General features: G+C 38.9%; 3 protein-coding genes across 3 annotated transcripts in view; 2 read left to right on the top strand and 1 right to left on the bottom strand.

Moving 5' to 3' along the window:
• The window catches only part of LOC129776547 (leukocyte receptor cluster member 8 homolog), a 10,420-nt gene extending 1,240 nt beyond the window's left edge, over positions 1–9,180 (bottom strand). The window contains exons 1-5 of the mRNA XM_055782255.1: positions 9,026–9,180; positions 7,004–8,921; positions 1,452–1,650; positions 1,166–1,373; positions 1–855 (exon numbers count right to left, since the gene is read on the bottom strand). The exon at positions 1–855 is cut by the window's left edge and continues 1,240 nt beyond it. Of these exons, the coding sequence (XP_055638230.1) occupies positions 645–855; positions 1,166–1,373; positions 1,452–1,650; positions 7,004–8,860 (2,475 nt within the window). The 5' untranslated portion in view covers positions 8,861–8,921; positions 9,026–9,180 and the 3' untranslated portion in view covers positions 1–644. The remainder of the gene's footprint in view (positions 856–1,165; positions 1,374–1,451; positions 1,651–7,003; positions 8,922–9,025) is intronic.
• Positions 9,181–31,658: 22,478 nt separating this feature from the next.
• On the top strand, positions 31,659–56,029 carry LOC129776411 (cysteine sulfinic acid decarboxylase). Its single transcript, XM_055782037.1, has 4 exons — positions 31,659–32,715; positions 44,650–44,806; positions 44,868–45,078; positions 55,125–56,029. The coding sequence occupies exons 1-4, from the start codon at positions 32,002–32,004 to the stop codon at positions 55,723–55,725; spliced, it is 1,683 nt and encodes a 560-aa protein (XP_055638012.1). The 5' UTR covers positions 31,659–32,001; the 3' UTR covers positions 55,726–56,029.
• Positions 56,030–56,401: 372 nt separating this feature from the next.
• Positions 56,402–56,902, top strand: LOC129773427 (uncharacterized). The gene has a single exon (XM_055777033.1). It carries the CDS (start codon positions 56,402–56,404, stop codon positions 56,900–56,902), a length of 501 nt encoding a protein of 166 aa, XP_055633008.1.
• The last annotated feature ends 2,809 nt before the right edge of the window (positions 56,903–59,711 follow it).

Genomic DNA, 59,711 nt, shown 5'->3' on the forward strand with positions numbered 1-59,711 from the left:
GAGCGCTTGGTATGTCCATTCTTCTCTCGAAATTTGTTGTTTTTCTTCGAAATAGTACTTAAGGATGATTTCAATAGATGTTTTCGGATTCAGTTTCAATTCCAAGTATCGTCGGTCCAAGACGGTATGGTCTGTATGAGCCTGAATCCTTTGCTTCTGATCGAAGATAGATCACTGAGCGTGTGATGGCCGGTTAGCACAATCCGGTCCCGGTAGGGCGACGAATCCTCTCCATCAGGTACCCCACAAGGCTAAGCGATGGACACTACCCGACGCAAGAGTTCAATCACCTCTTACCATTAAAGTCAATTTGTTTTATCACGTAACACATTTATGTACAACCGCTACTTTACATATTTTTTTCTGCATTGAAATCACCGCTATCCGCCTTTCACCGTTTGGCTATCTTGATCACAGTAAACCAGCTGGCAGAAGAGAGACTCTGAACAGAATCTCTTTTCACTTCCGGTTGATTATCCGCTTATTCCCCCTTCGAACTCCCGCATCATAAACTTTCATAATGGGTTCTAACGTTGTTTGAATGGAACCAATAAGCGTTAGACGTTGAAGAGAGCAACGATCGAGACCACCAACAAGAGGAATAAAAGCGTGCGGAGGGAAGATGTGATGGCACCGTTCCAAACTTAGAAATTTGTCAGAACATTCATGCTGGTTTTGCAATCGATGAGCCTTTTGACACTATTCTGCACTCCCGAAGCTGTAGCATCCGCACCATGGGCCTCCTGCTTCGTGACAATGGTTAACTCGAATGTTGATAACCACTCGAAACACTTGTCTTCGTTCTCGAAGGCCAACGCTTGACTCACATAATCCACCGGGCAGTTGGGACGATAACTAAATAACAATAGATAGTAAACAGATTATTGTTGATCATAGATGGGAGGTTAGTATATATGAGAATAAAAGTGATTGAAAGGATTCGATCCTTTGGCAGCAAAACCTAAAAAAATATGGTTAATTTCATAATTGTTTGCTAATAAACCACGCAGGGTGTCCAAACGGAATCTCTTTGAAGAAACATTGAAGTGGAGGTTGACACAACCTAAACCTAAGAATGGAACCCAATTTGCTTGTTACCCCCACGCTACCAGATGCGGGGTGAAACAGCAATTGAAATCTTAATATCAACAATACCAATACGTACGCTTTGATAATGCTCTTCAAGGCTAATTTACGTTCACGCTCAATAAACCAATCAATCAGATAACCAGCCATCAGCGGGGCCAATCGGTACAATTTGAAAAACTTACTGTAGTTACCAAGTGCCCAAGCGGAACGTAATTTGAGAGCAAAAATTATAACGTTATGCTCACGTTCCGCGGGCGTCAGTACTTTCAGAATTGTAGTCAAATCTGCAATGATAAATATAGATCTCAGTCGATGGAATCTGATATTTTAGATGGGCTTTCTCGGACTGTCGAAAAACTTACCAAGGGTGTTTTTAGTGAAGATGTAGTACAGTATCCGATAGGCTGTAAACTCCAATATATTCTCGCCTCCCACCTCAGAATAAAGCATTTTGAGTTGTGTCTGACATTGGTTGAACTCTTCGTGGTCACCTTTTTCCATGGCAATACGTGCATGCGTCTCGTATACCTGTACTGTAAATTCATCCCGAATTCCTTGAACCTGCAACAATAAAATTATAATATAAATATTATCCTTAATTGCAATCCAGAGTGACTAAGAAATTGATCTCCCCCTGCGAATTACCGATCTCTTTAGTATCATGTCCGAAAACGAACCTGTAACTATTGAGAACCAGAGCAGAGGGTCCAAAGCCCCTAAGGAGAATGTTTTTAACAGTTGTTATCCATGGTTATTACGCAAAAAAGGAATGGATAAACCCATAACCAAGGTGTGACGCGATCCGTGCCGAGGTATGAATGGTACAAGGCGCCCTCCACTAGAGATGCGCCATCCGCTCATGAGCTGTTCCGAAGAATCGACTCTTTGAAGTGAGTTGACACGGAACAGTTCGCAAAAAAAAACAGCTCTTCAGCTCACTTTGGTAATGATGCAGGAGAGAAAAGAGCTGTAGAATTGCAGAGAGTTTGTGAGCTGTAAGATTCAAATGAACTGATCGCCTCTCGCTCTCCGTGTTTCATTACATCATTCCATCAGTTCAGTTTCATTTGTTCCTTGTCTGTTATATTCGCGTTGACGTCATTGAGCTTTGTTTACCAGTTTAGGGGGCGCCAAAAATAATAATTGACTTTGGGACCTTTATGAATAATCCCAACAAACAAAACTGTTCGGGTTCCGGCAGCCCGGAAAATTCAAACTCCAAGAAAATGTGGGAAATCTAAGGTTTTCTGTAACTAGTGGCGCCAAATTTGTGGTTCCACACAAAGTTCAGGAATTCAGGAATTCTGGAAAAGAAAAAAATCCACGCGATGAACCTTTGAAATCCGCGAAGCCTGACAACCTGGCTGTTGACAATTTGGACCATAGGTTAGAATCTCAACTATCGGTTTTCATAGTAAACAAAAACTGGATTGTTTTGCAGGAGAGTTTTTAACGAAAGAAAAAGTCGATGAAGAGAGGATCAATCAAGTCACTTACATCGCTTTCATTTCGAATCCCTTAAATGCTTTCCTATAACATTGTTCATTAAGGTGAAAATGGAAGGAAGCCACAAATGGCTGCCACTTCATTCATCTCCCTCCCTCACCCCTTGCCAGATATTCAATAATTTTGCGAAAGTGTGTAGAAAATGATCGTTTTCGCTCAGTACCCATCATGTAATATCAATCAAGCTCTAATCGATTACTCACAAGAAAATAAAGTTTCATCTGCCGTCGCAATGTATAATGAAAAACGTCGGAAAATTCGAGCTAGTAATCTGAAAGTTAAATTTTCATTTTTCCGCAATGGTTTTGTTTGTATTGGTGGAAGCATAATTTTTTTATCGACACTGATCACAACATCATCGAAACAGCTATAAAAACCACTCAATAAAATGTTATTCCTGAGTTTTAGCGTTTCATGTCATGAACACCAATATCAACACAATTATTATTTTTACGTTTAATGGGTCTATAATGTAAGTTTTAGCAGCATTAACATTGGTTAAAAAAACTGTATCGCATATCTCGGGAAACTGCCACACAATGTTGAAAAAAGTATTTTTTTCTGAAATTTAACTTTCAGATTACTTGCTCGAATTTTCCGACGTTTTTCATTATACATTGCAATCTTCTTCGCTAAGCTCAAATGCATAGATTTTCGGGCTAAGTTGCATCGAAAACCTATATATTCCAAACGAAAATCAAAATGACAGATCCAGACAACCATTGAATATGAGCAAATGAACTTTTGTTCTTCAATATGTTTTGAAGTTTATTTTTCCACCCAGTGTCATTTTCATCTTCATTATTCAAGATGCCAGAATTCAATTTAATTTTAGCCAAATGAATATCAGCTGTTTACTTTTAACCTGAGGTAGTTGTGTGCGGTTGGTTTTTATTCATCCTGTTCATTTCTTTCAAAGTTCGTTTCATCGAACTCTGGCGTTTTTGTTCTCTAAATGGTCCAGTCTGACTAATTTTTTTTATTTTTGAATTTTGACTCAAAATCAATGCCAGAACGAATCTCGTTTCAAATGTGGTGAATATCAATTTGTTGCTTTTGATATTCAAAGTATAAATAACAGCGAAGTTATGAACAAAAATTTGAAAAAAGCAAATTTGTTCATGCATCAGCGATATGAACAAAATTAACTCGTTTGTTATTGTCATTACCATAAAGAGGACAATGTGTTTCAAGCTGAAAAAAGTCATTTACACTGAAATAAAATCATATTCGTTACTCGTGAAAATTTGTTGATATTCTAAGACACTGCTGCCTCTGCTGTCAAACATAGTAAACGGAAAAGTATTACATCCAATCAAAATGCCTCGGCCAACGAAGAGAAGAGTTAAAGCTCTCCAACGTGAATATGTGAAAATATACGATCAACGAAGGAAAATATTAATGAATTATTAACATCGAGTTACTGTGCGGAAGAATTTGTTAATACCAAAAGAAGCCCAATTCGATTGTGTTATAAATTTGTTCATGTTACGATCGTGTATAATCAGAATTTTACTCCGTATGCAAATACACCTTCTATATATATATATTATATTTGCAGTTCGCCCATCGGAACATATCGTTCATACATTTTACTACAGTATTCAATTAATTAAAAAAAAAACAAAATTAAAAAAAAAATTTTCAACTGTATTCTAAGACTCGTGTGAGTGAAGCGCCACATAGTCTGATAAGTGAATTAATCTATTTACGTACCAAAAACAAAACAAACTGGGTGCTTTACTCTTCTCTCGCAAACTCTACTACCACATAAAAACACGTGTTTTTACCTATACTACTACAACGGCTTCGTTTCACCTTCACCTTAAGCGGGACATCTTTGGGATTAGAGTTGTGATACCAACCGCCAAGGGAAGATCCGACACAATAATTACGTTGGCTTATTTTCCTGGCAACGTCCCTGAGGTTCCTAATCAAAAGGTTGCAGCGTTCGTAAATTACTACAAAAAAGTCAAAAGCACAGCGGTCAAAGTTTGAGTTTTTTTTGGAAACCAAAAAATCACCCAAATCGGGGTTTTCGAAAAAAATTTTTGATGCCAAATGTTTCCAAATTGCATGAAACGTCGAGATCTAATGCCATCTCGAAAAATTTTTTTTGTCAAAAATCGACGCTCTTGGACTTTGTCTTTTTTTTCGGAATACGATGCAAAACGTATGGTTTACGATGCCAATTAAAATCGTCATATCGATTTTTCATACGGGATTCCCTGCGAAATGTTGATTTGCATGATAAAATACCCTATGCAAAATATTTGCTCATACGGACTTCATTTACTATTGTCACAGATGTCAAAATTCAAGTTTTCTGAAAATTGAAAAATCACCCAAAGGGGGAGTAAAGGAAATCGGGGTTTTCAAAAAACATTTTTGTTACCAAATGTCTTAGAATTGCATGAAACGTCCCCCCTTCCGTATAGCCTTTCTCAAGACCGAGTGTTTAGTTCAGTTTTGCCAATTGGATCTTGTAAGGTTAGAGACGAATGAACAGAGAAAGCATGAGTTTAGGAAAGACCAATAAATTCGAACACGCTCATAGATTTACAGGAGCTCTCTTCCAGCAAAAAATTATAAAAAATTTCTCTCTCTCTCTTTCTCTCTATCTCTTTTTCTCTCTCTCTCTTTCTCTCTATCTCTTTTTCTCTCTCTCTCTTTCTCTCTATCTCTCTCTCTGACTTTTGGTTTGTCCACGCAGTTTCTCCGCCAAAACGACAAAACAGTCAGTCGGGGATATAGTCGAATGTCTCATTTCATTCCTCCCAGTCAAATTGTCTCATTGCATTTTGAAGTGACTTCCCCCTAAACGAATTCATTCCTCTTTCTCTTCCATGTGTCGGGTATGCATGGATCAATGTTTGAGTTCAACGTGGTTTGACATACGCTACATACGAACGTAAAAATAAGATTGCGTACGAGGGTAAAAAATTCGTTCCTAGGGAGTAGAAATGTGGATTGCAGTCAGCAACGGCCTCTCGCAAGCAAACCTGTGTTCCACTGATTACTCGGTTAGATAGACTTTCAAGCTTATTCAATGATTTTTCGGATTTCATCGACATTTATAGATTTTTGTAATTTCAATAGTTTTGTTTGAAGCAGTTTGTGAGCTATGGAAAAAAGTTTATGGGTCAAAAAGTAACAAATATCACTCGTACACCTTTTTCCTATTGAAAATGACTGTCATACCACTTCGTTCAGTCGCCAAATAGGGTATTTTCGCTCAAATCTCTGCACCCCAAACGCTACGCTCTCGTTTTAGAAATTTTAAACTTATACTCCAGTACATATGCAACAATGAGATGTGGTGCAAAAATACAGGAGCACTCTCCACCATACGGCATTAAAATCGATATCTATTTTCCATTCTACCCTTATATCGAATTATATACAGCAGTCTCTGACATCAGCAATGAGAAAAACTGCTGTCCGCTAGCTGGGAGCAAAACTATAATAATGATGTTCATCATGGTTTGAATTGCAAAAGGCTATAAAATTTCTCAGTTCATTCGAACTATAGTCGAGAAGTCGGCCCTTTGGTAATTTTTTATTATTATTGATATATTTTATTTGATACGGAACTTTTATTGAAAGACGTAGTTCTTCGTCAAAAAATAGATAATTTCTTGGGTTTTCGTTATTGTTACACACAAATGCGACGCGTGCCCAAGTGAGCTTTATGTTCAATCAACAATGGAGTGTGTTTTATAACAATGAAGTGTGTTTTACATCGTCCTTACTCCATCATTCGTAGTGTTGTGTTGTTGTTTGCGTGCGGGTTGTGTGGTGTAGTCAGGCGGACGAGAAGTCACAGGTTACACATACATAAGAGTTTCAAATAAGGTAACACCAGCTGGGTCAACCATAAGAGCCTGCCAGGCCGCAGGTTGGGTATAGCTGCCTTAACCAGTAAAAAAAATTATAACGCAGAATATTAAAAATACCCAACAATTGCTGAATCTTAATAAGAAAGTCTTCAGTACATTCACTGGTCTTATAACAGGATACTATCCGAGCAAATATCATCTTCGAAACATAGGTTTCGTATAAGATATTTGTCGTTTTCGTAATGCCGAAACGGAAACCTCGGAGCATTTGCGTTGCAATTGCGGAGCTCTAACAAGACGCATACTCCTGCACCTTGATAAGGCTATTCTGGAGCCCAAGGAGGTTTGGTTTGTGTTGCCGATCAGGATTATAAATTTCTTAAGATATATTATTTCTGATTGGCACCTATCTTGCAATAGCTTTCAGACTACTCCTTCACCAATAAGCTGTAGATAAGCTTAAAACGCCATAGAAAAAAATGTTCAAAATAATGGACACATTGGTTCACACAAAACAGGAAAAAAAGGAAGAAAAAAAAATAGAATACAAATCAATCTACAGTACTCACCGTCAAATCCTGACGAATCGACTTCAGCTGATCGCACACGTAATAATAGTCCTGCTTCTCAACCCATTTATTCTTAACGTTTTGCAGTGAATATCTGAGCACCTCTACCGGTCTCACTTCGGACGGAGCGGGAGCCTTCGTCAGGCGGAGGAAACTCTTTTCCAGATCGCGACAGGTACCAACAATGTGCAGATCCATAAGATCCAATCCGCCTTCATTATCACCAACAGTGTCTTCGATGAACAGACGCGAAGGTGTTGGCAGCTGCAAACGTTTCTTGATGGGCGAGCCAAGGTTGGGAGACGAGATTTTCTTAGCATTGGAGTTATTGAAGCGGGCGGCACGCTTCTTGAGCGCTTCCTGGTCTCCATCGACAGCGCCCCCAATTGGGCCATGTTCCGAGTAGAAACTAGACCTTTTCTGATTTTGATTTTTAGCGTGCGTATTGCCGTTTTTGTTATTTTTCTGATTTGACTTCTGGTTTTTGATCTTGTAAGATTTCGCAGAGGAAGCACGACTGTCGTCGCTACTTTCCGAGGATCGTTTCCTGCGACGAAGCGACCGGGACTCGGAACTCGATGAACGACTACGACGGCTTCGACTATATCGGCTGGAAGGCGACCGAGAACGTGACCGTGAAGAGCGGGACTTTTTCGAGCTTGACTTGTGTCCAAGTCGTGACCCAAGCGTGTGCGAGATGGAGGCGCCACTACCATTTTTGCGTATATAATTTTGATCATTTCGACTGTTGTTTTGATTATAATTATTGCTGCTATGACTAGGACTATTACTCCGCTGGTATTGGTGAATGTTTCCTGCTGTCCCAGGATGTTTCGATTTATTGTTTGGGCTTAGCATTTCACGCTCGCTATGTACACTGGGCACCGGCTCATTATCCCAATCCTTAGTCCAAAGTTCTCCTTTGTTTGCGGCAGCTGTGATACGTCCTTTGAGACAGATGTCGATCTGATCTTTATCAAAATCTGTCTTGCATTTGGCGTAACAGCGCGCTACAAAGTTGTTTAGACTTTCCGGCCAGGCATCGGTTGGATTATTGAAAGGGTCAGGTTTTTTAGCAACTGTCGGCGAAGGCACTACGGTGTTAATAGTTCCTCCAATTGCAGATGATCCATGAATCGGTGGTGGAGGCTTGCTCAAATCAGGAACCTGAACGGGAGCAGAGAAAATGTTCGCACCCGATGGCATCAAAGGAGTGCTGCTCGCACTATTGAACATAGAACTATTCTGATTTTGATTGGCCACGTTATTCATATTATTTTTATTCTTTTTCTTCTTTCGCTTATTGTTTTGGTTGGTTTGATTGAACTGTGGCTGCTGAGCTGGAATATGCTGCTGCTGCTGTTGCGGCGTTCCATGATTCAAAAGGTTATTTTGCACGACTGGACTAACTCTTTGTGGTTGTTTATTAATATTGAATCGAATTGGACCAAACTGGCTAGGAGCTTGTTTGAATACTTGCAAATTTCCGTCTTGTTGTTGTTGTTGCTGTTGAGGAGAGCTAAAAAATGATGACTTGTTCGTTAAACTACCTGAAGACGGAGAATCGCCTCCACTAGTTTTACTATCTCCGGCTAATACGCTAGTGAAACCGGAAGGAATTTGGCCATCTCCAGTACCGGGAGATCCAGCTGTTGGAAGTGGTGGCGGTGGAACATTCGTGGGTATTCCACCACCGGAATTGAACTGCAGTTGTTGGTAATACGCATTACAATATTGTGCGTATTGCTGGTACGCCATCCCGTACGGATTATTACCAGCAAATCCGTTTTTTTCTTGCGGATTCAAGCAGCTGCCAGGCAATATAGTACTTACAACAGTATCGCCCGCACTATTCATTCCACAATAAAATACTTTCAAGGTGGCGTTAACAGTAGCGCTAGCGTTCAGATTTCGAAACCTACGGAAAGCAAAATGGCGGAGCGAGCAAATAAATCGCTATTACAATCTATCGCTGATTTGAATATGTGCGTTCAGAATACATTTATTCCTAATCAAACTTACCGAGAATCAGACTATTCTTGCTAAATTCACTCTAAGGAAGTTTAAATTACTCTTACTTTTGGAACAGAAATGAGCATTCAATTAACTGCGACTAAACACAATGACACATTTTATGATTTTGAAAGAATGAAAAAGCTCTCTTGAAAAAGACTGCCAAATAGATCGAAAACTGATCGAGTTAGAGACAAGGTGAATAAACCAAGGTGTTCTAAACAACATAGCTTGTAACACCCACCAGTGGTGTCGCTGTAATCGTCCAAATTGATACACTAGCACAAAAAAATAGTTTGTTGGGTATGAAATTTATACCATGGACAAACATACAACTGTACTAGCGTTGCTCGTGTACAGCGTTGTACAGGTACCATCTTAGCATGAAAGGTTGGTTGTACATTGTATAAAATTCACCACATATTTCAATGAAAAAGGATTTTATTTAGCGTTATCAACTAAACAACAAACATGTTTAGAATCTAAGTTAGTAACTCAAGGAAATGCCAATGAAAAGAATGTTCACCATGTGTTTTGATTCGATAAGTTCATGCTACTCACAACTGACTGTCTATGACTAATGATATGACGCTGCGCACAGTACAACTGTAGCCATTTACAACGGTGAAACAGGTCTGTACAAATACAACGATTGTACCGAGTTGCTTGCATGGTTCTAGCGCTGTACATGGTGACAGACATACAATTTTCGAATTACAACGCTGATACAGTTGTATGTCTGTCATAAGCATAAGACTCATGGGGCTGTTCACATACCACGTGGCAGTGGTGTCGACCAAGGGGCGGAGGGGGGGTCCGGGGGATTTGGACCGCCCCCGGGTTTTAGGGGTGCAAAATGAACCGAATTTATATGAAGAAATTGGATAAATATGATATATTCCTTTTTTGGCGGGGTGATGGGGGTGCAAATCGACACTTCCGCCCCGGGTGCGAGAACTTTACTCAACGCCACAGCCGCGTGGACAACTTTAGGGATGGTAGGGGGTACGAAAATGTCCACGATTATCCACTGTGAGGGGAGAGTGGGTATATATAATGTTCACGTGGACGCATTGAATAAACATTATAGAAAAATACACTCACATTGTCGCTGCTCAAATGAGCAATGTCAATATTGTGCACGCTTGTCTGTAAGCGCGATATGTATGTGTGCAACTCACTTTCTCGAGCGTTGATCCAAGAATGAGGAGATGTGGAGGAAAGTCGCTCACGAGAGTGTGTGTGCGCGAGGACGAGTTCGGCTTGATGTGTGTGTTAAGACATTGTCCGTTCTGCCGCTGTTTGTTCACACGATAGCAACGGGGGACAAGTTCTGAATTAAGTTCTATTTACACTTTCACTCTATATGCCACACATCTCCCTTTCTCTCAAAAAAAAAAAAATGATTTAAATAAACGAATCAGTAAATCCAAATAAAAGGATTCCTATCCCCCATTTTTGCAGTCACTGAAGTGTCTTACCCTATCTTACCGCTATACGACTTTGCACCGTTTTTTCGGTTCGTTTCCAAATTAGGTGGTGTAATTAGTGATGATGTAATTGTATGAGTCCACAATTTGCAATTCGCCTTTTTGACATTTGACGGTAAACAGCGAGAGGAAGGATGAAAATTAGAGGTGTGCAAATCAGCTCATCATGATGAACAGCTCTGATCATATCAGCTCATCTAAATGAGCTGTTCTTTATGAACAGCTCTTCAGCTCAGTTGTCAGTGCCGACTTTCAATTTGGGTCCCAAACTCGATAGCCACGAAGCCAGTTTGAAAATGTTAAAATTCAAATGAAATTTTTCACACCATATTATTAATTACTTGAAACACGTATTCCAGACTATTATTTACAACAGACTCGGCGAGTACAACATTTCCGACATTTTTACTGAGGCTTTACATTACAATAGAAAGTTTTCTTCAAAAAAAAAAAAATCTTATGAGATTTTTGCACCGCCTGCAAACAAAGTGTTTTTCATTGAAATAGAATACTCATTTGATACACAGAAGTTAATTTTCATTAATAATTTGAATTTTAAAAACGTGTTCATTCTGCCTGAGAGCCAATTATTATTTTTGGCGCCCCCTAAACTGGTAAACAAAGCTCAATGCCGTCAACGCGAATATAACAGTTGAAAAGACGAGGGACAAATGAAACTAAACTGATGTCTTAACACGAAGAGCGAGAGACGGTCAGTTCATTTGAATCTTACAGCTCACACACTCTCTTCAATTCTACAGCTCTTTTCTCTCCTTCATCATCATCAAAGTGAGCTGAAGAGCTGTTTGATTTTTTTTGCGAGCTGTTCCGCGTCAACTCACTTCAAAGAGTCGATTCTTCGGAACAGCTCATGAGCGGATGGCACATCTCTAATGAAAATAAAAACAACACGGATTTTAAGTATGTAATGAGCTCGATTCTCGAATACACTTCACGAATGGTTCAGTGAGTAAATTATTCTATTGTACAGCTACAGAACTTCAATTGACCCCGAACATCAGCCGTGTAAAACGATACATTCCGTTTTCTGTGAGAAAGGTTGTAAGATCCCTTGATTCTTCGCTTAGTTCCAGATGATAGAACGCATTTTCCAGGTCCAATTTCGTGAAATATTTTGCGCCATGAAGTTTAACTCGCATTTCATCTACCAGGGGCAGCCTGAAATACTCTCGGTTTATGGCCTTGTTTGGCGCCCTCATGTTAACCACGAGACGGAAGTCTGACTTGCCTTTCGCCACGGCAGACATGCCACTTATCCAGAGCGGCGCTTTCGATGCTTTCTCGATTATCCCGCTTTCTTCCATCTCATGTAATCGGTTGCGGGCGGCCTCCCCAAAGGCTGCTGGGACATTATAATATGCGTTCTTTGTCGGGGGGATCGACTTATTCACGCTAAATTTGACTTGCACTCCAGACATCTTAGGGAAGTTATTACTATTTACGCTTGCAGTGTTGTTAACAGTTTTGCCCACATGCAAGAGCTTCAAATCATGAGCAGTGGAACGGCCTAGCAGCGATCTCGCACAGTCAGGAACGACATGGAATGTAGCATTTCCCGATGGTTTTGTTGTTCCTGGTACTTCGATTGTGGCTTTGAATGTGCATTCTATCAACATTGGTTTAGAGGAAGTATAGGCATGTAGCTTTTGCTGAGGTTGTTGGGCGATGTGAAGTTTCTCGTATTCTCGTTTAAAGTGTAGCCAATCAATACCACCAATGACGTTAACGTCGGCTCCAGATTCGATAAGGAAGCCAATAGGAATTGTGAATCCTACACTGCAACCGACTATTGCTTCCTCCAAACTGAGGGCACTTATATTCTGCGTTTGTTGACGATGCGTTCTTCGCTTGAGGATTCGATTTCGAGGGGCTTTATGATCTGCTGAACGGTACGTCCTGTTCGACAAGCGACTGCAAAGTGTCCTCGTTTACCACACTTATCGCACGTTCTGGATAAGGCGGGACACTGCGGATTCCGATGAAAAGCGTTGCTGCATCTTGGGTAACATGACCGACGACCTTGTGTTGGCGGGAATGATTGGTCCTCTCTCGATTGCAGTTTAAAATTGCGTTTTTCTCTTGACGGGTTCGACCGACGGTCTGATATTCGTTCAATATACGTGTTTGTTCGCCGATATTTAGCGTATGAGTACACATGATCTTGGAAAGTGTTCAACTTCTTCCGATCAGCTCCATATCTCTGTCCTATCTGTAGTATGCTATTATCGAATGCATGGTCAGTCGTTTCTGCGTCGTATGCTTCGTTTCGAGTAGCTGATTGCACGATAAAATTTGTGTCATATCCATAAGTACGTGCTGCTCTCACCAGTTCCTTGTTCCTCAATCCTTCAAGCAACTGGGTTCGCACGAATCGGTTCTGATCGCTTGAATTGTAACCACACAGCTTTACGTTTTTCATGAGCCGGGCATGGAATGCAACAGTAGATTCGTCACTTGTTTGCCTCATCTTCATAAATGACTGATGTTCGGCAACCGTATCCGTCATCGAGCGCAAATGATTCTCGACGTTTTTCACAAAAGTTGAGTAACAGTCTGGCTCACCTAGACTGGGTCGTAGATTAGCAGCTTTGACAATTGCCTGTAGTTCATGTCCAAGCGATAAATATAGCAACTTCAATTTATAAATTGGATCGTTTGCGTTATGCAAAGACACCGCAACTTCGAAGTTTTCAATGAAATCGAACCATTCGGCCCACATTTTGTTGGGGCAGACGCCGCTAGGGAAAGCCTTGATGTGTTCCGGACGTATGGTCGTATGTGAACCCTGAGTGCTTGAGCTCTGATGGCTAATGTTCCAGCTCTGTTCAGCTTTAGTATGCACTGGCTGTGAAGGATTGATACTGGAAACAGGATGTTGTAATAGTGCGATAGCTTTGGATAGGTCGACTAGCACTTTCTCGATTCCAGATTATGATCGCTATGGAGATCCTCATTATCTTCCATCGATCGAACATATTCACCGTTGTTTGCCATTTTTGTGCAGCTTTTCGGATGATTTGTTTTGGAGATTTCGAAATTTTTTTTTTGCCTGTAATTTCTGACACAATTATTAATCACTGATAGATTGCTAAAGCTATTCAGTATTATTAATAATGATGTATTTGTTCCATAACAACAAACAGAAAAAAAATGAGTTTCTGCATTTTTCTCGCTTTGCATTATTAGGTAGCAAATTTACGTTTTTTGAAATGGCCTCGTTTTTTTAAGGATTGAAGCAGATTCGCATTTTTGCAATGGCATCATTTCGAAGCGATTGAACCAAGTTTTTCAACACTTCAAAAAATGTCGTCTTTTTGAAACGACTCTAGCAGATTTCTTTTTGACATCAGGAAAAAATAGCATCGTTTCGAAACGATTAAGCATGCATTCTCAACATTTTAGAAATGGCGTCGTTTTGAAACGACTCTAGCAGATTTATTTTAGCATAACACATAAAAATTAGCATCGTTTTGAAACGATCTGAGCGGCAGCAGTTTAACCTTCAGGTTTGGCAATGCATAATTATGCGGTTGTCCCAATCCGCTTGCTAAATGTGACTTTTATTCATAAATTTATGAGCTTGCGCATAAAGATTCCGTTCGCTTTAAAATAATTAAATGGCAGGATCGTCAAATGTGCAACTCACCTTCTCGAGCGTTGATCCAAGAATGAGGAGATGTGGAGGAAAGTCGCTCACGAGAGTGTGTGTGCGCGAGGACGAGTTCGGCTCGATGTGTGTGTTAAGACATTGTCCGTTCTGCCGCTGTTTGTTCACACGATAGCAACGGGGGACAAGTTCTGAATTAAGTTCTATTTACACTTTTACTCTATATGCCACACAGTATGGTTTCCACTTAGGAGATAAGATTTATACGAAGCAACATAGAAAGGGATTAGAAAAAACATGATTCATGATCTCAAAGAAAAGAACAAAGGAAAGGGACGAAGAATTCTTCCCACGTTATTTGTATAACGATGGGATGGGCGGTCTTGAAATTTGAAGACTGATACACTGATGGACGCAAAAAAAATCCACCCTCACTTGAAATCAAAATTTACCAATATTACAAGTTTTTTTTCAAACACTTCCGTATTCCGGTCAATACTACGTAAAAGTAGGTAATTAGATTTAGGTAGGTAGTTAAATTTTTTGATTTATTTTTTAGAAAAATAAAAAATGGCTTTTGTTCCTAAATGGGTACTTTTAGGATATGACATAAAAAAATACACTTCAAAGTTTATTTAGAGAATGATAAAAAAAAATAAAAACAAATAATTAATAGTCAATATGGCCCCCTTTGGCCTCGATAACCAACTGACAACATCATGGCATAGTATCCACGTGGTTCCGGAGGTGTTGGGGATCCAGCTCGTCCCAAGCCTTCTTCAGCGCAGCAAAGCAATTTTGATTGTTCGTAACATCAGTTTTGTCCACCTTATGGTCCAAAATCGCCCATAAATTCTTAACAGGATTCAAGTCGGGGCTTTGGGGTGGCCACATCATTGGTTTGATCTGGGCCGCTCGGAAGAATTCTGCTGTTTTCTTCGCAGTATGCTTCGGGTTCTTATTTTGTTGGAAGGTAGAGTGCCATTTTCAGAATGGATTCTCCCTGGTTCTCACACAAAATATCGATGTAGCCACCGGCAGCCATAATACCGTTGACCTGCGCTTAGTTTCCCACCCTAGCCCACGAGAAACAGCCCCACACCATGATGCTTCCACCACCGTGCTTCATAGTTGGTTGTAGATGCCGGTCATGGAGGTCCTCGTCGCTCTTCCGCCATTCTCGGAGTCACCTTTTCTTGTTAAACAGAAAAGCGCTTCCAGAATGGTGCGATTGGAAAGGTCCAGATCCAATCTTTCTTTAATCGCCCGAATGGTCGTTCGTAGTGATCCCCGATTTTTTAAATTAATCGTTCATCAGCTAATCGAATACTTTTCAGTAGTTTGTTATTCGATACGATTAATCGCCTCAAATAATCGATTAATCGATTAATCGTTACACTGAGAGAAATAATTCGTTAGAATAATATTTCTCATTTACTAGAAAGCCATCTGGAATCAAAAAGACGGGTGGGTAATGTCGGGGACATAACCGGAGTGACGTAGGACTATACAAAGGGGACAGCTTTTGTTAAATATATATTTTAAATATATTGTTTCATTTTCTTCTCCTACGTGAATACCTACCTATCTACCTGAAAAATGGATTTACTGTTTACTCTTTATGAATATGTTGATGGTTCTGAAAAGAACCTTTGGTGTTGTGTTTTTGTTATCACTCGATATTCCCATCTTGTTCGGTTAAACCTTCCTGTTTAGCTATTGCGTTTGTCACTTGCCACAGCTTTCACAGTTGAAAAATTTCTTCCCATCCAGCTTGTGACATGTTGTTCAGTAAATTACATTTAATGCAACGTGCCGGAGAAACACTTTGCCACTCACTGAAACTAATTGTTGCCTTGATGAGCGCCGAACCGAAGTTGCTCTGTTCTTGATGAGGGTTTTCTGATTGTCGTGAGCAGCTTTGCAAGCCAACTCGAGCACTCCGACGGCCGGAACTCTATAATCGCTGTTAGGTATACTAGTGCTCCGGCACCAATCCGTTCGGCCTAGTTACCCTTGCGGAGCAATCAGTGAATGCGACCAACAGGGAACTGCACACCTGCACGATTCGAGTGGGACTTTGCCTTTCCCTTAACTTGTCCTCCTTTGTTACGTCCACGATGTCGATGACGTACAACCACACGGGTTTACGGTTTGAAAGAAAATAAGATATTTTTTTGGGGTCCGCGTGTTTTATACTCTAGCGGTACACACTCACAGGATAGAGACAAATCGGCAGACTCAGCCAGAGGGGCGAGTCCAACGAGACGAACGAATGAGCGTTAAAAGGGAGCGATGGCAAAAAAATACATTCATTACGACTTGTTCGCTCGTTGGATTCACATGCAGGCTAAAAAGGGTCCTTTTCAGGATCACAAAATTATCTTCAATCTAAAGAGTTTATTGTTTTGTTATCACTCGATATCCCCATCTTGTTCGGCTAAACCTTTCTGTTTAGCGATTGCATTTGCCACTCGCCACAGCTTTCACAGTTGGAAAATTTCTTCCCATCCAGCTTGTGACATATTTTACAGTAAATTACATTCAATGGCACGTCGCATTACCACCACTCATAATTCATAATTTCATAATTTGGACCCCGAACTCTATGTTTACAAAAATGTCCAACTAAATATGTCGCAATACAGGTCCGTCCAATTAGCTAAATGTCGAGATAAGTGTAAATTACTGTACTTTCAATCTAGAAGCAATTTAAGAATCGGTGAAAATCAATAAGCTCAGAACAACTTCCAAATTCACATACTCATCATATTCTGGCAAACAAATTATGAAAAAATCAATTTGTGTTTTATTATTATTTTGGATATTGTTATAGAAAGCATTGAACTGTATTTCCTAAACTCTTTTTTGGAAGGTTTAATGGCCCTGAAAAGCGCCTTGTTTTATGGAATGGTTCCAATTTAGAAAACTTAGTACTCGTGGTTTTGAAAAAAACCATTTCGAACGCCCTCGATGCCGCCTTGTTCTGGATTTGCCACCAAAGCAGTTTGTATAAAGAACAAACTTATTTATTCTGCTACCTGATGCCGTTTTGCGATTGCGTTTGCCACTCGCCACTCGCTGCAACTGCCTGTTGTCTTGATGTCCACCGAACCGAATGTGTTCTGTTCCGAATGCGGGTTTTCTTATCGTCGCGAGCAGCTTTGCCGGCTAACTCGATCACTTCGGCGGCCGAAACTATATAACGCCGGCTAGGTGGACTGGTGCACTGGTCCTAACGCGCTCGGCCTAGCTACCCTTGCGGGGAACTCCAGATCAACACGGTTCGAGCGGGATTTTGCCTTTCCCTTCACTTTTCCTCCTTTACTATTTCCAGACATGGCTGCTTGGGTTGGTTTGTTGATGTGTTGTGATGCGAACCGATGTGGTGTACGGTTTGAATGTGAATGATCGTTACGGCAGCGGAGCGGGGATTTTTAAGCAGACTGGCTGGCTAGAGAATTACGCATGTGTGAGACTGCGACCAATGTTTCGTTAATTTTTTTCTTTTTTCTTTCCAATCGTGCTTCATTCTATTTCGCTGCTGCTCTGGTTGCCCGTTTTGGTCGGTACGATTTGAGGAGCACAAAATGGACCAATCAAAAATGGGCACATAGTGCATTTTGACAATGCTTGATATTTTACAATTATTCAATTATTTATCTCAAGAAAAATGAAATGTTATTCGTTATGATAGATGCGTAGATATATTTCCTATCAATTGATGCAAAAACCTTTGCGATCTATTGAGAAATGCTCGAGTTATAAGCGTTCCAAATCTTGCATTTTTTCCTACTTGTTCAGTGCCTAGATTTCCATTTCACCCCCTATATCTTCCGGTTAGACGTAGTCCTACGTCAAAAAGTGTTCATCCCGCCTGGAAATCAATTATTATCGTTCACGCTCCCTTAGACTCGTAAACGAAGCTCAATTCGCGTTGACGGCATTGAGCTTCGTTGACCAGTTAGGGGATCGTCAAAGATAATGATTGATTTTCGGGATAAAACTGCAGCGACCGTACGTTTTTTTTCTCTGGGTTTGGATCGATTAATCGACGTAAATTCGTTCGCTTCGATTATTGGTTGCGCAGTATTCGTTCGATTAATATTCGATTTCTGTAGGAAGTATTCGATTAATCGATTAATCGAACGATTATCGGGGATCACTAGTCGTTCGTGGGATTTTCTTCACTTCCCTGATGATTAGCGTACCTGTTCTTGCATCAGTTTTACGTTTCGGTCCTCTTCCCGGTCGATCGGCCGTCACTACACACGAAAAGTTGAACAATCAGCTACGAAAATCATGTGTGTGCCAGATGTAAACAACCAGATTTAAAAACCGATTTCCAGATGTCTCTCGATTTCTCCAAACTGGATTGTCCCGGAGCGTATTCCAAAAAAGTGGAATTAAAAGAGGCATATGATTACGTCTGCTGGCATACTGCACATCCTTTCACAACGTCATTTTCATTAGTTTTTTTTCAAGTTTCAATAGAGCTCGAACCGTATTCACAATTTTCATTCGAATGTTACACTTGCATTCGATATAAGAACCTTTCATTTTCATTTGATGATTTGATACTTTCGCCTCAGTGTGAAGAATTAAAGAAATGAACGTGAAGCGAAACGAGGATGTAGGTGAAAGTGAAGTAATATTAAGTAATTTTAAATATGAAGTAATATCAACAAGTTTTCGTTTTGTTTGAGCTTCAAAATTGCAGAGCGAATGTTATACCATGGACATATATACAGCTGTTCTAGCGTTGTACGTGTACAATAGAGTACCAATGAAAATGGCCATCCCGAATTTTCAAAGGGAAGTCGAAAAACTACCCTATGCAAGATACTAGCTCAATCGGATTTCATTTACTAGTGTCGCAGACGTTAATATTTGAGTTTTTTTAAAACCGAAAAATCGCCCAAGGAGGGAAATCAAGGAAATCGGGGTTTCAAAAAAAAATTGATGCCAAATGTCTGAAAATTTTTTAACAAAAATTGACTTTTTGGCTCTTTTTGTCTGAGTCGATTTTTGACAAAAATTCTTGTTTTCGAGATGACAGTAGATCTCGACGTTACAATTTGAAGACATTCGACATAATTTTTTTTTTCTAAAACCCCGATTTTCTTTACTCCCCCCTTGGGTGATTTTTCGGTTTTCAAAAAAACTCAAACTTTGACGGCTGTGCGACACTAGTAAATGAAGTCCGATTTAGCTGATGTTATGCCTAGGGTAGTTTTTCGTGGGAATCAACACTTTTAATCAAGTTCCCTTTGAAAATTCTAAGGTCATTTTTTCCCATACATTCATTGGCACTCTAGTGAACAGCGTTGTACAGGTACCATGACACACATACTTGTACATTGTACCTTGTACCGCATGTCAAACTGACAATCAGAAATTTGACGACCCAGGAAGTAGCTAAATTTTTGATTGAAGAGAGCAGAAAAAATTTCACCATACATTTACCGAATTGTCAGCCTTCTGTCACCTTTCTTGAAACTTCGACAGGCAACGCTTTTTTTAAGCGCCATGGACGACGGCTCAGAAATACACTTTCGAACATGTCGAACAGGTAAAGGGTTTTCCAAAAAGAGCGCTACAAAAGTTTTTTCTTCAAATAAAACAAAAACGGTTCTGGATATGAATGAAATTCTTCATTCACGTGAAAGTACATTTGATGCCATTATGTATGTAACTCGATTTCTTTTGCATGACCACCACGGGCACGCTTGCAGAAGTCCAGACGCTGAACCCAATTGTTAACAGTTTTCAAGCATAAATCGGCGGATACTCAGGGTTACCATATCTACAGAATAATCTGTATTTACACAGATTTTTTAGACTTTTTGAAACCAAGAATCTATAGATACAGATTACTTTTTTTTTGATTTCATACAGATTTACAGATTTTTCGAAATAATGATCCAATACTAGTTATGGCTTAATCTCAATAATATTTTTTCCCAACTCACCAATTTTATTCATATAGCATTCGTATCAGTCTGATTAAGAGTCATTGTGGCATTCATATGCAGATATAGTATTGCTTTTTTTATGTTCAATATAAGGAGAAAAGATGAAAAAGTCTGCGTTATCGACTAGCTTTACAATAAATAAATAACACTGTTTATCTTTTTCCTACTACAGCACAGTGAGTACGAATTTTGAGTGGAAACCATCAACATCGCCAAATTCATAATAACTATGTCAATCAATGATACTACAGCTAAGCTTATGCTTCAAGATTGAACTTATAAATGTAACCCTTTGCGGTCGTATTAAATTTCGACATGTGTGTCGTACTGGTTGCAACTTTTTTACATGATAAAGCAGTGATATATAACTTTGTAAGATTATGGAGGATGAACAAAATTCTATTATGTTTTTTAAACTTCTGATAAGTGTTCACTAAACAATGTTTTATTGTTTATGTTTAAACAATATTTTTTATAATTCTTCTTCGTGTGATGTCTTTCACATGTATCACAAAAATATTTAGTTTGGTGTCTTTCGCCTTTTATCTTTCTGTTTGAACATACAGAACAATGCTATTCACATCTACACAGTGCCGTAATACGTGGAGTTTTCCATTAATCCTTTCTTCAAGCATGGATGACTACTTTTGTTCAAACTGAGTTCCGTTATCTATTATTCGTACTAGCACCGTTTTGGTTCGTAAATAAGTTCGCAAGACTTTAAGATTCGTTTAAAAAAGTGTGAACTGATACATTGTTGCGTAAATTATAATATAAGCATGGTTGTTTGCTGTGGCGATTGAAAGCAGACAAACAATGGCAAAGGGTTAATACAGATTTCGATACAGATTTTCTGAGAAAAAAAACACGGATAAAAAGATTTTTTGAGATAAAAAAACACAGATTTTATATGGCAACCCTGCCGATACTACTGCCTTTTCACGTTCGATATTCGTACGAAGTTCATCAATCGTCGCTGGTCTGACGGCGTCAAATCGCACGACCGAGGCGGACAATTGACTGGGCCATTTCGTGAGATAGCACGCTCACCAAACTTGGTTTTCAATAAATCGATTGTTAAATTCGTTGTGTGGCTTGTGGCACCTGTAGGGGATTGGACTTGAGCACATAAACAAATTAAATTAATATAATATAAACAAAAAAATATATGAATAAAGTAAACGGAATGTCACGAGTTTGAAGAAATTTTCATATTTAATAGCCCCTCGTTTGTATTTGGATGCGAACGTGTATCGGTGAGAGGCATACGTGGAAATGAAACGTTCGGGATTCTCTTGGCTACTTTCGCGGCGAACAGACGTGTAACACGTTCAGTCTTTGAAAAAACGGTTACGGTTACGACAGCGCCATCCTGTTGAAACCATACATTGTCCAAGTCCATATCATCCATTTCGGGCCAAAAATATTCGGTTATCAATGAGAGGTAGCGATTCTCATTTACAGTAACGTGCCGGTCTTGATCATCATGGAAGAAGTACGGCCCAATGACACCGTTGGACCATAAACCGCACCAAACCGTGAATTTTTCGGGATGCAATGGTGACTCATGGAGCACGTGTGGATTGCTGCCTGACCAATAACGCATATTTTGCTTATTGACAAAACCATTCAGCCAGAAATGAGCCTTATCGCTGAAAATGATTTTTCGATGAAAATCCGGATCATTTTCAAGTTGTTGTTCAGCCCAATTCACGAACATACGACGCTTCTGGTAGTCAAGCGGCTTCAGTTCTTGTGTCAATTTGATCTTGTAAGGATGTAAGCTAAGATCTTTTCGCAAATTCGCTAGAACTACGTCACAGAGATGCCCAACACTTGAGAACGACGTTTGAGAGACTGATTTGAGTCTTCCTCAATTGATACGTCTTAGGTAGAGGTGTGCAAATCAGCTCATCATGATGAACAGCTCTGATCATATCAGCTCATCTAAATGAGCTGTTCTTTATGAACAGCTCTTCAGCTCAGTTGTCAGTGCCGACTTTCAATTTGGGTCCCAAACTCGATAGCCACGAAGCCAGTTTGAAAATGTTAAAATTCAAATGAAATTTTTCACACCATATTATTAATTACTTGAAACACGTATTCCAGACTATTATTTACAACAGACTCGGCGAGTACAACATTTCCGACATTTTTACTGAGGCTTTACATTACAATAGAAAGTTTTCTTCAAAAAAAAAAAATCTTATGAGATTTTTGCACCGCCTGCAAACAAAGTGTTTTTCATTGAAATAGAATACTCATTTGATACACAGAAGTTAATTTTCATTAATAATTTGAATTTTAAAAACGTGTTCATTCTGCCTGAGAGCCAATTATTATTTTTGGCGCCCCCTAAACTGGTAAACAAAGCTCAATGCCGTCAACGCGAATATAACAGTTGAAAAGACGAGGGACAAATGAAACTAAACTGATGTCTTAACACGAAGAGCGAGAGACGGTCAGTTCATTTGAATCTTACAGCTCACACACTCTCTTCAATTCTACAGCTCTTTTCTCTCCTTCATCATCATCAAAGTGAGCTGAAGAGCTGTTTGATTTTTTTTGCGAGCTGTTCCGCGTCAACTCACTTCAAAGAGTCGATTCTTCGGAACAGCTCATGAGCGGATGGCACATCTCTAGTCTTAGGTAACAATATTCTGGACACTACGGGCACTTCTTTGTCTCACTGGCATGGGAAAATTTTGTACTGTGTCTGTGGATTCAAATTTTTCCACTAGACGCTCAATTGTTGATCTGACAGGACGATTACGACGACCATAAATTGGACGTAGCGCTCTTAAAGTTGAGGCCATTGACTCCGAATTTAAATAACTTGTTGTTGGATCGTGTATCTTTCCGTTATGAAATGGCAAACCTTACCGAAGAGAGATGTCAAGAGAGCGGAAAAAAATATGGCATCGTTTGCTGCTCCTATCGGTCTTCTTTTGTAGCGTCCCTATTGAAATACCGTTCACTTCTGATTTAGCCTCTGAATTTCTCTTTTATCATAAACCTCACCAACTGTTAGAAAACGTACTAAAACAATCTTATTTCACAATTCAATGCTGAAATATATATGAATATTTCAGGTACTTAATGGCTTTCACAATTTCGATAAATATCCTCTCGATACAAAACTGAACGCATTATAGTTACGTAACCAAAACATTGAGAGCTGTCATGCTGCAATCTATAAGTCCTTTTTTAAAGTGTTGACTATTTAAAATCCTTCAATACGATTATTTATGTCTTTTTTATGTTATAGTGCTGTTTTTAATCATCGCGTCTATTATGCTATTCAATAAATTCAATTCAGCAAGAGAGAAATCACCAATTCGTTTCCGTATTTTTCATCCGATCTTTCCTGTCGAAATGCTATTTTGAAGTGCGAAACATGAATTAAAACGAGCCTATTTTGTGGAACCTGTTATCTACAACTGTTAAACATTTATACTGTTATGTGGTATCAGTAAAGCCCCGTTCATTGTGAAACCAGATCTGAAAATATCAATGAACAGTGTGATCTCGTGCCATCTGAACATTTTTATGCAATCAATGGAATCGTCTCTCATTAACATGAAGCATACGTTGGTACATATGTAATTCAGATAACTTGTTTAAATTATTCATTGTATATCCCTCTCTCTCTCATAATAACTGACAATCTACTTCATTGTTAAAGCTGTTTATTGCGAAACTACCAATGCAACAATTATTTATACACAAATTACTTAATTTGAAGAGACATATGTTCGATAATTTTATCATTTCATTCCGGCTTTTCACGTTGCGCGCAATCGTTTAGCATCAATTTGTTTGCACTGAGTTCGCGGTCATGAGGTCTAGTGCATGACCACGTGCGTGGAGCGCATCCTGCTTTAAGCGATGGTTCAGTTTATGCGGATAAAAGAGCAAGAACAAATCTCTTGCGACCTCGATGAAATATCTAACCTGTACCTAACGTAAAAAAACTTTGGTACAGGTGGAGGGAAACGGTAGCATGAACAAAGAAAGCATTTTGATTGTCAGAAAATGTGAGTTCTTCGATCATGGTTTTAAGGATTTTTTCGCAGATTCAAAAAACTTTTCGTGCATCGTGCAGCAAAGTTCTGTTCGCCTACAGAAGAGGAACAATTTGATGCAGCGAAACTTTAAGTTTGATAGCAATAAATGAAATAAATTGCATTTTAATTTTTGCATGTTGTGTGGGGTTACTTAAACACTAGGGTGTCAATGAAAATGGTCATCTCGAATTTCGAAAAGTTACCCCATAAAAATGTTCACCACCTCAAAAAAATACCCCATGCCAAATGTAAGCTCAGTCGGACTTGAGGGAGAGTGGCGCAAAGCGGTCAAAGTTCGAGTTTTTTGAAAATCGAAAAATCACTAAAGGGGGAGTAAAGGAAATCGGGGTTTCGGAAAAAAATGTCTCAAAATTGCATAAAACGTCGAGATCTACTGTCATCATGATCTTTTTTGTCAAAAATTGACACTCTGAGACTTAGTTTTTATTCGGAATATGAGACGAAACGTATGGTTTTGATTGCCAATAAAAATAGTTATCTCGATTTTTCATTCGAAACTTACTGCGAAATGTTGATTTGCACGATAATATACCCTATGCAGAATATTAGCATATTTGAACTTCATTTACTAGTGTCGCAGTTGTTAAAACTTGAGTTTTTTTTTTAAGACATTTGACACCAAAATTTTTTTTTCGAAAACCCCGATTTCCTTTATCCCCCCTTGGGTGATTTTTCGATTTTCAAAAAACTCAAATTTTGGCCGCTTTGCGCCACTCTCGCTTAAGTCCGATTGAGCTGAAATTTTGCATTTGGTGTTTTTTCGAGATGGTGAACATTGGGTAACTTTTTGGAATTTTAGGGTCGATTTTTCCCATACATTCATTGGCACCCGTTGTACACGTTCCAGTGGGATGAATTAGTCCTACAGATTTAAAACTTTTCTTTGGTCTAATTGTTCCAAGATGTTGAGGAATTACAAAAAAAAGATGGACAGACAATGTTGGAAGAGGGAGAAGCTTGAAAGAGCAACGCAGGCCATCAAGGGCGGATTTTCTTTGATCAAGCATCATAAATGTTTGAAAATGTTCGAGCAGCAGTATAAAAATCCATGCAGAATTCGAAATGGTCTCAATGCAGTTTTTCTAGTCTTGCTTCTGACCAAGACACCTGGTATCGATCCCAGAACACTGTTACTGATTGCAATATTATTCCAAATTACTTTACATAAACATAAGTATGTTTTTTTTCGATGAAACACACACTGGACTAAATTACCATACAGATGGTCCAAATCACCCGCATCAAATTTTAATGTCTTCGCCCATGTCTTCGCTTTTGATGGAAGTTTATTCAAACTTCTTATCGAAAAAGTATCTCAGTCTGAAGGAGAATTGCACTAGAAGCTCATTAAAGGGTGTGTCACATCAAATTGCATCACGGAAAAAAACGCTGTAGAAATTCGCCCAGTAGACCGATCCTTTTGAAAATTTTAGACAGTAAAATAAAAACTATTAAACAACTTTTGGCATTTTCTTTTTATTCATACTTCGAGCCCAAGCCCGTATGCTCGCACCTTCCTCTTTACCCCGTCCATAAGGTTCTGTACAACGTCAGGTTGTAGTTTTATTTGAACAGAAATCCATTTTCTCTTGAAGTCCGCCTCCGATTTGACAACTTTTGGGTTCTTCCGGAGGGCCTGCTTCATAATCGCCCAATATTTCTCTATTGGGCGAAGCTCCGGCGCGTTGGGCGGGTTCATTTCCTTTGGCACGAAGGTGACCCCGTTGGCTTCGTACCACTCCAACACGACCTTTGAATAGTGGCACGAAGCGAGATCCGGCCAGAAGATGGTCGGGCCCTCGTGCTGCTTCAATAGTGGTAATAAGCGCTTCTGTAGGCACTCCTTAAGGTAAACCAGCCCGTTTACCGTGCCGGTCATCACGAAGGGGGCGCTTCGCTTTCCGCAAGAGCAGATCGCTTGCCACACCATGTACTTTTTGGCAAACTTGGATAGTTTCTGCTTGCGAATCTCCTCCGGAACGCTGAATTTGTCCTCTGCGGAGAAGAACAACAGGCCCGGCAGCTGACGAAAGTCCGCTTTGACGTAGGTTTCGTCGTCCATTACCAGGCAATGTGGCTTCGTCAGCATTTCGGTGTACAGCTTCCGGGCTCGCGTCTTCCCCACCATGTTTTGCCTTTCGTCGCGGTTAGGAGCCTTCTGAACCTTATATGTACGCAAGCCCTCCCGCTGCTTGGTCTGCTGGACGAATGAACTTGACAAATTCAGCTTATTGGCGACATCCCGGACCGAACTTCTCGGAAAAATTGACAGTGAAGCATGGCCAACGTGATCTATACACTCTTATCTGATTATAAGCGAAAGCTGAAGATATAATTCCTAAAAATTAAATTTCTACAGCGTTTTTTCCGTGATGCAATTTGATGTGACACACCCTTTATTAGGAATTCGCAGCTCGTGTTTCAGAAAAGAATACACGTACATATAGGGAAAATTCGGGGAAGACGGACACCCCTGTAAAATTGATAAATTACATTTTTATTTTAAATTTTAATGATGTACAAACACTTTGACATTTACTGTGGACACCTAACTAGCTTTCTGTTAGAATTGTATATAAAAACAAAAATTAATTTAAGAAGAGTAGATCGACGTAAATTTTCGTCTGCAGAAAATAAGGTTCTCTTTGTTATCGAGTAATTTTTGGGGGTATTTTTCGTTACGTGAATGTTTCACCATTTTTTTCTTCCAGTTTATCGAATCAGCGGTGAAGTTTTCTCATTTTTACTCCAGAAATATTGACGAAAATAAAATGCTAATCAAGTCGAGTAAGACGGACACTCCACCGACAAAGGAGAAACATTTTGTTTTGAAAACAATTTGATCCTGCTCCTTATTTTATTAACAGATGCCCACTTACTACGTTTGCAATTGAAACCACATATCATGGACGAATCAGCAGAGCGGTTTTTAAAATGTAATCATAATTTGTCATTTCGATTGTCAGAAGCTATTTGAGACATGAAAAAATGAGAAAAATTATAAGCCCTTCTAGGTGATTTTAGTCTAGCATTTTTGTTAGATAATTTTTAAGGCATATTTGGAGACCAAACTACAAAACTTATCGAGTACATAAAACCTGTCCACGTTGAAGTTCGGACACCATGATGATGCCAGTAAAACAAAAATTCACGTAATACAACAAAACCGATTGTTTATTTCAGTAAAATAGACTTATATCTAAAACAAGGAAAGCTTGCTTCGATGTTAATTACGTTGTCTGTAAAATTCAAGAACTTTCTTGGGAACATCTGCCATTAGGTTCCATACAGTACCTCAGATATGCTGGCGGCGGCGCTTTTCCATCTCCTCTTGAACTCATTAATGCCATTCGCTTTCTTCTTAGGTTCGAGTAGTTTTCGCTTAATCAGAGCCCAGTACTTTTCCACTGGACGAAGTTCTGGACAGTTCGGTGGATTTGCTGTTTTTGGCACATATTTGATCTCATGTGCATTATACCATTCCAGGATGTATTTTGTTACTATAACAAGAGGTCAAATCTGGCCAAAACAACGCTGGAGTGTCGTGGCTTCTTATGAATGCTAGCAACTGCTTCTGGAGACATTCCTTCTCGTAGACATCTTTGTTGATAGTGCCGGTAGAGACGAGAGATTTGGATTTTCGGCCACAACTGCATATGGCCTGCCAAACCAAGTACATTTTGGGGAATTTAGACTACTTGTTGGTCCGAAAACACTCGGCTACGGCATTCCTTCGCATTGCAGTATAAAAAGCGAGACCCGGAAGCTGTTTGAAGTCTTCGAGAACATAAGTTTCATCGTCCATTATGGCGCATGAACATTTTTCCAAATACTGTGTGTAAAGCACCTTAGCACAGCTTTTTGCAGTGAAATTTTGCTTATCATCACGATTGGGCACCTTTTTCACTTTGTACGCCTTCAGTCCATGCCACTGCTTCACTTTTTGTACATATGATTTTGATTTTCCAATCTTTCGAACCACATTTCTAACTTAAAGGTTGGGATGTTTCTCAATAATGGCAACCAACCTTTCAGTCCATCTGTCGGGAACATACTTTTCGATTTGTTTTGCGTCCAACCTTTCGATCCACAGCTAAGCGCTGGTCAAACGATTTGCACACACTAAACACGGTACTCTTCGGCAGTTTTAGCTTTTTGGCGAGATCGCTTACCGACAGTGTTGGATTTTGCTGCCGTTCGCGCAAAATGCGTTTGCGTACTTCCACTTGATTCGACGCCGTTTTACCAAACTGATGAAGAATGTTAACATGTTGTATATCGAAATAAAGAGGAGAGTTTCAGCTGTCATGTAAGTAAAATATTTCATTGATTAGTGAAATATTTCATAAACTACACTGAAAGAAAAGTGTCCGAAATTCAACGTGGACAAGCTTTAAATATGAATTTTCAGTTAGTGTCCATCTTTCCCACTCCAAGTGTCCATCTTTCTCGCCTTGTGTCTGTCTTTCCCGACTCAATCTTACCGTTTCAAAGATGCCATACACATTCATTTTTCAAAATTTCTGCCTCAAAGACAAATTTTATCATAAAAAGAGACCTAGACTATCAATTTGTGGTGAAATAGCTATATATTTTTTTGTTAAAATCAAGTTTTACTTAGAATATCCGTCTACACCACCCTTCCACTATTGGTATTCACGTACGCGCTCCTTTTGAGCGAGTAGTTCGTAGACCGTGAGATAATAAAAGTATTGTTTATAGTTCAAACTTGTGAGTACAAGTTGCATTTTTTTCAAAACCGTATTCTTACCTTTTAAACTATTTTCATATATCTACTACTAGTGGCTACCGACGAAAAGCAGAAAACACTACAACGAAATCATAAGAAATGCTGATGTTTTTTGGGAATAGCAGCAGTAATCGATATGTAGCGTAAGTTTATGTTCGTTGTCAAGGTAACATTTCATACTAAAAAAATCTTTTGCTGTTATTTTTTTGCTCCATTCAGTTGAGAGTTACAGGGTGTCAACAATGCACAATGGTCCAGGACGTGCATTTAAGTGGAAATTAGCATTTAGAGCTCGACAGTTATTCTCCAGACAAAAGCTATCTTCGACAAATTTGTTACATATGATAGAGCGCTCATTTTTATGTTATCAAAAATAGGGTGACCAAAATTGTGGATGAAATAAAAAATATGACTTGCTTATCTTTATAGATAGAAAAAAAAATAGTTCGACAATGTTGTAGCCCCAGTTATTTGAGATACCTTTGTAGAACAAAGCTTTATTCTATCTCTTGAAATAACCGATATAGCGCCATTTTTCTAGGTTGCGTTAGGAAAAAAACTTTTTTTCTGCTCTAACTTTTATATTTCTAATTTCACATGCAAACTGCCTTAGAAAGACTTTTAGAGCATACTAATACAAACATTCTGCGATGCAGAATTTGTCAATATCTGAACTCTACTCAAAGTTATTGATACTTCTTCCCAAAAAATATGCTCTCTTCATTTGTTTGTCATTCTTTCTGGGGCAAACATAAAAATTGTTTGTTGGCGGAATGTGAAAGAACGATTTTCACTCTATATAATGTGTGATTTTCAAAACTATGTTATTTTATGTGTTTGAGTAAATTCAAATTGGAATCATGCGTTTTTAGGTGAAACCTTATCAATAACTTTAATCAGGATTAAGATATTAAGATATTGATATCGCAAAATGTTGGTCTAAAAGTCGTACAAAGACAATTTTGATGTAGAATTTGAAATTGTTAGCCTAATGCAGCTTAGATAGAAAGCGCTAAAAACAACTTTGTGGGAGATATTTATTCTCTAGACGAAAACTGTCTTTGACAAAGTTGTTACATATGACAGAGCGCTCTTTTTTATGTTTTCAAAAATAGGGTGACCAAAATTGTCGATGAAATAAAAAATATTAGGCTGTCAAAAAAGTCCTGCGGTATTTCCGCGAGGTGTCGTTGTAAGCGCGTAGTTCTAGTTGTATTCATTGTATCGAGTCATACTATAGCTTGTTGGAAAGGTATTTATGCGCGCTATTATATAGTCCTTGACAGTGTTTTGTTTGGGTTAAGTCGTTCGTGAGTTATAGTGTCGCAAATATGGAGCAAAATAAAGAGAAAATCCGACATATTTTACAGTACTACTATGACAAAGGCAAAAATGCATCTCAAGCTGCCAATAAAATTTGTGCATTTTATGGACCCGATACAGTTTCCATTTCCACCGCACAACGATGGTTTCAACGTTTTCGTTCTGGTGTAGAGGTCGTCGAAGATGCGCCACGCTCCGGAAGGCCTGTCGTCGAAAATTGCGACAAAAGATTGTTGGTTCGTCAGGCAAATTACTGCGGAAGACAAATTCTGTCCAAAAAAATGAAATAGGATGTATGTTCAATGCACACGTTACTCTTACCGTTTATTTATTTATTTGTTCGAAGGTGTTATATAATTATAAATAATAGGAGATATAGATTGCATGAAAACAATTGAATGCGAAAATTTGCATCCTGAATTTTAAATATCAATTCAACAATCATTAGGCGAATGGCATGGCATCACGGAAAGAATCAACAGAATAGCAGAAATAATAATTGAAAAAAATGTGAAAAAAGTTGACTCGCGTGTCATACAGAATTAATGTAAACAAAATTAATCATGGGTTTATTCCATTCTGGCTTAGGTTCTTCAGATATATATGTTCATTAGAATAACTTACATTAGTTATTTTAACAAAGTGGCGAAGTGTAATAGGGCTACAATTTTCACTTGTACAACAGATGGAAGCATCAAACACTTTTATTTTCAGACGCATAGATTATAAAAATAGAGTATCATTGATTCCACTAAATCGTCTAAATTTGGAGTTCTTCGAAATAGTGCAATTCATTCAGATTTGTAATTAAACGCAACGTCAGCTAATGATAGCTGATCATACCACAATAATCGCAACACAAAATAACAAAAGCGATCTAGCTCAATCACTCAATTAAGTGGTAGCGCATCAAACGTAAAAAAGTGCATAGGTATAACAACACAATGTTTCACAGGAAATCACTTAGCAATCAGATTAACGATTAACTGTTTCGGGAAAAAATGATCGCGAACGAATCAACCTTCAAGGTCATCAAGCCTCCTATAATATAATGATGCTTTCGGCGCTCACGATTCTCGCGAAACTTTAGCTTTCTGAAAAAAAATATCTTCGGAAGCTGCAGATACGAAGATAGAACTAAAGGACTCGTTGTTAATCTGAAAGAGATTGGAACACTAACAATAAAGGAAGCTTGTGAGATAATGGGAGAGAACTTAATTTTCGTAGATTCTTGCAAAAAAAAGAACAAATGATGCGATGTTCGACTGTTCTCGCGAGGCACCGAACTGTTGTACACACGAGTCCTCTCTCTATTCTGCTGCACTAGAGTCGGAGGCAGGCTGTTAGTATAATTATCACACGGAGTACCTATATCTCATTCGCTACGCTACTACTCGTGGGGTTGTGTTCTGTTTAGTAAACTAGAAAATGCAATGAGCTCTCGGGGTTGTAAGGCGCGAGCGCATTATCGGTAGCTATATAAAAGCACCCTCATAGTTGTGGATCAGTTTAGTTTGTGTCCGATTACTTCGAACAAGACCAGCCTAATAGCCCACCTTCGGCTTAGTGCTTCTTGCTCTCTAGAATTTTTTCATCTCAGAGTAGAGGAAGCATATAATTGTTCTCCGCTGGAACATTGTTAAATTTGTTAGACTAACAAAAGTGTCTTCGAGTGTAGTGAATCCTATCGACAGTGTAAGAGTGCTCGCGGAGTTTTCAAAGCAACACAAAATGCCTGCAAACGGAATATTTGACGTGACTCTACAGGTCATCGAAGACGCCAACATGTCTAGTGGCTCAGACAGCGCTGGTGTGTCTGAAGACGAAGATGTCCTATTGTTTTGTAACACTGGCAAAACGGTATCTCCGATGCCGTTGAAAAAATCTCTATCGAAATGCAAGGACGAAGAGCACAACAAAACTAACAAAACGAACGCGAAACGTTACACAAGTCTTCCGAATCGTGACCAACATCAAAAATTCTTGACTGACTTCCTATCGGAAGTGCTCAATGGCGCCGTTTTCAACGCAACTGATCGAGCTAACAAAGTCCTCAACTGGGTGGATCCTGACCAGCTTAAGCGAAGCATCGATTTGGCGCTGAAAGATGACCCTGACACGGATGAGAAGCTACTGGAGCTTACGAATTCAATCATCAAGCACTCGGTGAAAACGGGCCATCCATACTTTATGAATCAATTGTTCTCCTCTGTGGATCCGTATGGTTTCGCCGGACAAGTACTAACTGATGCACTGAATCCAAGTGTTTACACGTTCGAAGTATCCCCTGTGTTTGTTCTGATGGAGGAAGTGGTTCTTAAGGAGATGAGAACGATTGTCGGTTTTCCAGACGGCGCTGGAGATGGAATTTTCTGTCCCGGTGGATCGATGGCCAACGGCTACGCCATCAGTTGCGCCCGCCATAAATATATGCCCGATGTTAAGGTATGCGAGTGAAATTATGATTTTAGCACCAATTAATGCTAGTGAGAACGAAAAGTGTGTCGTTTTGTGATTAACGAAACAACCCTTTATAATTGGGTAGTGTAAAAATGTGGAGTCAGTTTATTTAAAACTAAATTGAATTAGATTCCAAGGGAATAACGAGTGCCTTTTGTGACTTTTGATATTATCAGTATTGTTACATAAATCAGAAAAGCGCTTCGCCTGAAAAATAATACTTTAATTTTCATCTGTCTGACACGTGGCTAGGTATCCAAATCGAATTGTTTATTTTGAGATGGCGCATTCTAAAAAATTGACCCGCTCCGTATGCCACCGGCGAAGAATAGAAACTATATGTGTTCTTGGCGAAACTGACCATTGCAGCTTTAATTAGATGCAGTAGTGAAGCAAGGACGATAAGCCGGCACTAATAGATCAATGTTTGGGTATACAGCTGGCAAATGAATAATTCAACGAAAGATGTGTGAATGGTCTCGGCGATGGCTATTTGTGAGAAATAAGTTCGACGGGGTAGTTGAAGGTGTAGTCTATTTTGATAACTAACATGGTAATAGCGTCTACCATGTTGTTCAATAGGTCAGTGATCTCCTAATGCGATCTAATAATTTGGTTCAATGGATGCCATCGCTTAAGAGAGAATTCGGGAGACTGTCCGTGGTCGAAAATCGCCTCAATGGCTGATATCACCTCTTCGACCAATTGAAATCGATTCCAACGCATGCATCATTAGAGGTTTATTCGATATTGGAATAATTCTTATGTTAATTTACTGTTTCACGATGTTTTTTCTTGGAGTATCAAAACAAATTCATGAACCTCTACCATAAGCGTATGAAGACTTATGACAATTGTTTATGAGTTTGTTTCGTTCTACATCTTTAGAAAATAAAGGCTGATTTAGACGATGCCAGTCAGCGCTCTAGTTGAAGTATCCAGTGAATAGAGAACAGACACTCTGTTCAAGATAGAGGCCAATTACTTGTTCGATACTGGTACAAGTAACTTGGACAGAGTGTCTGTTCTCTGTTCACTGGATACCTCAACTAGAGCGCTGACTGGCATCGTCTAAATCAGCCTTAAGGATGTTATTACCGTGCGATATTCAAATTCTCCATTGCAAAAAAAAAAACTATGACACGTCAACTTCCAACAGCTGTTGATATACGAATGATTTGACAAATCTACGTGAATCTTTATAAAAACACATGTTCATGAAATGTACTACCATGATGGCAATGGTATATTTTACCTATTGCCACTACAAGCTGTAAATATTCTTATTGATCTGTCGAATCAATTTTGTGAAATTCTTTCGTCCCAATAACATCGTTAAAATGTGAAATCTGTACTTAACCTAATAGAGGCGAATGGACTGCGAAGTTTGAAGCCTCTCAAAGCCAAAAAGAAGAAGAAGATGTACTTAACTAAATCAGTCTTAAATCATTTTTTGGTGCTCTTTTTCAACTTCCGCTTAACAATTGCTCAATATTTTTCGTTTGAGTGAAATTAGGGCAGGTGTGTGAAGGATCTTTTTTTAGTGTGCCTCTGATATAATGACTGATAGTCAAAACTTCATGAGATCTTTGTATGCTTGTTGTCTGCAGCTGCATGTACCTTGTCAGATCAGGCGTTTCTTTTAGCAAATTCATCTGAAAAAACACTTGGGACACCTCCTAGAGTCTCATGTAACGTTTGGCCTAAAGTGTATTTCAAAAGTTGGACCCTTGCAGCAGCAACGTAGTGTGCGGGTGGCAAACAGGCATTTTCCGGAGGCGCTGACCCTTCAGGGTGCCAAAATCCAAGAATTTCCAATAGCAATTTTTCCCCGTATTACATTTCATCTTTTAATTGGGTAAAAAACATCCATCACGAGTAGTTGCTTTTGACCGTAATTGAAACTAATAACAAAACTAATTTCAGTAGCATCTTACCTATAATGATTACGCTCTTTGGAACTGTAAAAGAAATATTACAATATTTCAGCAGTTGAACTACACGTTGGAATGTACTTATAGAGGCTTTGAGAGTATCGTTGAAAGGGCATTCCGGTACAAGTTGGTCGTTAACACGGCGGTATTAGCGTTGAAGAGAAAAGACGGAACAAATGGATCTTGTTCTGTCTTTTTTGTTCTCACTGATTTAACATATTCGACCAAACACAACAGTGCCAACGTGTACGGTACTTAAGTTTGACTGAATCAAATAGATTTTTTTTTTCTGGAACTTTGGGGAAAATCCTAAATAGTATGGCCAAAGTGAATAAATCGTTACAATCAAAACCTTAGACGTAGCGAGTAAACTCCTTAAAGCCTTGCGTGCATCGTTCGAGGGGATGAAGAAGGAAGCATCTAATCATGTCATTTAGTACGCAAAAGAAAAGTGTATTTAACTTGGTATCCCTAACAATACTACTACTAGCTATTCGACCACGAAAACGGAAAAAAAAACTGGAAACTCCACAGCGCTTCTAACGAGTGAAGATAGTTGCAGTTGGAACAGTGTGGGAAAGCTATAGCGGATATAGCATCAGATTTTTCATTCATAACGGGAGACGGACTAACATCCAGTGCTGCCACACGTACAGATTCATCTGGAAAGGTACAGCTTTTTTCAATTTTTTTTGGCACAGATTCTGTACGAGACAGATTACCATTTTTTGTAAAAAAGTACAGATAGGCACATATTTTCTGGAGTCATAAATTAATAACACGTGGAGTTGGAAAACAGATAAGGCAAAGATTCGACATCGATTATTGGTACCTCAAGGTTGCTGCAATGTTAAATCCCAAAAACATTCCCAATCTAACAAGAAAAAAAAATCAATCTAACAAAGAAAAAACTGGAAGTGTTTTCAGTTTTTATGATGGGAAATGAATATCCTGCCGAAATATAAAATTGCTCCGTAAAGAAATCTCTACCAGACAAAAATCGATTGCCTGAAAAGAAATGACAGTTCGCTCGCATTTTAATATTTTTTTCGAATGATTTTTTTCTGATACAACAACAACGAAACTAAACATCTGTGGAGGCGATCTGGCGTAGTGTTAACCGTACCGTACCTCTCACGCTAAAGTTCAATTCTCAGATTTTTCTATGCAACAAATTCGATTTTAATGATCTGAAGCTCAAAGCTACTGCAATGTTAAATCCCAAAAACTTTTCCAATTCAATAAGTTGTGTACGAATCGTTTTCAGGTTCTACGACGGGGTTTTACAAGATCTAGACAACGAATTCCGTGTCCTAAAGGCTTGCAAATGTTCATGTACATTCACAGCAAATGTAGTATTTGTAGTAAGAAAATGTGAATATGAAGCTAGTACAAAAAAGTTATATTTTGAAACAAAGAATGAGTATTTCTTATGCTAAAAACAGTGTCTTTCTGCATCGAATATTCTCGATGATACAGATTTTTGGATGAAAAAGTACCTAGATCAAAAAGATTTTCCCCTTCCGGTACAGATGAAAATGTGGCAACACTGCTAAGATCTATGAACATGGATTAATTGAAGCAGGCTGTGTCAAATTGTGAACAACATTATTCATCAGACGTTGATACAGAGGCACTTGTATCAGAGGTGGAAGTGCTCAAGACGCAGATGAAGTACCTATTCTCTGACCTGAACTCTTCGACGCCTTTAGGCATCTTGAACGTTATTCTCAGATATTCTCTCGAAGCAGTTTATTTTAACATCTAGACGGCGCTACGAGTTTTCCTGACCTTTTCAGTTACAGTTAGTGGCATCGTTTCAGCAAGATTAAACCGATTAAAAAGTATCTGCATTCTAAAATGAACCAAGACCGACCCAATGACTTGAAAATTCTTTCGATTGAGATAGAATAACTTGCAGGCCTTGATTTAGAAGCAATTGTGAATCATTTTGCTTCAGCTAAAGCAGGCAAGGCAAATATTTGACTGAGAATAAGCGAGGTTAGTAATGAGATTTCTAGCCTTCTGAATACGAATAAACTGCTCAAAGTTAACATTGGTATAAGTAGCAAAGTTAACATTGATTTAAGTAAGTAGTTTTTAGTGAAATAATCAAAAGAAGTGGTACTGTTTGGGGCGTCATTTTCATAGTTTGCCGGGAGCGTTACCTACCTTCACTACGCCGCTGCCTTGCAGTAGAATTTTTGATCGCGTGTATTGGGCACTAGATTCTGCTTCAGAATCCGATTTGTTCTAGACGGATGTATATAGTAAATTGTATGGAATTGTTTTTTTTTTGCTTAGTCAGCATCCGAGAACTGTGAGTTTGTCCTGATTGTTCCCGATATCCCTCAATGCAGTTGCTGATCGTTAGTTCCACTACAGCCGCGTCGGAATGATATTTCCATACGAAAGATATTGTAAATGCTTGAAGTTGCCACAACCGGTTGATTTAGCCAAATTCAACAATTTTTCATTTTTAATCATAATTTTATCGTCGGATTTGCTTTGATTTTTCAATTTTGATGTTGATTTTCTGAAAATTTGTTCTGAAATTGAATAAAAAAGATGCTTGATGCTTGTGTAGATTTCAGCCACCATGAGACCAGCCATTTCGGAATTGCTTTACACTTCAGCTACAGATCACACGTCTTACCTTCACCGCTGCCCAGACACGAAAGAGGACGAGTGTTCGTGCTGCGTGATTGGGTTGGATGATGCAGAGTTGTACTAAACCTAAAAGTGGGCGAAATATGAGCGCAGGGCTGTGTCGTATTGACACGGTGTGTATAAAGGAAAAGACTGCACATTGCTAGCGAAATACGTTGGATGTAAAGGGAGGATTACATACACTATCCACACATCACCCCTCTTCCGGAAAAAAAAACTAAAACTCATGGATAGATAGTTGAGTTGCTGTCAGATACATAATTAAATATCCCACTTTTTACTTGTTAGATTCCAAATTGCTTCATCTTCCACAATTGTTATGTAATTTTTCAAATATTGAGATGTTCTCTTGGCTTGTATTCGATGTTCAACGTTAGGATTTGGAATTTCTACCTGGAGTGGCAATGTCCTGGTAGAGTCTTTAGCTTTCTGAATGTTCTGTAGAGATAGCTTCTTGGAAGTTGGTGAATTGCCCACCTTGCGTCTTCTCTAGCCTTTGCGTCTGTTTTTGATTTCTGATTCCTCGCGTCGAGCAGGTTATTATTGACTGCCGCCAAAGACGATTTTATATTTGTTCCACCATCACAATTATATATTTTTGTCAATGTATAAAATCAACAACCATTACATTCAAACCGATTGTACACAAACTCTCTGCACCCAATGGTATGAAAACCAACGATGTACGGAACCCACATGAGCTTCCGCACCAATCTACTCAAAGCTTCGTGAACATTCTAGATTGGCAGTCTTGCTTTTATCTAACAAAGCGGCTTCTTTGAAATAATGAAATATTCCATTTACCCCAAATAAAACATTTCGAAATTTCCTCTATCGAATACATAACCAAAGGCACCATTTGTATGCATCATTGATACTTTTATCGTTTGAATAAAGTGATTATCATACCACTTCGTTTAGCCGGCAGAGATATTAACGTTTAAACCCTTGCACCTCCAACGTAACGCTTTCGTATTCGAAAATTTTAACTTATGCCACAGTACAGAAATAAAACACGTAATCCTGCGTCAAAAAATACGTTGTCAGGGAATGGCCGAATATTTTCCCATCGAATAATTTCTGAGCATGCACTCGCGCTAATTTTCCATGCACTCGCGCTCAAGTTGGCGGTATTCCAGCTCCGGTAATTCCCATGCGGATCCTCGTGACCGGTATCCATGCCTCTCAATTGTTGCTTTAGTGTTTCTCCCAATTGCTTCATACGTTAATAGAGATACTGATACTGATTATCGGTACCAAACTCGTCAGCCGATGGCATATCATCAAACTCTCCCGAATCACTCAGAAAAATCGAAAACACATTTATTCAGTTCAGGTAAAATGCAAAAAAAAATAATTAAACGATGAACTGTTAGCACTCGATCATTGTCTTACTCCATTTTACATCAATGTAGGCTAACGTTAAGTTGCCCAAATTCATTGCCTTTTCGCGCAGTCTGCTTGATCCGCTACTGTGTTTAACTACCACATCTACCAAACGCGGTCGTCCCGATCCGCTACCAGTTAATTTGTTATAATCTTCGCGGTCGTCTCGATCCGCTTCCGTTTCCTCCGTTCTAAGCATCGCGGTCGTCTCGATCCGCTTCCGTTTCCTCCGTTTTAACCATCGCGGTCGTCTCGATCCGCTGCCAAAATTCAGAGTGCAGTCGTCTCGATCCGCTACCAAGTTACCATTTTCCCACTAGTTCCGGGCTTTCAAATAATAACGTACGTAAAAAGAAACCGAACTAAGTTTACTACAATAGAAAAAAAGTCTTCTCGTTTATTTTCCACTGCATGAGAAAAAAAACACGTGTTTTCCGTCTCCTTTTCCTCTTTCTTCCTTCATCTTGGCTAATATCACTCACTAATTTCCAACACGCACTGGAACTCCCGGATGACCGGTCTATAAGCGGCAGAAACAATATTTCCAAATTGTTCTTTAGGCTGGAAAAAAAACAGCCTCCTGGCAGGATCGCCAATGTGTAGATTTCAGCCACCATGAGACCAGCCATTTCGGAATTGCTTTACACTTCAGCTACAGAACACACGTCTTACCTTCACCGCTGCCCAGACAAGAAAGAGGACGAGTGTTCGTGCTGCGTGATTGGGTTAGATGATGCAGGGTTGTACTAAACCTAAAAGTGGGCGAAATATGAGCGCAGGGCTGTGTCGCATTGACACGGTGTGTATAAAGGGAAAGACTGCACATTGCAGGAGAAATACATTGGATGTAAAGGGAGGATTACATACACTATCCACACAATGCTCCATCCCGTGAAGAGATTGGATATTATCCACCGCATTGTTTCGCCAATGAACCCCGTTCATAGCTGCAGTTCTCCAACTCAGGACCGCACCGATTCCTCACAAGTTCTGCTCCACCTGGCCTAACCATCCCTCTCGCTGAGCTCCCCTTCTTCTTGTCCTCACCGGATTTGATGTGAACATCATCTTTAAGGCTGTTGTCTGGCAATTTTACAACATGCCTTGCCTATCGCACTCGTCCAGCCTTGGCGACTTTCTGGAAGCTAGGTTCGCCATAGAGTTGCGTCAATTCGTGATTCTTCCTCCATCTTCATAGTTCATACTCCATACTCCATACTTCATACTTCCTGTATACCGCCGTATATTGTTCTGAGCCCTCAGCGTCCGAAAACACCAAGAGCTTGTGAGTCCTCTTCGGGCGTCGAATCAAGGATTTGTACATGGTACGGGGTTATAGTTTTTTGAACCATAGAGTTTGTGGAGCCTTAAGTAGGCACGACTTTCGTAGACTATGCGTTTTCGAGTTTCAACGAGCCAAGCGATAAAAAAATAAAATTAAAAATCGACCACTACTCGAGCCGTCGATCACAACATCACTTGAGAGGGATTCTGTTACGTTCAGTCACTCATGCTTGCATGTTTTTTAGTCTTGGACGCATTGATCCCAAGCCCATTCATCCCTGCTTCGTGTTCCAGTCGGATATCCGCTACGGTCACATGTGTTCTTCCGATTATAAGCAACTAAGCTGACTAGACCTTTCTCTAGCAAAATAATCTTCAGCGCCTAGTTGAAGAGCAGACAACTCCAACATTTTTCAATTTCTTTAAAGTTGGTTTTACGGTCAGTGGTCTTAATGTCAATTTTGAGCACGATCTGTAATTTAATTTGTTTGCAGCGTCATTGATGACATGTTATTTTTTTCTTCCTCGGAAACTTTTTATATGGATAATTCTTTTGGTCAAACATACTGTGTGAAATTTTGTGTTGCAAATAAAATTTCTTGTGCCGAAACGTTAAAAATGTCACTTTTCCGTTGTCCACGCATTGTTCATCGTAAAAACATCCCTTCAACCGGCAGTACCAAGCTGACACAAAATATGATTGCACACATTGTTTCAGCTATTGAAATTTGTTTTCTATTCCTGAAAATATTTGTACCCAACGTCTTGAAACTGACACGGATTCTTTGCTCCACCTTTTTATCCATTTATTTATAATTCTCATAAACATTTTCCACTCAAAACTAAATGTTTTTGTTTATCTGAACAGGAAGTTTCATACTAATGCTACTTTAAATATCTGGTCACTCAGGAATGGATTTTGATAAGATCCATTTGAAATGTTGAGCTCCTCCTAAGGTTTGATTCAGTTATAATCCGGAGTAACTGTTCATTGTATAGCAACGATCGTAGTAGGCGTATCTGAAATCTTTTAAATTGTTTGAAAACCTGTATCTTTCGACGGTTAAATTTTCTTTGATCCGTTTTGTTCTGAAAAAAAAGTTGTGCAGGATGGAAACCGAGAAAAGAACTTTGATTTTGGACACCTACAATTAAAATCCGGCGTGGTCAGCTGCTTCTTCTTCTTATATGGCATATGGCACGTTCCTACAGGAACTTCGCCATCTCAAAGTAATATTACTAGCGTCATTCTTAATAGTACTTAGTAGAGATTTATATACCAAATAACACGCCTTGAATGCATTCTGAGTGGCAAGCTCTAGAATACGCGTGACCACAGTGCAAGACGAAGAAATTTGTTTTTGACGAAATATTCCCCCTACCAGAACGGGAATCGAACCCGAACCCCCGGCATATTAGATTTGACGCTAACAACTCGGCCATGGGAGCACAGTCAGCTGCTAAAATCGGCGAAATTGCTAAAAGGAATTGAATCGAGCGTTAAAATGTGCTGGAACATTTCCGTGAACGGTCAACTATTGTTGGACGTTGTGGTTGTAGTTGAGCTTACGATCGGAATCGGAGGTTGAACAGTTAGAATAATTAAACAAATCCGGGATTCTCGGACTACGACATCGCCAAACAAATACAACTCTAACCAAAGTACCATTCGGAGAATCCATATGCGAGAACGTTATCTTAATCTCCATGCTCACAAGCAACCAAACGGAACAAAACGTACGATCGATTTTGGACAGCTCCAAGGCCTGTATTATATAAAGCTACTGTCAAAGGAGAAGTCCCCAGCAAATTTAAGTTCGTTTTCGCTGATAAAATTGCTAGAATGATTTGGAAGGGTTTAGCACCTGTGGACAGAAACCCAAGGTTCTCGTCACAAACATTACAATGGCCTCGAAAATATATAAGGAAGAGTGCCTGCAGGAACATCTCATTCCGTTTATTAGAGCCCGGTGAATTTTTGGTCAGATTTGACAAGCTGCCACTACAGTCGAAAGGTGCTTCAATGGTGCAGAGACAATGGGGTCGATTACATTGGAAAAGAGCTTAATCCACCCTATTACCCCAATTCCGCCCAATCGGAAAATATTTGGCAATTATCAAGCAGAAATTGAAGAGGGGTGGCAAAGTGACTCGAGATGCTGCAGACATGAAGAGATCGTTGAGGTGGACCAAGATGAGAGGGTTCAAACTTCGATGGACAGTATTAAAATTTATCAAATCTTTAACGGAAAAATTTATGAAAATTTAAAAAAAAACGGCGTGCCAAGGCGTACACATACACAAAAAAATCGAACAGATTCTGAATCAGTATCTTTACGCTATCGCATGAGCCTCGGACAAGTGAAGAAAATGGAATCTTGTGGTATGCTGACAATGGATGTTGTATGTTATAGATGATCATTCAAAAACAATTTATTGAGAATAATACCAAAGGAATATTATTTTCTCTATACTCAAAATACGGCACAAATTGATAAAAAGACAGGATAATCAAAAATGGTCGAAAAAACGGTACTGTCCCGTTCAAAACGGTACGATCAGCCTATCTATTTCCGCTTCGTGGGACCCGTTTTGACAGCATTGAAAACATAAAAACGAATTCGCTGCATGAACTGAACACAATTCCTGAATACAGCTATGAAGTGTTCCGAAGATTTGATTGTTCATTGCAAAAAGTGTATGGCATTAGAAGGGATCTATTTTAAGGCGATAATATAAATTTAGAAGATAAATAAAGCATTTTGCTTGGAAGGATAAATTTCCGGTATATGATTAACAGAATGTAGTTGATATTCATTTTTATAACTGATTTATTTTGAAGTTCTATTTATCCTTCATCAAATCATCAGTTTTCAACAAATCTAACCTCAAATGCTGACTGGAGCAGGCCACTAGATCACTATTAATGGAACAGGACTGATGAAATAGTCCATTACCGAATCGTAGATATATTTTCTCAGAATCAATACAAAGTATCTGATAATTATTAAAATTATTTAAAAAAAAAGCTTCTAAATCTTGTTATACCACTATTACTAGTACACCCACTATAACCGGAACATCTGCCCTACTGGAAATAGGATTCAATGCACTCGTTCGGCGCACGTGGCTTCAGTTCGCCTCCGAGATCAACCGCTAACACACCACTTGCTCCGGAGCCTAGCTTCCTTGTGGCAAATTTTCACTGTTTTGGTGAACGCGATCTAGCGTTAGCTGGCGATTCAATGTCATACATGTCATCGATCGCTCTCGGTTAACGATGATCGTATTTTGTGTTTTGATATTGTAGCAAAAAGAAAACTGGTTCCTTTTCCGGTTTATGGCACGCGAGTCGCTTCGATGTAACTGCTATTTACGATCGCTACTAGGGTGCAATAAAAAATGAAACAGACCAATCATCGATAACGGTTATTTGAGGTAGAGCGAGCGGTTGGAAACAAAAAAAAATGATATGAATATGCATAGTTCAAACAAAATTTGTTTTAATTACCAGGTACTTTCGTATGCTCGGTAGTAGTTGATAGAACTTCTCTGATCTCTGATTTTTGGATATATTATGTAAAAAGGCTCAGCTTTCAAGAAAAAATTAAAAAAATATAGCGCCCTTAATCCCGAGGCTATAAAAACTATAAAAAACAAATACAATCAATAATTACCGAGACCAAAACTAATTTCAAATATTTTTGTTATATTTTATATAGTGTTATATTTTTCCATAGAAAACTAGCTCATTGACATCAATGTTATGTTATCTGAAATGGTGCAGTTGTTCAAAAGTTATGAATTTTGGAAAAATGGTGAAAAAATGATTTTTCGGAGCACCCTGAAATGGAAATGGACACCTTAATGTAAGAATAAAAAAATTGGAGTCTAATAGTTTGCGAAAAGGAACAAAACTCCCAGTTTCTAAGAAAATCTGCGAACCAGTACATCGGTTTGGCATAGAATGGTTAATTGGTTAATCATATGTACATTTGTTTCTCAACTGTATACAAAATTGAGGAGATAATCACACCTTAATATATTTTCAAAAGCATTCATTCATTAGCGATTGGTCGAATGATTTTTCAGTGCTGTTATTTAAATTGCTTCCTACTATCCATCGAACGAGGTTCTATAATTTATTACAGCGAGTTATGCAATATTCAAATCATGATGATAGCGTCGATAACCGTATCAATGCATTAGTTAATTTTACGTAAGCACTCCACCGGCATATGAATGACCTATCGCTAGCGTGTCAAAATAGTAACGAGAATCAAATCTGACAGAAAAATAGTAAACGTGAAACTAGCAAATTCATCTGTGTATACAACCGAACTGTAGACACAATAAATGGGTTCCACTTCTGAATGCGAGAATAATGCACGCTTCCCGCGTGATTCCCTGTAAATAACCCCGGCGGCTCTCATTCATAGTTGAGTTGGAGTTTATTTTGCTTCAAACACAACTGTATGTTGCTAATAAACTTAATTGAGTTGAACGTATAATCATAGACGTGCGTCTAATCTGGAAAAATCACGATTTCCAATTGCCTTTATTGACAACGTAATCACAACGCAAATTTTCTAGACCGTCCAATCCATCAGCTAATAACTAACTTTCCGTGATTTTTCCATTCCAGACAAAAGGACTGCATTCACTTCCCCGATTAGTAATCTTCACATCCGAGGACGCCCACTATTCCGTACAAAAGCTCGCCTCGTTCATGGGAATAGGCTCGGACAACGTGTATCCGATTCGTACCGATGACATCGGCAAGCTGAAGGTGGATCATTTGGGTAATATCGTCAAACAGCCCTATAGGTTTATACTGATCACCCAATTTTTTTTCACCCGCAGAGGCTGAAATTCTGCGTGCCAAGTCAGAAGGCGCTCTTCCATTCATGGTGTCGGCCACCGCCGGGACTACCGTGATAGGTGCCTTCGATCCTCTGGAGCGCATCGCCGATCTGTGCCAGAAGTACAACCTTTGGATGCACGTGGATGCTGCATGGGGCGGCGGGGCTCTGATGTCCAAGAAATACCGATCATTGTTGAAGGGAATTGAACGGTAAGTGGCATTCTCGTAGCGTTTAGCAGAATGTTAATCGCAGGCAATAATTGAAGTTCTCGGGTAATAATTACGGATAAAAAACACGCGAGCGGTGTTAATATGGGTAATACTGGTTTAACAACTCGGACAATCATGTTCGCGTTCGTTAATTCTTCCTTAATGTGTTCTTTTCTTACAAGTTTGCATTGGGTTGACATGTTAAATTAATTTTAAGCGAGTAGCTCCTTTAATGTTCCATTGCTGGAGCAAATAAACAAAAAAAATGGACTTATGGGGCGATAAGTAATCGAATCGGACGGCCGTCCAATGAATCGAATTACAGTCATGTAATTGATACCATATTATTCACGATAACATTTTTAAATATGGAGTGCAGTAAAAGATATTTATTATTTTTGCATCGAATTGAAGGATTTATTTATTCAGTTAGAATGATTCGAATTACAGTCAATCGCAAAATTTAGTGTACAACTGCTACTTGACGATGCTCTCCATTTATTTGGTGAAAAAATATTTGAATACATTTGTTCTTTTGTTGCATATTAATAACACACACGCATTTAACTAACTATACGCGCAATAAAATTTCACGAAAAGTTTTTTGCTAATTATTTATTCTCAAAAGTCGAAAACAATCTCTATTCTGGTCATTTAAAAATTGAGTGTGCACCATAAATATTTTCAAACAAATTAACTTTTCAAGTAAGATTTGCGAATTAGCGTACTTTTTTTTCGTTAGTGTGTGATGTTAAAACCAAGCCACTGCTTGGACAGTGTTGGTTTTTGTTTTTGTCGATATTTGAAAAAAAAATATTGTTACACGTACAATGATAATAAGTAAGACTTAAGCAGGATTTAGACGTTGTGAGTTACTCGGTTGCGAGTAAACGTCAATCGATCCGAAGAACTACGAACGCACCCATACCACGAAATTTGACATTTGATTTGTATGTATGGAGCTACTCGCTAGTTTGAAACCAAAAAACTTTGAAGTAGCTCGGCTGCGAGTAGCCCCATAGAGTAATACGGGGTGCGCATTGGCCATTTTGAAGCAAACGAGCATAAAATTTCGACAACAGTGTAGTCGTTTGATACATTATTACACCAGCAGCTCACACATATGAAAAAAGATACATTTTATGAAAGTGGCAAAAAGTTATGAGGTAAAAAGAGTTTTGCGATGTTTTGATCTAATTTTTTCAGTTTTGGAGATGACGATTAACTTACTTAAAATAACTGGAAAGTTCGAAACTACACTGTCACGGAATCCTTCATTCTATAGTAGATGATTGTGCGTATTCGTTTTAGTGAAAAAGTTCAAGAGCTTTTTTAAAAAATTCGATTAGTTCAAAAATTGCTTGTAGGGCAAAGGTGCGCAGTGGCTCTGGGGTAAAAGCTCGCACTAGCGTTTTGCTCTGAAAAAAATTTATTAAATGTTTTCAACAAATTTTTTAACGGGACCCACAAGAAGAAAACTGATTTGAAGAAATGCACTCCAGAAATGCTCAAATGGCCCGACATAGGCTTCGGGAGAAGTCTCGATGTGTCGGATTGCGGCAGAGCTCGGCATTTCTGAATCAACTCTGAGGAAGAGGCTCATATCAGAAAGTGATTTATGATTTGATTCTTCTTTTATTGACATTTCTACTTCTGCTGGAATGTGTCAGCGAGCACCTAGTGCGGTTCAGATAGGTATTTACGAGTGAGCAGTCTGAGGATCTACAGGCCACTGGACAAAGTTTTCTATGATGTGACTCTCAAAGATTTACGGCGCATGGCGTTCGATTTTTCGGGAGCCAACAACCTCCAGCACGAATTCAACAAAGTTGCAAAACTAGCAGGAAGAGATTGGGCTTCAAGCTTCATGTGAACCACCGTCTGTCTCTTCGAACCTCACAACAACGGAACGAAGCAACAGTGCTCCAAGGCAAAGCGTTGGAATCCTCAGAACCGAAATCCAAGATGAGGAATAAAAATAAACAATTGCTTAAAAATAATTCAAAATGTTTTTATTTTCACCATGCATTCAATTTAATAACGGCTATGTTTTTTTTATGTTTATGTTTTCACAATGAACTTCAAATCAATATTGTTTTTTTTTCAACAATGACTTTCAAATAAATCAAGTTAAGGTAACTATGTATTTATAAACTTGATCTATATAAATAAAAATGATTTAGTGTCCGTTCCTCACGATTTAACTCAAGAACGGAGCCACGGATTTAAACAGTCAGTATCAGGATTGATGCGTCTTAGTCTGCATCAGGTTTATATGTCAAAAAAGAAATTATATATCGCGTGTATAGATTACGTAAATAAAAATAATTTCTGTGGGAACTTGAGTGTTCGAAATGATTTATATCAATATATCAATTGTGGGTGGGACGAAGTTCGCTAGGTCAGCTAGTTTGTTAATAAAAACGAATTCTGTTTCAAATGTTGGACATTTTCGGATAACTTATATTGTCAGTCTCCTTCCTCCCAAAAATTTCCACGTGGTATGTTCGACTATAACACCCACTCTTCTCCACCCAAAAAAACACAGAACACCCCCCTCCTGCCTCTCGAGTAATGGTGCATCTCCCGCTTCTGTTGATAAAGCATTTATTTTTGGTATAAGTTATCTCAGAAGTTCAATTCAATAAGTGCGCACCTTTGCCCCGTACGGCGCATTTGTCTTTTTGTATTCAAATAGGTATTTGTCCAATTACAAACACAACTCGAGAAATGCTTGTACTACGTTTCGAAGGTAATATATATAGTTACAATTTGGTAAGCAAACGGAATTTTATTTGCTTTTATTTCAAGAGTTATTGGACGACAACAGTTAGGTGCGCACATTTGCCCCGCATTACTCTACATGCAATTCAAATGTCAAATTCGCACATAACAATTATTTTATTTTATTTATTTCTTTATTTATCTTATTTGCTCATAATAATTGTGACGTAAGACAACGTCTCTTTTAATGCACCAAAGTGAGTTCATTTAGATTATTTCATTTTATTAAAACTAAACAAAGCCAGTTATGCATTATTTAATCGGAATTTCCGTCAGTTTTTTATAATATTTAATCGACAGTTTATAATATTAATTTATCGAAATAACAGTAATATCGGTAATAACGGCTACAAAAAAATATAACTAACATTGCGCGTGATCGACTGTTTCAGATCCAAGACGATAAACACTATACGTTTTTACCCGCTTGGCTCGCGTTTCGCTTTTTTCGAAGTAAAACTGTAGAAAATTGTATATTTTACATTTGCTGGTGCCCATATTCAAGGCGCACTCAGACAATACAGTTTAGTACAAAATAATATCTTTCTGGCGCCAGTCGGCGTAACCCGAAATCATTTATAAGCGCGAATTACAGTTTAATAATCTATTTGAAAAATAATCGATTAATTTTTCTCAAACCTAATATGATCTATTTATGAACTAGAATAGGATAAATAAAAAAAGAGATGACTAATACACTATTTTATACACCACGCTCTTAGATACGAGTGTCGTTTGAAAAGCCCGTCTGAAACATTTCAATTCGTTGCTGCAATTACCTCGTTTGAGTAAGACCTTAAACTAAAGCCGTTTCTTCAAATTGAAAACAAATAGTATTCCGAGGGAGCCATGTCTGGAAAATATGATGTGAAACGCTTCACGTCTCAACAGTTGTGGTCGAAAAATTGATGGAAACTTGACGAATTCTTTCCAAAAAGGCCTGGTTCAGATAGCTTACCATCAACACGAATGAACAGTCAGAAGTACAACAAAGTACTTCGGAATCATTTACTTCTGTTTTTTCATCAAAAACACCGGTAATTCGGTAATTTGGCATCAATTCATAAAATCCGGAAAGTCATGGCATGGTTTAATAAGTAGGCTTCAGATTCCAGATTGGTCAGCTTGTTTACCAGATCGAAACTCTATCAATAACATATGAGGAGTGATCGTACGAATAGTTGATGCAGCTTACAAGCAGTATGAGTGGTTTGAAGGGCTTAAACGAGCAGTATTCTCTGCGTAGAACGAAATACACATATGGCGCAGCTTGGTCGAAACCACCCCGAATGGTTCATTTAAACTGAACTAACGATGATCTACGAATTAGAAACTTTTTATAATCCATGTGAAATTGACGTTAATGACGTTAATTGACGTAGAGGAATGAGAGTTTTTCCATCTGGTTCTATAGTTATGAAACACAGGAATTTCAGTTGTTTTCAATGTTTCGCGCCTGAGCACAGCAATTAAGGTAAATGGCCTGTTTTATAAGTGAAGATAGTTACTGTATTCTACACTATATACTTCAATTCAAACGACCTCTTACATATCTCTGGAAACACTAAAAAATGGAATGGTGCTATAATTATGAAACGCAGAGTATATTTCCTGTCATCGTACATAGGATTTTTTCTGTAAAAAAAGCGTTTTGCCTCAAAAATCGAGATAAAAACAATAATCAAAATTTTATTTTTCAAAATATCAAAAAATCCTAGGTACGATGACAAGAAGTTTAGTGGGGAATCTGAGGAAAAAAATCATCACAATCGGATGGACCGTTCCGGGGGTAGAACTCCCTCCGGCAAAACATGGTTTCGAGAAAAACGCGTTTCAAATTTTGGATACATTCGGCTCGTTACATCGTTACATCATATCTTCAGTATGCAATCCTTGGACCACAACGCTTCAAAAGGGTATCTTCCTATCGCTTTTTTGTTGCGAAATTGGACTTTCCGGCCTCTCTAGCTGCTTCTGACATCCGCATCTCTGCTCGTTCAATTCGTTTCTTATCCGATTTTCCTCAGAAATTGTTGCACTTCGTTCTTTCATTATCTCCAAAACGCCTTGTAGACCATCATTGATTAATTGTATTTGCTTTCTATCCGAATCTGAGCAGTCGATTTGCAATATTTATGCATGAAATCCAAAGTTCAAACTTTGGACTTTTTGTTACATGCATCAATATTTAGAAATCAATTTCTCAATAAATTCAATTTAATTTGACAACATGTAAGTGTCTTCAATAATTATTTGGGTTACGAAGATAGTGTCAATCCACCTAGAAGTGCGATGCAAATGTTTATGCACTGGTTCAGGTCAACATTGTCTAGGGTGTGGTGGGAAGAGCAAATGGTCATTGCCAGTCTCCAAGAAAAACTACAAAAAAAACCGGAAATAGCGAATTAACGTCTTTGCGAATTAACCGGAAATAGCGAATTAGCGTCTTTGCCCAGTCCAGGTGGTACGGGACGTAAAACAGCAATATCATGATGGTCTTCCTGCGAGATAGTGCGGTTGGTCGCAGACCTTGCAAGCCGCACCACAAAAACACCAAGCAATGAATGTTAAACAAGACACTGTGAATCAGGCCATGTTGTAAAAACGTCAAGCCAAAATAAATAAATAGTCATTTCCGTTTTTCGTCAAAGAAATTTCTTTTGACTTGCACCTTGGTAACTGAGTACTAATGAAAATGGCGCAAGTTATACTATGTTGAGACGGAGCAGTTCCTCTAGGAACGTTAGATCACTTGAAGAAGAAAAAGAAGACAGTTGAGTAGTTCGGAGAAAAATTTTGAGGCATTGTTCATCCCGCTCGGACACTGTTTTGATAACAAAAGTCAAAATCAAAATAGAGACATCATTCTACATCCACAAACCAACAAAATGGGGGGGCGTTAGGTTTTTAAATTTACAATTTAAAAAATGCGTAAATTTTGAACCTGAAATTGTTGATTTTGCCTGTCCGCCACAGGAGCTGTAATTTGTCGCCGATTTCATAAATATTAATTCAATATATTTTTCATTTATGTCGCGAAGAAAACAGCAAATGGCCCATCCTTCATGATAGGGAAACCCGGGGCAAGAGTGCCACCTCAAGCTAATACGCGTTTTTGAATGCTCTTTTGTTATATTTTTTGTCCATTTGTTTTGCTGGTTTGTTCATTTATACTCCTATTTATGTGTAGCTATGCATCAAATTGTTCAAAAGTTATGTTTACTATGAAAATGTTTCATTTACAAAAATGATGTTTTGGCTTGTATTTTTACCAGTACGGAGCAAGAGTGCCAATCTTATAAAAATATAGTTTTTGATGAAAAAAGCACTGTGAAATTCACGGTGATTCCAAAGAACGCAAACTCAAGTTCTGGTGGCGTTCACGAAAACCGGCAAGCCAATCTTCTGCGGCCAATTTGGATGTTTTGTCGAAAGAGTGATCTAAATTATTTCGCTCTGCGATTTTATACCCTAGGTTCGGGATGTCGTGTGTTGTCAGCCCATAAAAAACTTCTGCATATTAAGGATGTGACTCACGAGTTACTCCTCCTGTTGTTTAGAAAACACAGTTTTAAAACGGCCTAACTTCTGCACGTATTTGGCCAATGTTCTTCTGGGCAAACTATATTCCTCCGCAGCTCGTCTCCATGATTTACAGAATGTACGGCAACAACCATAATTTCCATCTGCCACTGGTTTCGGAACGAAATCCGTTCATATTTACAAACCATGACCACAACAAACACAACCACCATTACACTATTTGCGTTTGACAGATCGAATTCGAGTTTACGACTATGGCATTTTACCCCGGTAATAATGGCTCTTTTTGCCCCGGAAGTTGAGAGATAACAAATTTATTTTTTATTGATATAAATACGTACGATTTAAATGAGTTCATACAGTAAGTTGAAGAAAAATGATTATTCTATTTGTATTTATGGGTGGAGTCATGCAAACATATAGAAACTGAGGGTATTTCGTTAATTTGCGCCTGTGCGTTCTTATATGGATTGCAGTAAGAATAAAGAAAGTAAGAAGCTCAGTTAGTATTTATCTGTTTTCCAATGAAAAAATATTTAAGGTTCTGGCTGATAATATGTGAGATATATGCAGTATCTGTATAAAACAAAGTTCTGTAGTTAAATAATTGTAAAAGATGGAAATAGGCAAAATAATCAGAAGGGCACTCTTGCCCCGGGTTCCCCTATGTTCCGCTATTTACCAGGGATGATGGATTGACGTGATAAAAATATATATTGTAAACATTTTTTTTCAACCCATTATTTGACAGCCATTACCAGAATATTAAAATGCATTAACGCAATCTGCGCCTTTGTTTATTTTTCCTTGTTCGGTGAAATCAAAACAAACATTTTTGCGGGCTGACTCTATCGATCCGAAAACACTTATTTTTTCAAAAATATCGCCAGAACCACAAGTCAGGTAATCAAATAAGGATAATCAAGTGTAGTGGTATTTTGAAAACTAACTGAAAAATCTTTTACCGTATAACTCTTAGCATTTTAACTCACCCCATATTTTTTCGACTCTGGGTAAGTAGAAACCAGTGAAAATCGATTATTTTTTAAACATGGCTGGAAAAGCCAGACGATTTTTTGTCGGTGATTGCTGTATGAATAAAAAATGATATATAAAAAATAAGAATCATTCATATTTCGTTCCTCAGTATGTTCTACATAATTTATGAATACACAGACACAAGTAAAATTTGTTAACTAGGGGTCGTTCAAATATTACGTAACGCATATTTTTTACTATTTTAGACTCCCTCTTATATATGAACCATGTAACAAATAGTCATTTAAATAAAAATGTTTAGATTCAGTTGGATTTATTTCTGAACAAGTTCCCATAAGCCATCCCCTCCTTCCTTTTTGAGCGCGTTACGTAATATTTGAATATTTGAATGATTCCATAAACCACATTAGTGGCCGTTTCGAGGTGCTCCATTATAACACGAAAGCATCTGAAAAAAGTATTCTTATTGTTATTGTTATTGTATTAATTCCTAGTATGTAGAGTACATTTTGTGTGTATTAGACTACTCCCCCATATCTCACGTGGTCCAAAACCTTTTTTTCCAAATGTTTATATATAATTCTTTCAATTTAGTGTTTCATAAATCAGTTGTAGATAGTTCGAGAAGCAAAACCGCACATTAAAGTCATAATAGTTCCGCGTTTCAACTTACCTCGCTCTACGGACAAGTTGAAACAATGCATATAAAAACTAAACATTTTCAAAATTGATATTTTTTTAATCATCCATTGTGAAATCCCCTTTTATATATCGAAAGTCATCTGTTATACTTCTTCATCTTCATCTTCTTCATCTTGTATATGCTGCAAACAAATTTCAATTTATTTATTTAGTGATCCTTTAAGATAACTTTCAAGTTGTACCTTATTCAAAAGAAATTAAAAGTGCTAATCATCATTTCTGATATCGATCTATTTCATGTTCTGTCTTGGGAAAGATACTCATTTTTTAGAAATAGAAATACATAATTTACTAGATGTATATAAAAATGACACAATAATAGATCGAGTGGTTAGATCCGGATTATGACTGCAAAGCACGAAAGTACATGCTCGAACAACCATGATGTTTTGCAATCGATTTTGCGAATCGAAGCAACGCTTAACCGTCACCGATGCCACGCCTGTCAACTATCATTGACACAGTTGTACAAAAAGTAACATACGAGTATACTAAACCTTGAGTAGTCGCATGTAGAGGATCACATAGAATGTTATATGAACAAAAAAGTTTTGCTTTTTTATGTAATTACGTGCTTCAAAAAAGCATCAAAAGATAGTTTCCACAGATGTGTCTAGGGTCCGAACAAAATAGTAGCAAGGGACCATAGTATTCAAACTCTCCGAACAACTAGATAATCTAAGACGAACTGAAATCTCTCTATTTGCAGATTACACAAACCACAGAACTTAGAAACTCTAGAGAGAATGGTGCTTTCAATTCTCATTGACCTTCTCTGGGTCTGGGATTCTCTGGGTTTTTTTTTAAATAAATCATTCTGACTCATATGACTACTTCCAGGAGGCATTCTTATTCTAGATATGTGCAACTCATTCGTCTTTGTTCAAAGTCAGAGATCAATGTTAATGTATAATTACTATCGCATAATGCATTGCACTTGATGTGATTGTTTATTACTCGTTTCAGCTAAAAGGATATTTTAAACTCATAGCGACTGAAAATAATTCTAGCCGGTATTGCTCATGCTAATTAAGTGTATTTCAGTTGATGATAATACCATTTTGTCAGTTATATTTTCGTTGCACATTTTTTTCCTCATTTGTGAAAAAACACCTCAACAAAAAAAGTGTCTACATTATCATTGATATGTTACGCATAGAGCTTCAACAGTGCTAAAACACAAACTGAGCTTCGCGTGGTAGAGTTATGCATTCACCTCAGAGGTGACATGCCAAATCAAGAACTCGTGCCACTTCGGAGACTTGTAGAGAGAGAAAAAATCACACAAACTGGTTGAGAGATTTCCGCAACTGGATCTGTTGTAAATAACCCGAAGACAGGAATTGAAGGGTTTGAACAGAATTAATCAACTTCCTACTCGAACCAAGGTTGGTAAACTTTCCGTTTTCTTGTTCTAGAGTACAGAAATCAGAACACAATAAACGCGGGTTAATGATATCTCAATAGACTACACATTGCAAGATTAATCTTTGCATTTCACTTCCGTACCTTAACATTGTGAGTTGGGAAGCTTCAAATATCTGCAAAATAATGCCGGCTAATGTTTTGCTACTGACTATGTGCTTCTGTTGTGCAGTTGTTCATATAATTTGTGCTGCATTTTTTGCCACCTCCACTTGACGCTATAATTGAATACGAGGCGTTGGCCGTGCACTGCAGAAACACATTTTCTGTGTTAGTGGAACTACTTAATTACCAGTGACTAAGGCCAACCAACTGCAGTTTTGCGGTTATCCCCGACATTGACACAAGAAAGTCGTAGTTCTTCAACCATACCTAATATGTTGCACATTTCATGGAACGGCAAAGTTTAAGAGAATCAATTTGTTTATCCACGCTAATGTACCGAATGAATCGTTGAGAAGGTGTTTGATTCGACTATTGAAGTCTTGGTCACCTAATCTATACATATCCTGAACACGACTTTTAATGTATGCATTGAAGAAGTTAGAAAGATGAACATGCTCTCATATCTGTTTCCTTCTCTTTAATTGTAGATCAGATTCTGTCACGTGGAACCCACACAAGTTACTAGCCGCTCCTCAACAGTGCTCGACGTTTCTAACCCGCCACCAGGATATCTTGTCGAAATGTCACTCGACAAATGCTACCTATCTATTCCAGAAGGATAAATTCTATGATACACGTTACGATACTGGCGACAAACACATCCAGTGCGGCCGTCGGGCAGATGTGCTGAAGTTTTGGTTTATGTGGCGCGCCAAGGGGTCGTCTGGACTGGAACAACACATTGACAAAGTGTTTGAGAACGCTGAATATTTTACCAGCAGTATTAAAGCTCGCGCGGGATTCGAAATGGTCGTGGAAAATCCGGAATGCACCAACGTTTGCTTCTGGTATGTGCCACTGAGTCTGAGAGGCATCCCCAGGGACAGTGCCGAGTTTGCCGAAAGGTTACACAAGGTGGCGCCAAAAGTCAAGGAGCGCATGATGCGGGAAGGTTCAATGATGATCACGTATCAACCCATACACGACAAACCCAACTTCTTCAGGTTGGTGCTGCAGAATTCATCGCTGGACAAGTCCGACATGAACTACATCATCAATGAAATTGAGCGGCTCGCAATCGACTTGTGAGAGACGATATGGACGGCAAACTTTCTCTTTTCTCCTATTAAGTGTAAAAAGTTTTGTTGAACTTTGTGTGATTTATATTCGTGTAATAATCAACATAATTGTATTTATTTGATGCATTATTTTTTAATGGTGGATAAGATTTTATTTGTAAACAAACTTTCTGTTACATTATTTGTCATTGATTCGGATAGAATTTCAATTTTATCCAGACCGACACATGAAATAATTTAACACGAGAAGTGAAATTATGTATTTTTGTACATGAACAAAATGACAAATAAAGTTATAAAAATAATTGATTCAATGTTTGTTTTCATAATTATTATAGTGTTGATCAGTAGCGTCGACCGCTCCCGGATACACGATTTTAAGGGTGCAAAAACACCCCTAAATTAACAATTACTTCAACATTCGACGTACACCATATACGAGGGCGATCCGACAAGTACTTAGCCTCATCGCCCGATGGTGTCAGTATCGCAAGAGAGATTACTATCGTGTAGTACATTCTCGTAAACGGCTACTGTCAAAATTTCAGCCGAATCCGACTCGTAGTTTTGCTTTGACCGTGTGTGGAAACGGGCGTGTCCACGGATTTTTTAGAAAAATGGAAAAAGACTTTGGAGGCGAATGAACTGCAAAGTTTAAAGCCTCTTAAAAACAAAGAAACGTGAAAATGGAAAAAGAGCAACATCGGTCGGTGATACGATTCTTGTTTTTGGAAGGGAAATCGCGCAGCGAAATCAAAGAGCGCTTGGATGCTGTATACGGGGACCCTTCTCCTTCGATGGCGACCGTCAAAAATTGGTTTAACGAGTTTCAACGTGGTCGCGAGATAGCTGAAACAGTATGCATCTCAAAAGCCCGCGTGGGTCATACCCTGCATAAAATTTTGGGCATGAGAAAGTTGTCGGCGCGATGGGTGCCACATTTGCTCACTCCGGACAACAAGCGCATCCGTGAGACCACTTCAGAGCATCGTTTGACGCTGTTTAAGCGCAATCCGAAGGAGTTTCTGCGTCGTTGCGTGACCGTCGACGAAACATGGATCCACTGGTACACATCAGAGACCAAGGAACGGTTGAAACCGTGGACTTCACCCGGCGAACGTGCTCCGAAGAAGGCGAAGAATGTCCTATCGGCCGGAAAAGTGATGGCTACCGTTTTCTGGTATTAACAAGGTGTGATTTACATTGACTACCTGGAGAATGGCAAAACGGTCACAGGGCTCTACTATGCCGAATTATTGGGCTCACACCTCCGCCGTCGCCACGGCCAAATTGGTCGAATTGCACTACGTCGAAGTCTTTGTGCGTTGCGTTGAGTTTCTTGAAGAACTTCCGCGATTCTCGAGAGCGATAAAGGAGCGATTCCTCTTTTAGACGGTACCTTTTCTCCGAAAGAGATGCATTTGCCGCCTTCTCTTCAGTCGGTATCGTTCCACGTTTTGTCGAGTGGCTCGTTGCAGCATGGCTGCACGTGCTGAATCCTTCTCGTTCGGAAGCGCTAGGCGCTCGTCGTCATTCAACGTCGTAAACAAAATGACTCTATTTATATATTAGGTGTACCGGTAATTTTCTTCTGTTTTACAACAGATGGCGTAACTTGATTATTATTCCCGTGAATCAAATGTCCAGACATTCGTTGAAAAGCTACTGTCATTGCGCGTCTTTTTCAGTATATGTCAAAAAGTTGAAGAGTAAGCAACATATTTTTTTTTAGAGTGTGTCGAATTTCGTACCAACGAGAGCATTTTTGCGAGGAGTGTTACTTCATTACTTCAATATGAAGAAAAAAGCTGCGGAAAGGCATTGCATTTTGGTGGAAGTTTATGGTGACCATACTTGAACTGAGCGAACGTGTCTGACGTGGTTTGCACGATTTAAAGGTGGTAATTTTGAGTTGGAAGACGAATAACGTTCCGGACCGCAAAAAAAGTTTGAAGTTGAAGAATTGGAGGCTTAACTCGATCTAGATCCGTCACAAACACAACAAGTACTTGCAGATACATTTGGAGTAGCCCATATCCGATCGTTCAAAAGCAATGGGAATGATCCGAAAGATAGGACATTGGGTATCGTGGGCATTGAAGCCACGGGACTTCGAACGCCGTTTCTTCACGTGCGAACAACTGCTCCAACCGCATGGAAGAAAGGGTTTTTTTTGCATCGAATCGTTACTGGCAATGAAAAGTGGGCTGTTACGACAATCCTAAACGTCGGGCAACGCATGGATATCCCAGCCATGCATAAGCGGCCAGAAGGTTATGCTGTCTATTTGATGGGACCAACTGGGTGTCGTGTACTATGAACTGGTAAATCCGAATGAAACTATTACGGGGAACCTCTACCGACGACAATTGAGGCGTTTGAGCCGTGCACTGAAGGAAAAACGGCCACAATACGAACAAAGACACGATAAAGTTATTTCATTACCACCCGCCGTATTCTCCAGACATTGCTACCGGTTACTACCTACTAGACTACTAGACATTGCTTCCGATTACTACCTTTTTCGATCGATGCAATATGGCCTGGTTGACCAGCACTTCTCCAATTTTGATGAAGTCAAAAAATGGATCGATTCGTGGTTAGCCGACAAACCGGCCGATTATTATGCAAAGGGATCCGTGAATTGCCAGAAAGATGGGAAAAAGTTGTGACTAGCGATGGGCAATAATTTGAATAATAAATTTGTAATCATTTTTGCAGAAAAGGGCATAAACTTTTTTTGTGCTCCCTTGGCCGAGTGGTTAGCGTCACAACTAACATGCCGGGTGTTCGGGTTCGATTCCCGTTCTGGTCGGGGGAATTTTTCGTCAAAGAAATTTCCTCCGACTTGCACTGTGATCACGCGTATTCTAGAGCTTGCCACTCAGAATGCATTCAAGGCGTGTTATTTGGCATAGAAATCTCAACTAAGTACTAATAAAAATGACGCAAGTAATACTACGTTGAGACGGCGAAGTTCCTCTAGGAACGTTAGTGCCATTGAAGAAGAAGAAGAAGGCATAAACTTTTGAAAAAAAAACCAAGAAACCGGTTTTTTTAGAAATGTCTCTTTGAAAATTTTTTTCATCCAAGTAGGCCGGCATGTGAGCACTCGCTCGTTTGGCCAGGAACTGGGTATAGATCATAAAACCGTTTGGAACCATTTGCAGAAGATTGGATTCCAAAAAAAGCTGGATGTATGGGTGCCACACTAGTTGACGCAACAAAATTTTTTAGACCGAATCAACGCCTGCGATGCACTGCTGAAACGGAACGAACTCGACCTATTTTTGAAGAAGATGGTGACTGGTGATGAAAAGTGGATCACATACGACAACCTAAAGCAAAAAAAGTCGTGGTCTAAGCGCGGTGAGCCGGCCCAAACCATCGCCAAGTTCGGATTGACGACCAGGAAGCTTTTGCTGTGTGTTTGATGGGATTGGAAGGGAATCATCCACTATGAGCTGCTCAACTATGGCCAGACCCTCAACTCGGTTCTCTACTGTGAGCAGCTTGACCGTTTGAAGCAGGCGATTGACCAAAAGCGGTCAGAAATGATCAATAGGAATGGTGTTGTTTTCCACCAGGACAACGCTTGGCCTCAAACATCTTTGATGACCCGCCAGAAGCTACGAGAGCTCGGATGGGATGTCCTATTGCACCCACCGTATAGTCCGGACCTGGCTCCAAGTGATTATAATCTCTTCCGGTCCATGCCAAACGCTCTTGGTGATACTAAGTTGGCCTCAAAAAAGGCTTACGAAAACTGGCTGTCTGAGTTTTTTGCAAATAAGGGGGGGGGGGGGGGGGTTTTAAAAGGGGGATAATGAAGTTGCCTTCTAAATGGCAACAAGTTTGCGAACAAAATGGCGCATATTTGACTTAAATTGGATAATTTTAAGTATGTTAAATAAAGCGTCAAATTTCGATCAGAAATACGACATTTCTTTTTCCCCAACCCTATATCCTAATCTCTAATAGTATTGGACCGATTAC

The sequence above is a fragment of the Toxorhynchites rutilus genome, chromosome 3 (assembly GCF_029784135.1).
Source record: "Toxorhynchites rutilus septentrionalis strain SRP chromosome 3, ASM2978413v1, whole genome shotgun sequence".
Classification (NCBI taxonomy): domain Eukaryota; kingdom Metazoa; phylum Arthropoda; class Insecta; order Diptera; family Culicidae; genus Toxorhynchites; species Toxorhynchites rutilus.

Coding starts and splice junctions, on each gene's coding strand:
- LOC129776411 (XM_055782037.1), top strand. CDS start 32,002: ATGCCTGCAAACGGAATATTTGACGTGACTCTACAGGTCATCGAAGAC. Junction 44,807..44,867: donor GCTGAAGGTGGATCATTTGG/GTAATATCGTCA, acceptor TTTCACCCGCAG/AGGCTGAAATTCTGCGTGCC. Junction 45,079..55,124: donor TTGTTGAAGGGAATTGAACG/GTAAGTGGCATT, acceptor CTTTAATTGTAG/ATCAGATTCTGTCACGTGGA.
- LOC129773427 (XM_055777033.1), top strand. CDS start 56,402: ATGGAAAAAGAGCAACATCGGTCGGTGATACGATTCTTGTTTTTGGAA.